At 33.8% G+C, this 72,089-nt stretch overlaps 4 protein-coding genes and 1 non-coding gene across 19 annotated transcripts; 3 read left to right on the top strand and 2 right to left on the bottom strand.

The window, feature by feature from the left end:
* Positions 1-5,515: 5,515 nt before the first annotated feature.
* LOC133036376 (small nucleolar RNA R71) lies at positions 5,516-5,622 on the bottom strand. The gene has a single exon (XR_009687033.1). It is a non-coding gene; the product is annotated as a small nucleolar RNA R71 (small nucleolar RNA).
* A 21,513-nt stretch (positions 5,623-27,135) lies between these two features.
* Positions 27,136-31,822, top strand: LOC115709155 (WRKY transcription factor 72A). The gene is made up of 6 exons (XM_030637192.2): positions 27,136-27,420; positions 28,175-28,261; positions 28,996-29,097; positions 29,563-30,183; positions 30,290-30,403; positions 30,749-31,822. Exons 1-6 carry the CDS (start codon positions 27,310-27,312, stop codon positions 31,820-31,822), a joined length of 2,109 nt encoding a protein of 702 aa, XP_030493052.2. The 5' UTR covers positions 27,136-27,309.
* Positions 31,823-45,006: 13,184 nt separating this feature from the next.
* Positions 45,007-47,156, top strand: LOC133036174 (uncharacterized). Its single transcript, XM_061112678.1, has 4 exons — positions 45,007-45,635; positions 45,794-46,147; positions 46,244-46,334; positions 46,410-47,156. Exons 1-4 carry the CDS (start codon positions 45,007-45,009, stop codon positions 47,154-47,156), a joined length of 1,821 nt encoding a protein of 606 aa, XP_060968661.1.
* Positions 47,157-48,256: 1,100 nt separating this feature from the next.
* Positions 48,257-48,970, top strand: LOC133036173 (uncharacterized). The gene is made up of 2 exons (XM_061112677.1): positions 48,257-48,352; positions 48,431-48,970. Exon 2 carries the CDS (start codon positions 48,533-48,535, stop codon positions 48,968-48,970), a length of 438 nt encoding a protein of 145 aa, XP_060968660.1. The 5' UTR covers positions 48,257-48,352; positions 48,431-48,532.
* Positions 48,971-62,246: 13,276 nt separating this feature from the next.
* Positions 62,247-67,668, bottom strand: LOC115710246 (tRNase Z TRZ1). 15 transcript variants are annotated; one of them, XM_061112137.1, is made up of 11 exons: positions 67,353-67,614; positions 66,887-67,252; positions 66,425-66,501; positions 64,458-64,853; positions 63,666-63,828; positions 63,499-63,572; positions 63,293-63,388; positions 63,045-63,158; positions 62,896-62,964; positions 62,694-62,768; positions 62,247-62,611 (listed from the first exon to the last, which is right to left on the bottom strand). In XM_061112137.1, exons 4-11 carry the CDS (start codon positions 64,701-64,703, stop codon positions 62,537-62,539), a joined length of 912 nt encoding a protein of 303 aa, XP_060968120.1. In that variant the 5' UTR covers positions 64,704-64,853; positions 66,425-66,501; positions 66,887-67,252; positions 67,353-67,614; the 3' UTR covers positions 62,247-62,536. The 15 variants fall into 15 exon arrangements, with proteins under 15 accessions (XP_060968120.1, XP_060968122.1, XP_060968124.1 ...); XM_061112139.1 differs by having other exon boundaries at positions 66,887-66,953; XM_061112141.1 differs by having other exon boundaries at positions 63,499-63,569; positions 67,353-67,611.
* Positions 67,669-72,089: the final 4,421 nt, after the last annotated feature.

Raw genomic sequence — 72,089 nt, 5'->3', positions numbered from 1 at the left:
CATATCTATTAACTATTTCTCCACCCCTATCAGTTCGCAAGATCTTTAACCACTTACCTTAATGGTGTTCCACCATTGCTAGAATTCATAAATTTTTCAAACATTTCAAATTTCTTTGCATAAGGTACAATCTAGAGTGATTGTTTAAGAATACAACGAAGAACTCATATCGACCCCTGAATGTACATCCATCTGCGAATAAGATGAACTTACTTTCAGTGGATATATGCATATTAACTCTTTGCAGAGATTGATCTTGTCAAAACCACTATGAACAAGATACAAATTCCATAGATTAAAAAAGTGTGGTAGTGTCTTTTGATGACTTAGGTTTAGTTACATGAAAGAGTTCTTAGAATAGTGCAAGTGGATCCTGGTCACAGAATATTAAACTCAAATTCCATACAGTTTGAAACCAATGATAGAAGATGGATATTAAACACTTGTGAAAGTGTAATTGTATTGTAAAAAAAATTATTTGGAATCTAAAATTTAAAGTCAAAGACTTAAATTTATACCAAATATAATGAGTAATTCTTTCTTGGACCACCACTACTAATTTAACTCTAAGTCTGATTTGCCCATACAAGTAGGAGATTTCTAAGATTGAGGATTTATATCATTGTGGAATAGAATTTCAGGATTATAATCATATGCGTCATTTAATTTCTTAAGAGAAAATACAATGACATGAAATGATTTATAGACCATTCATCCAATGATATGTTATTGAGCTAATTCGAAATGAATAAGCTAAGAGGAATTAGGATAATTTCGTTGTTTAAATAAGAATCCAACGATGCTTCGAATAGCGAAAGTCAAAGTAATCTTATTTATACAATCTTCTTGTTTCATATCGTAAAAATACTAGTCTAAGGTGTCATCAATTGATGAACAGCTAGATGTTGCATATACAATATTTATCTTTCGAGATCTAACACTATTATGTATGTCTAATGGTGAAAATCCATTAAGGATTTATCTCATTAGATAAACAAACCAAGTTAGAGCAACAATGAAGATTCAAAATTAAACTACAATTTAATAACAGAAAATAACATGGTTCAATATAAATTCATACACAATTCAGAAATTATTAAACATATAGCAAGTACGAATGACAAGTGAAAATACTAAAACATACAATCCTAAATAATTTCCAAGGTCTTCAACAAACTGATACAGTGTCCCGGTAGGCGAGAGTCAAAGTAACATTCATTGAATAGAGTTGTCAGCTCATCTAAAATGCAAACCTTTCTAGCAACCTTTTATTCGATCAAAATAAGAATCCAACGTTGTCTCGGTAGGCGAGAGTCAAGGTTATTCTCATTTTATGAGCTTCCACCATTGTTTCATGTTTTATAAGTTTATCTCTAAGTAGTCACCGTAGGGGAGAGTCTAATAGAGACGAAAACTTACAAAATACTTATTAAATGAGATCTTACGGTGTTAAATGCGTTCAACGAATAACCATACATAAGGGGGACGAAGTCTAGCGTCTCAAGGTTATATTGAAAACATTTAACTATTGTAAAACCAACAATGGAGATCGAATATCCTTATAACTAAAAGCTCATTATTTTAAAGAGAGTTGTATTTTCTTTGATACTTATTTTAATCTATTTATTTTAAATATATATTTATTTAATTAAAATTTTCAATTTAGAATAAAAATTCTAAATATAAATTTTAATTTAATATTTATAAATTTTACTTAGATGGATATGAAAATAACATGAATTATTTCCATCTTAGTAATAATTTCCAATAAATATTTAGAAAAATATTCAATTTAAGTTTTTACAAAATTAATTTAAATTAATTTACAACTCAAATTTAATTTTCTATAAATATATATTGCATTTCGAAAAATTAAAGTATTTAATAATACAATTTTCGAAATTGCTTGTTAAAATAAAAATAAATCCTGGAAAAATTATTCTAATTTAATATTGGCCCAAAATTAATTAATAAAATTAATTTACAAAAAAAAAATACAATTTTCCTATTTAATTAAATATATAAGAAAAATTTCAAATATTTAAGTATGATGATGAAAATCAACTTAAATATTTATTTTCTATTTAATTAAATACACTAGAAAAATACTTCAAGCAAAAACAGATAATATCTATCTAGATTTTTATGGACTAATTAATTCAATTTCTAATAATATACTTTAATTCATTTATTTTAAATTAATCAATAAATGAAAAAAATCATTGATTTAAGTTGTTCCAAGAATTAATTAAAATAAATAATTAATTTACAACTTAATCTATTTTTCAAGATAAATTTAAAAACCTTGCATTATGAAATGCAATTTTGAAAATTGATTAATAAAATAAAGAAAAAATATATTTTGAAAATTATTTAAATTTAGTTGAAAAAATAAATTTCTACTAAAAATAATTTTCTTTTAATTAAGTGTCATGACAAAGAAATATTTAAGTATTATGATAAAAATCAACTTAGATATTTAATTTTCAATTAAATTAAATATATTAAATTCAAGAAATAAATAATTAAGTGCAGAGAAGGCTTAATTATTAATCTCTAGTTTAATACTAGGAAAAAAATATACTTAAAATAAATTGTAGCAATATACTTAAAATATACTTAAAAAAATATACTTAAATAATTAATTTCACAATGTATAATATTTTCCTATTTAATATTAGAAATAATAAGTAGTCTAGAAATAACTATCTAGAAAATATCTTATTTGACTAAGTATCTTTTCCTCAAAATTTGAAAAAATATCTAATTTAAGTTGTATTAGAAAAAATCTAGAACTTAAATATTTTTCAAATTTAAATTTAACTAAATATCAAAAATTAAGTTGTAACCACTTAATTTGAAAATATTCCATTTTAAGTTGATATTTGAAAAAATATCAGCTTAAAAAATATCTAAAGAATCTTAATAACCAATGCCTAAAATTCCTCAACTTAATTTTGAAATTTTAAATCCAAAAGATATTCAGATTTAAGTTGATTAGTTAGAGATAACTAAATATCAACTTAAATAGGAATATTTAATGAAAAATTTAAATTAAGCTTCAGAAAAAATCTAGATGGTTATAATTCTATATTTAATCAAATACAAGAAAATACATATAGTTTAGCTTAGAATAAAATTCTTTAGACTATGATTTTCTTAAATTAATTTCAAAATAAATGAAATTAATTATGTTGCTAATCAATTTTATTAGGTTAAATTAGTTTAATTAACCTAGTACAGTTATTCAAATCAGGCAAATGGGCCTTCACAATTGGGGTGGTTCATGTGAGGGGGTGCTGGGTTCAGTATGTCGTACCCACTTCTATGGCTCCCAACTCTCACACAAGGCCCAAAAGAGAGGAATTTAACCTTAAAATGAACAACTGTTATTAATTGAATAGGCCCAAAACTAAATGGGCCTAAATAAAATCTATCAAAAACTATGATATTTTATTTAGCAACAACAACCTATATGCATCTATAACAAAATTAAACATATAGGCTCACACAGGTGTTAGGCTATTTTTAGCCTATGTTTTAGATCTATTTTATGTGCGTTTTTTGCTGTGTTGGGACGGAATTACGCTTGTTTTCTATGTTTTCAGGTTCTTTGGAATAAAAGAGGTCTCGGATGTAAAAATTCAATAAAAGACGAGCTGAGCCAAGCAAAACACAATTTTTGAAGAATTGTGCATATCTGGCCGCGGCTAGACACAGCTTGGCCGCGGCTAGATCACGAAATTTAATGAGAAATCCTAGAGCTACAGTTGCCGCGACGAGGGATAGTGTCGCCGCGGCCATTTAAGAGATACAGAGAGGTGCTTAATTTGCCATTATCTCGCCGCGGCGAGAAGAAGCTTGGCCGCGGCGAGATCCCGTACAGACCAGGGGCAATTTCGTCCATCGAACCCTAAAAATTAGTTATAAATAGAAAACTGTGATTGAAAGTCAGGGGAAGCGATTTGGAACCCTAAAATACAGCAGAGAGCGGCAGGAAGAGCACAGAGATTCAAGTGAAGATCCAGAATTCATCCACCAACAGTTCTTTCTTTATTCCTCGTTAATTTCTTTATGTTGAATATTGCTATAGGAATGGTTATGGATTTGTTTCTGAACTAAATTTCCCATTTAGGGAGGATGATGATCGTTGTTTAATGTTTGCCTAGTTAATGTTTATTTACCATTTCTTCATTCTTGTTTGTGAAATTATCTTAATTTGCGTTTAATTTCATGTTTAAGATTGATCACCTTGTGCATGCTTTATGATCTCAATTCGAAATCTGAAAAGTGAGAATTGAGAATGCTAAAATTGGGATAATCGATGTTCTATGTGAAACGAGAGTATTTACATGACTTATGTGACGAGTAGATTATTACCTAATGCTGATTTCATGTTAGTTTAATTAAGGAATTAATTAGATAACATGTGATTTAGAATCTAGAAGATCTGAAAAGAGCTAGGTTATTTTATAATCTGTCATTCACTTCAAGAATAGGATAGTAATTAAGCATTAACGATTTGGGTAAACAACAACAGGATTCTCCTCCCTATCATCTCATCTTGCTTAAACTTTAACTGTGTTTTACGTTTTCTGAATTACTTTACTTTTCTTAAATCATAATTGTTTTCGATTTGCCAAATAGAATTATAAGTATAGTTTAGTGGTATTTAATCCAATTCCCTGTGGGATCGACCTCACTTGTGTGAGTTTTACTACTTGATTGCGTATACTTGCGTAGTGTTTATAAATTTTAGCAACAAGTTTTTGGCGCCATTGCCGGGGAATTGTTTAAAGATTAATATTACATAAAATTATACTAACTTCTACTTTGGTGTATTTTCTCTTGCTAAGTTTTTAACCTCTTTCTTGCAATATTTTTGTGATTCATTTCAGGATTCCTAAGTGTATGCGCCGTCAAGGACAAGCAGTCATATTACCAGTTGATCCTGAAATCGAGAAAACTTGCAGGAGGAACCGAAAGAACAAAAGGCAAGAAAGAGTTTCAGCAACTGCTGAAACATCAGAAATCATGGCTGCCAATGTGAACAATAATGCTGGAAACAATGGGGGTAAACAATAATGCTAGAAACAATGGGGGTAATAACGGTAATAATGGTGGCACCGTGGAAGATCAAGCTAATGGCTGTAGCTTGAGAGATTACATTCTCCCTACTCTGACGGGAGTGCAGTCATGTATCAGGCCACCGGCAGTGGATGCGAACAACTTTGAGATTAAACCTGCCATCCTTCAAATGGTGCAGTCTTCAGTTCAGTTTGGTGGCCTCCCTTCCGAAGATCCTAATCTGCATCTCTCTAACTTCATGGAACTTTGTGAAACTTTTAAAGTTAATGGAGTTAGCGATGATGCCATTCGACTGAGACTGTTTCCATTCTCGCTCAGAGAACGAGCCAAGAGTTGGTTAAACTCCTTGCCACCCAATTCTATTGCCACCTGGAATGATCTGGCAACAAAATTCTTGTCAAAGTTTTTTCCTCCAGCCAAGTCTGCAAAGCTGAGAGGAGAAATCAACAACTTTTTCCAACAAGATAATGAATCTCTCCATGAGGCTTAGGAGAGGTTTAAAGATCTGATCAGGAAGTGCCCTCATCACGGTATAGAGAAGTGGATGCTGGTCCACAACTTCTACAACGGGTTGGTTGGTAACACTAGAACTCTAATAGATGCAGCAGCGGGCGGAGCTTTTATGAGAAAGAGTGCTAATGAGGCGTATGATCTATTGGAGGAGATGGCTCTAAACAATCAGCAGTGGCCAACTGAAAGGAGTCAATCTAAGAAGGTAGCTGGTGTGTTAGAAGTTGATGCCATCACAAAGTTAACAGCTCACGTTGAGGCATTGACAAAAATAATTGCAGGGCAAGCTAAACAAGCCCAAATTGTTTGTGAGATATGTGGAGGAAATCATCACTTTTCAGAGTGTCAAGCATATGTGGATGATTTTCCAATGGATGAAGCTAAGGCCATTGGAAATTTTTCACAGAACAACAACAACAATTATGGGTTCAACCAGGGTAATAACCGAAGAAACAATGGGTTCTATCAGCAACGAAATCAGAACCAACAGTTTAATCAGCAACAAGCCTCTGGTGGAAATTCTAGTTTGCAAACAGATTTACTGCTTCAATTTATGACTGAAACTAGATCTTCAATTAAAGACCTGCAGACTCAGATGGGCCAGCTAGCAACTCAGGTAGCAACCGGCCCTCAAGGAAATTTTCCTAGCACAACTGAAGTTAATCCCAAAGAAAACTGCAAAGCAATTACCCTGAGGAGCGGTAAGAAGTATGATGGGCCTGAGTTACCACAACCAGTTGAGGTAGATGAAGAGATAAAAGTTCAACCAGTGCAAACACCAACACCAACAGCAGAGAAGGCTACTAACAGCCCATCACAACCACAACAGTCTCCACCAATTAGCATTGATCACCATGTGAAAATGCCCTATCCTCAGAGGCTTAGAAAGTCAAGCTTAGACAAGCAGTTCACCAAGTTTCTAGAAGTCTTCAAAAGACTTCACATTAACATTCTTTTTGCTGAAGCTTTAGAGCAGATGCCAAGTTATGTGAAGTTTATGAAGGAATTTTTGTCAAAGAAGAGAAAGATGGAGGATTATGAGACAGTGGCTCTAACTGAAGAGTGCAGCGCTATTCTACAGAAGAAACTCCCTCCAAAACTCAGAGATCCAGGGAGCTTCACTATTCCTTGTACTATCGGAAAAATTGAAGGAATAAATGCACTATGTGATTTGGGAGCCAGCATAAACTTAATGCCTTTGTCAGTATTTAAAAGATTGCAGCTGGGTGAAGCAAAGCCAACCACGGTAACTCTCCAATTGGCGGATCGATCACTAGCTCATCCTAGAGGAGTCATTGAGGATGTGTTAGTTAAAGTTGACAAGTTCATCTTTCCAGCTGATTTCATTGTTCTGGATATGAAAGAAGACAACAATGTTCCTATCATCCTGGGGAGACCTTTCTTGGCAACAGGGAAAGCACTAATTGATGTCCAGAAAGGAGAGTTAAAGCTGAGGGTACAAGGAGATGAAGTTGTATTTAATGTACTCAAGGCAATGACTTACCCTACGGCTAGTGACAATTGTTTCGCAAGTGATGTGGTGGACCAGTTGGTGGAGACAAAGACGCACGTTGAAGACCCTCTTAATCTGACTTTGGTACAAGGAGAGGTGGTGGAAAAGGACGGTAAGGAAGCTTATGAGTATGCTATGTGGCTCGACTCTTATGGACCGTTGAATAGAAGATACTATGAAGAGTTAGGAGTCATACCAACAAAGCCTGCCCCATCTACTGAAAAGCCTCCTCAACTAGAGTTAAAGGTCCTACCGGATCATCTCAGGTATGAATATTTGGGAGAAAATAAGACACTTCCTGTCATTGTGGCATCTTCCCTATCTTCTTTAGAGACAGACAAGCTATTACGGGTTCTAAGGAAGCATAAGAAAGCCATTGGATGGACTTTAGCAGACATTAAAGGGATCAACCCCTCAACTGTAATGCATAGAATTTTAATGGAGGAAGGAGTGAAGCCTACCATCGATGCACAACGAAGATTAAATCCACCAATGAAGGAGGTTGTCAGAAAAGAAGTCTTAAAGTGGTTAGATGCTGGGGTAGCGTATCCTATTTCAGACAGTAAATGGGTAAGTCCAGTCCAGGTTGTTCCAAAGAAAGGAGGGATGACGGTGGTGAAGAATGAAAAGAATGAACTCATCCCAACCAGAACTGTCACAGGATGGAGAATTTGCATAGACTACCGGAAACTCAACAAAGCCACGAGAAAAGATCACTTTCCACTCCCATTCATTGACCAGAGTTAGAAAAGTTGGCAGGCCAAGAGTACTACTGTTTCCTTGATGGGTACTCAGGGTATCACCAAATAGCTATAGCACCGGAAGATCAAGAGAAAACGACATTCACATGTCCATATGGTACTTTTGCTTTTCGACGAATGCCATTTGGGCTGTGTAATGCTCCAGCAACATTCCAGAGGTGTATGATGGCCATATTTTCAGATCTTATAGAAAAATGCATCGAGGTGTTTATGGATGATTTTTCAGTATTTGGTTCATCGTTTGACCAATGTCTAAGCAACTTGGAATTGGTATTAACAAGGTGTGAAGATTCTAATTTGGTGTTGAACTGGGAAAAATGCCATTTCATGGTTACGGAAGGAATAGTGTTGGGACATAAGATCTCAAAAGAAGGTATTGAGGTTGACAGAGCCAAAGTATCTAAAATTGAGAACTTGCCTCCTCCAGTTTCAGATAAGGGAGTTCGGAGCTTTTTGGGTCATGCCGGGTTCTACAGAAGATTTATCAAAGACTTCTCCAAAATTGCCAAACCTTTATCTAATCTTCTCGCTAGTGGAGTACCTTTTGAATTTGGGAAAAATTGTCTTGAAGCATTCCAGATTCTCAAGGATAAGTTAATCTCAGCACCGATCGTGACTACACCAAATTGGGAATTACCTTTTGAAATCATGTGTGATGCAAGTGATTATGCGATTGGAGCAGTGTTGGGACAACGGGTTGACAAGGTATTCAGAACTATTTACTATGCAAGCAGGACCTTGAATGATGCTCAACTGAATTACGCTACTACAGAAAAAGAGATGCTGGCTATAGTGTTTGCATGTGACAAATTCCGACCCTACTTGATTGGCAATAAAGTGATAGTGTATACAGATCATTCAGCAATCAAGTACTTGATGACTAAGAAGGATTTCAAACCAAGACTAATTCGATGGGTTCTTCTTTTGCAAGAATTTGATCTAGAAATAAAAGATAAGAAGGGTACTGAGAATCTGGTAGCAGATCACTTGTCAAGACTAGAGCTGGAAGAAAGTCAGAATACGAAAGAGGTACAAATAAATGACCAATTTCCTGATGAACAACTCTTTAGTGTGAGGGAAAGTCTAATGGTACCATGGTATGCTGATTATGTTAACTTCTTGGCTGCTAATATCACTCCTCCTGAGCTCTCTCGACAACAACTAAAGAAATTCTTTTCTGAGGTGAAACATTACTACTGGGAAGAGCCAATCCTCTACAAGCACTGTGCAGATCAGATAATAAGAAGATGTGTGCCTGAAGAGGAGATGTACTCTATTCTCAATCACTGTCATGCTCTACCATGTGGGGGACACTTCAGTGGAACTAGAACAGCTGCCAAGGTGTTGCAAAGCGGATTCTTTTGGCCAACACTTTTCAAAGATGCTAGTATTTTTGTGAAGGCATGTGATCGTTGTCAACGTACAGGAAACATCTCAAGGAGAAACGAAATGCCTTTGACAGGAATCTTGGAAGTAGAATTGTTTGATGTATGGGGGATAGACTTCATGGGTCCTTTTCTTTCATCATTTAGCAATCTATACATTCTATTAGCTGTGGATTATGTATCAAAATGGGTGGAAGCTGCAGCAACACCAGCTAATGATGGAAAAACAGTTCTTCGGTTCCTACAAAAGAATATATTCACGAGGTTTGGTACTCCCCGAGCAATCATAAGCGATGAAGGGAGTCACTTCTGCAACAAACAGTTCGAAGCACTCCTTTCGAGATATGGTGTTCGTCATAGAACTGCTCTACCTTATCATCCGCAAAGTAATGGCCAAGCTGAGAATTCTAACCAGGAAATAAAGATAATTCTGGAGAAAACGGTGCAGAGATCAAGGAAAGATTGGTCAAGAAAGTTGGATGACGCATTGTGGGCCTACAGAACAGCGTTCAAAACGCCAATCGGGATGTCACCATATCGGTTGGTGTTTGGAAAGGCTTGTCATCTACCGGTGGAGTTAGAACACAAAGCGTATTGGGCAATGAAAACTCTGAACATGGATTTAAAGGCTGGTGGACAGAAAAGATTACTACTGTTAAATGAGTTGGAGGAATTTCGGAACGAAGCGTATGAGAACGCTAAGATTTACAAGGAAAGAACTAAAAGGTGGCATGACCGAAACTTAGTCAGGAAGGAGTTTCAACCTGGGCAACAAGTTCTACTTTTCAACTCAAGACTGAAGTTGTTTCCTGGTAAATTGAAGTCAAGGTGGTCGGGGCCATTTACAGTGATCAAGGTGTTTCCTTATGGAGCGGTGGAACTAAAAGGTGAAGGCCCTAATACTTTCAAAGTGAATGGGCAGCGGTTAAAGCTCTACTTGGGAGGTCAATTTGATCAAGCCAAGTCCGCCATGATTCTGGCGCCACTATGAAGAACTCGATCAACGTCTAGCTATGCGACGATAAAGTTAGCGCTAATTGGGAGGCAACCCAAGTGTTCTTTATGATTTAGTTGAACTCTTTTATGTTTTAGTGTTATTTTATTTTTCGGTTTTGTCTAGTTTTGTTTAAAATAAAAAAAAAAAAAGAAAAGAATTTTTTTTTTGGGATTTGCCCAGTGGCCGCGGCCAGATGTAGTGTCGCCACGACCATTTAAGGCTTACAGAAACCCCTTTATTTTCACGAATTCTAGCCGCGGCGAGGGGACATACCGCCGTGGCCATTTAAGGCTTACAGAGAGGTGTTTTTTTTCACAGATTTTGGCCGTGGCGAGGCTATATCTCGCCGCGGCAAAGATGGTCAGACATCTTTAAAAAGAGCAATTTACATATCAATTCAAAAACACTTCTCTTATTTCTTAAACCTAACCTCCACGCCGAACCTCACTCTCCCACACCAATTTTCTTCTTCAAATCCCATTCAAAACCCTTTTTCTTCAAATTTCACCATATATCTTCCTTCCAAATCATCTTAAACCATTATTTCTCTCATCAATCACTCATTCCCACTCAAAATCAACCCCAAATCCCTAAAACCTCACCCAAAAATTTCAAAAACGCTTATTCATCTTCTTCTTTCTCAAGAACTTCAAGCTTTCTACAATGGAGGATGATTAAAGGAGGATTCTCATTGAGGTATTGATTCTAAGACTCCCTATCCAATTTTTATTGAAGAATTTGTGAATTGTTGGATATTTTTGGATAGTTTGTTGAATATTTGGGATTTTTGCTATATACATTGTTCAAAATTGTTTGTGTGAGTAGAATTGGGTTTGATTGTGAGGGAATTAATTCCTGGGAAGTGAATTTTTAAGGGGAAGTGCTGCCGAAATTTTAAAAAAATCTTGAAAGTTAGGAAATTTGGGCGACATGGGTCCAAAAAGGTCAAGAGTGAGTGAAGAAGGGGGAGCTTCATCATCCAACCCACCTAGGGGTCGCTCTAATCTTGATAGAGTGAGGTTTACCAACATGGATGCCCAAGAGCGTTTTTTGAAATTGAAAGATAGGGCATTCATTGAAGATAGAGGGATAGACATTGTTAACCTGAGTCAAACTGCAAATATTCCTCCTGCATTTGTGTCTATTAGAGATCAAATTTTAAATAGGTAGTGGAGTAAGTTCGTGGATGTCACTGAGCGTAGTAACCAAACTCTAGCTTTAGAATTTTTAGCCAACTGGCCTGAAAGAGAGGATGACAAAGTAAGAGTTAGGGGGGTTAGAGTGCCTGCTTCCACAGCTGCCATTCATGCTCTTTACGAGCTACCAACTTTCACTGTAGAGTAGCAACCCTTGAAACAGCAATTTCGGGAAAGGAGTTTGAATTATGTGGATATTGCTGAAACTCTAGGGTATCCTGGCCTGAGGTTCCATGAGCTTGCTAGAGAACCATATCAATTGTACCGGTGTGAACTCAACCCAGTAGCCAAGGCATGGCTTTACTTTGTTAGTGCAAGGTTGCTCCCGAACAAACACTTTTCTGATGCTCATATTGACAGGATTAAATGGGTTTATGGAATTATGAAAGGTTATAATTTGAATGTGAGGGATATTATTCGAGTAACATTTGACATAATGGTTGAGGGGTCTTCTGGTGGAGGACTTGGGCTTGATGGAACTATCACTGACCGTTGTGAAACATGGAGTACCGCAGTACTCATATGATACCAAGGCTCCGCCACAACGCAGTATTAACTTGTCCACTGTTCTTCGCCTCAAACCTCCTCACCCTTATGGTCAACTGCCAGTTCAGAGAGATCCTCCTGCAAGAGAACAAGAGGAACATGAGGACATTGAACCACCACGTCTTGTCGGGCCTCTTGACCCCGCCATGCAGTACACTCACGATCAGCTGAATTATCTGATTCAGCAGAACATGCACATGCAAAATTACATGGCCCAACGGAGTGTTTTTGATGAGCAGCAGGTGGCCCAATTGAACGCACTTGTCACAAGGATAAATGTCGGTGTGGACGATCCTCATTACTTTGCAATGCCACCCCGTTCCAACCCTTATGACCAGCCACCCCCGCCAAACCCCTTCTGAGGGGCTCAAGTAAGTTTCTCTCACCCTGGTTTATTTTCACACATTGGGGACAATGTGCATCTTTAGTTTGGGGGGAGAGACTTAAATTTTTTCAGTTTATTTATTTTCGTTAATTAGTTTTTTAATTTTTTAAGTCATGTGTTGATAGCTAAATTGAAAGATTGATTGAACCACTGTGATTCACTTGTGCAATGGATTAAAACATAACTGTGTGCTTGACTTGCAACTGTTTGAATTAAGGTGGATGTGTGTTAGGAGGTTGTTCATGTAGATATAAAACATTTGTTCTTGACGCATATCACTTCTGTTCTATTTGGTTTTGTGGAATGATTGACTGTAAATGAAATAGAATTTGGTTGACATACTCTCTTGAAGCGAAATCCTTGATAATGTTTGTTTGGAAAGTGATTTAGGCAAGTTTTCTTTGGACCGATTGAGCCTTTCAAGCCTACCTAGAAATTCTACCATAGTATACCCAAAGTTGAGCCTTAACCTATTCTAAAAATTTCTCACCACTTACCTAAGCTAAACTCATTATCCTTAACTCTTTTCACTCTAAACAAACCTTATTATGCCATGAGCCTTTAAGCAAGTTTGGGGGGATAAATTGTTGTAAGTGGGGGAAATAAAGTGTATTAGTGAGTGATTGAAAAAAAAAAAAAGTATTGTGTGTTGTGCCTCTAGAAAAAATAGAAGAAAAAAAAAGAAAAGAAAATATGTGATAATGTCTTCTTGAAAAAAAAACTAAGAAAAATATGAGGTACGCACATAAAGAAAAAATTGCAATCTCTTACTATTGTCTTTGGGATATAGGAAAGAAAAGAAAGAAAATAAATGTGGGTGCTTGCTTGGTTAATAGTGCTTATGGTATAGTGTAGCTTAAATGACTTGTCACCTACCCATGTACCTAAGCCACGTGATGATAACCGAAAAAGACCTATTGATTCCAAAGAGAAATTTGTCAACATTAGTGGAGAGAGGTATGTCATTCAAATTTATTAATCATATGTTAGTGGAATGTCGGGAAGTTTAGAACGGTTGTGATATGGACGGCAATTGCGATGTTTTGTGTTTGTATGAATTGCTTACTTGTAAATTGTACATCCAAATTAGTTCTTAGAGTTGGCAAGTTGAAATTCTGGTTATTGATGGCTTGAAGTTGTGCAGGTGGTGGTAGCAGTTCAATCGTCGAAAAGTTTAGTTATCTTTGTTTGTTTGTTTTTAGTTTGAGTCTTAGTTTACTCGGGGGCGAGTAAAGAATCAGTTTGGGGGAGTTTGTTAGGCTATTTTTAGTCTATGTTTTGGATCTATTTTATGTGCGTTTTTCGCTGTGTTGGGACGGAATTACGCTTGTTTTCTATGTTTTCAGGTTCTTTGGAATAAAAGAGGTCTCAGATGCAAAAATTCAATAAAAGACGAGCTGAGCCAAGGAAAACACAATTTTTGAAGAATTGTGCATATCTGGCCGCGGCTAGACACAGCTTGGCCGCGGCTAGATCACGAAATTTAATGAGAAATCCTGGAGCTACAGTCGCCGCGGGATAGTGTCGCCGCGGCCATTTAAGAGATACAGAGAGGTGTTTAATTTGCCATTATCTCGCAGCGGCGAGAGGAAGCTTGGCCGCGGCGAGATCCCGTACGGACCAGGGGCAATTTCGTCCATCGAACCCTAAAAATTAGTTATAAATAGAAAACTGCGATTGAAAGTCAGGGGAAGCGATTTGGAACCCTAAAATACAGCAGAGAGCGGCAGGAAGAGCACAGAGATTCAAGTGAAGATCCAGAATTCATCCACCAACAGTTCTTTCTTTATTCCTCGTTAATTTCTTTATGTTGAATATTGCTATAGGAATGGTTATGGATTTGTTTCTGAACTAAATTTCCCATTTAGGGAGGATGATGATCGTTGTTTAATGTTTGCCTAGTTAATGTTTAATTACCATTCCTTCATTCTTGTTTGTGAAATTATCTTAATTTGCGTTTAATTTCATGTTTAAGATTGATCACCTTGTGCATGCTTTATGATCTCAATTCGAAATCTGAAAAGTGAGAATTGAGAATGCTAAAAGTGGGATAATCGATGTTCTATGTGAAACGAGAGTATTTACATGACTTATGTGACGAGTAGATTATTACCTAATGCTGATTTCATGTTAGTTTAATTAAGGAATTAATTAGATAACATGTGATTTAGAATCTAGAAGATCTGAAAAGAGCTAGGTTATTTTATAATCTGTCATTCACTTCAAGAATAGGATAGTAATTAAGCGTTAACGATTTGGGTAAACAACAACAGGATTCTCCTCCCTATCATCTCTTCTTGCTTAAACTTTAACTGTGTTTTACGTTTTCTAAATTACTTTACTTTTCTTAAATCATAATTGTTTTCGATTTGCCAAATAGAATTATAAGTATAGTTTAGTGGTATTTAATCCAATTCCCTGTGGGATCGACCTCACCTGTGTGAGTTTTACTACTTGATTGCGTATACTTGCGTAGTGTTTATAAATTTTAGCAACAACAGGCACACAATTTGGATGGATCCTATCATGTTGCTAGGTCATACACAGATGAAAGAAGATTGTGAAAATATACTTGTTACAAATTATTTACTTGACCAAGGGAGCCATGAGTTAAAATCAGATCATTGGATCTGTCAACAAGTTAACCATGGCTATTTGCAATCAAGCAATAATAGGTTTTAAAAACTTACAAACAAGCTAAAACACATACTCCTCCAACAAGGTTAGCTGGATAGTTGGATGTAGGATTTATTTAATTTTAAATAATTAAATTTCGAAAAAATAATTAAATAATAAAAATATTTAATTTTTGAAAAATTTAAAAAAAAATATATATTATTAAAATAACATTTAAAATTAAACCTACAATTTTGAAAAGTTAGGTTTCAACCAACCTAAATATCATTTCAAAATTTGCTAACTACTTTTAAAAATTTAATGTTATTTTATAAATAAAAATTTAATAAAAATTATAAGATAAATAAATATCTTTTTCAGATTTTATAATTTAATTTAAATAAATAAAATAACAAAATTTAAAAGTTAGCAAAATATCTTACATCTATTTAAAATTACATGATTATAGTTATCTTATTTTAAATTTAAATAAGGTCAAATTATTTAAAAAAAATTAATTTAAAAAATTTAATATATGACCTTAAATTTAAAAATAAGATAAGATATAATCAAATTTAAAAATAAGATAGATAATTAAGCAAAAAAGATAGATCTTTACTATTTTCAAATTCAAATTACACTAATATCATGAATTAAATTAAAAAAAATTAAATAATTTAATTATGATAATTAGAATTGAAATAGGAATAGTAAATGTCTAAATACAAAACTACACAAAAAATCGGAAGTTAAATCCATGAAAAAGCATGAAAAATCGAAGAAAACCGAAAAAAAATGTGAGCTATACGTATGGTATGCTGTGCATACACGTCCGCGCGCGCATGATGAGGTGCCTGCCGAGAAAACTCGGCGCAAGGGAGGGTGTGCAAGATTTACGCGCGCGGAGAGGTGTGTTCAGACACCCTGTGCGTGTTGCTCGGACAAGATCCTGTCCGAACGCGCGTATGACCGAGGTGCACTCGGTTCCACGCGCGCGTGGGTGATGCAGCATCCCTATCTTTTTTTCAAATCTTTAAAAAATCATAACTAATTCAAATTAAATCGAAATTGAGTTCTCTAAAAAACTAACTTGCTTAATTTTTTCCATACTATCCAATAAAAATAATTCCAGAAACAAAATTTCAATTATTGTTCACGAAAATTCACAAACATCAATCAATCATCAAACAACACTCAAAACAACATGATACCATCCAAAACATCAAACAAATCATTTTAAGTCCAAATTTCTTGCAAGCAAATCAATTACCATGGCTCTGATACCAGTTTTTGGAAATTATTTTGCCAGGATCTTAGATCTACTCACAAGTATGTTGATTAACACCCTAAATATGAACTTCTAAAACGATTATGAAATAAACACATATAAAGTATAGGAAACCTTACATTGGGTGCAGCGGAATATAATGACTCCTTCCGTTCAGATATCTAGCCCTTGATTCCTTTCTGTAGCAGAGCATTATCAATATCTGAACCTAGATCTCTTTCTCTCCTTCGTTAGTGCTGAAACTCCTTCTTGTTGAATGTCTTTCTTCACGATCTTCCTTACTATGATTGAGGTATCACTTGCTGTGTGTGGGCACTACTCTAATCACTAAGTATTCGAAATCTTAAGGAAGAAGAGAGAGAGAGAGAGTGGGCGGCCAAGGTAGAGAGAGAGGCTCAGTTTTTTTCTGAATGAAAGTGTAATTTTCCTAAAGCCTTCACCATCTATTTATAGCATTCCACTAGGGTTAAGTTTGAATTATTTGGCATTAAAATAATGAAAATATCAGAAGATAAAACCTATAAAAGTGGCCGGCCCTATTCAAAGTGGATTTGGGCCTCACTTTTTGCAATTTTGCAGTTTTATCGTTTCTGCATCTCATTTTCTCAAAAACGCCAATTTTCAAATTCAACCATTTAAATGCCAATTCTAATTATTTAATAACTATAAATAATTATTAAATAATATTATCATTTATCATATTTATTAATTGAACCATACAAAGTATCATAATTAACAAATATGCCCCTAAAACTCTTTCTTTACAATTTCGCCCTTACTTAGTGAAAAATTCACAAATAGACATAGTCTAATTTGCGAATTATAATTGATTAATCAAAACCAATTATATGAGTCTTACAAGCAATATTATCTCAACTAGTGGGGGGACCATGGGTCTATATAACCGAGCTTCCAATAAGCAGATCAAGAATTTATAACCTAAATTCACTGGCTTATTAAATCTTCGTTGAATCCACGCATAGAACTTAGAATTGCACTCTCAGTATATAGAATGCTCTATATGTTCCACCATATAGACACATCATTAGTTATCCATTGTTATAATCCTAATTTGATCAATGATCCTCTATATGAATGATCTACATTGTAAAGGGATTAGATTACCGTTACACCCTACAATGTATTTTATCCTTAAAACACTTAACCCCGTATAAATGATATTTCAGCTTATGTGAAATGAGTACTCCACCATTTATTTTCGTTTGGTCAAGGTCGAAGGAGATCATCCTTTACTTACTATTCGCCAGATAAAAGCTATAGATTCCATGTTTATGTTAGCGCTTTCACTCAATTGCACTACCGTGTTCCCAAAATGTACGTATCACCCTGACCCAAAAGTAGGCTTAACTAACAAATCAAAGAACACGAATAGCCTCTTGAGATTAAGCCTAATCATAACAAGATTAAGATCATTTGATCTAGGATCAACTAGGCGATATTGACTTGAATAGATATTACGGTAAGTTTAATAAATCTAAGTCAAAGTTCAATATCGGTCCCTTCCGATGCATACTCCATGCATCCAACCTGAGCTTTACTTTAACCAATGCTCTGGAAAGAACATAGCATTTCTCCAAATGCAAGTAAACTCTGTTGTAGATTATCATATCAGTAAAACCATGTGTCTGATAAATCTAGGAAACTTTATTCACATAGTCATGTTTACTTTCTAATGTGTTGACAACACAATAAACAGGATCAAGTATGTGAAAAGGGTTTTAGATGAATTCATACATTATGTACATATAATCATGAAATAAATCATGTGAACCATGCAACATTAAATGTTATTTCTGATCTATATTAATAAGTAAATTTGATTATATTGAAATGAGTTTTATTTAGGGCATAAAACCCAACACTCCCATCCACTGGGATGAAATAGGGGAGAAGAAATACTTGGGTCCAGAATCAGTACAACGGACCAATGAGGCAATTGAGAAAATTAAAGCTAGAATGCTTGTTTCTTAGAGTAGGCAAAAGAGTTATGCAGATCCGAAACGCAGAGATGTTGAGTTCCAAGTAGGGGATCACGTGTTTTTACGAGTATTTCCAATGAAGGCGATCAAGCGTTTTGGGAAAAGAGGCAAGTCATGCCCTAGGTTTATAGGACCTTTCGAGATTCTCGAGAAGGTTGGACAAGTGGCATATCGGTTAGCTTTGCCTCCAACTCTTTCAATAGTTCACGCTCCCACTCAATTGGACTACCGTGTTCCCAAAATGTACGTATCACCCTGACCCAAAAGTAGGCTTAACTAACAAATCAAAGAACATGAATAACACTCTTGAGATTGAACCTAATCATATCAAGATTAAGATCATTTGATCTAGAATCAACTAAGTGATATTGAATTGAATAGATATTACGGCAAGTTTAATAAATCTATATTAAAATCAATATCGGTCCATTCCAATGCATACTCCATGCATCCAACCCAAGCTTTACTTTAACCAATGCTCTGGAAAGAACATAGCATTTCTCCAAATGCAAGTAAACTCTGTTGTAGATTGTCATATCAGTAAAACCCTAATGTTTTGATAAATCTAGGAATCTTTAATCACATAGTCATGTTTACTTTCCACTGTGTTGACAACACAATAAACATGATCAAGTATGTGAAAAGGGTTTGAATGAATTTATAAATCAAATAAACAAACAATTGATAAGGTGAACCACAACATACACAAATGAATGAAAAATACTTCTGTTATTTTATTGATATTGAATAATCTGGATTACATTGAAACAGAGTTTTATTTAGGGCATAAAACCCAACAGATAGTTGTAAAGACCGCTTAGCTTAAATTTGGAAATTAGGAGATAATCATGGTTTAATTATGAAAATTATTTATTAATATTAAATTATTAATTTATGGTGATTTATTTAAATTCAGAATGCATTTTATACGTCATATATAGAAATTTCATAATTTTGCATATTCGGTGCCCGGCAATATTGGAACGCGGTGTTTGGCCATTAGAATCACATCTTAGTATTTTAGTGTAGCGGGGCAGTTTATTTGGTCATTGGGATTGGTCGGGATTTTAGAATTTTCCAAAATACCCTTAAATGGCCTTTTATGTTTTATAGTGTTAATTTTGTCTTTTTGTGGGATGTATTAAATCAGATTTTTATAGATTATGTTGGCTGATATCACATTTTTTCACTCTCTCTCTCTCTCTCTCTCTCTCTCTCTCTCTCTCTCTCTCTCTCTCTCTGTCTCTCTCTCTCTCATTTTCGAACTCCATATAAGCAGCTAGGGCTGCTATTTTTCATCATTCTTTCAAGCTTGTTGCAGCATATTTTGAGTGATCTTGAGTCTTAGGTAAGCTCTTGGCAACTCCTCTTAAGTTTCTTGATTTTTAAGAAAGTGAATTTTTGCATGCTTTGTGGTTTTTGGTTGCTGTGGTTGTTGCTGTTGTTTGATGTTGTTTCTGAGGTTTAATTATGGTTAGAGTTGATGATTAGAGCTAGTTTGGAGGTGGTTTTTGAGGTTTGTCAAGGTTTGAGCTTAAGAGCTCAAACTTTTCTCTCACATGGTGGTTTTTGTTTCTGTGCATGTAGTAGTGTTTTATGGCATTGAATATGTTCTCTAGGTTGTATAGAACAGGTCTGGAAAGTTTGATTTGAATTGGTGTTGATTTTGTTGACTTATGTAATTTTCGGTCATTCCTGCACTGAACTGGAATTCCAGTTCAAAGGGGCCTATAGGAACCGAAATTCCGGTTGGTCCCTAGGAAACCCCACAAAACCGGAATTCCAGTTGGGGAACCGGTCTACCGGTTGGGGCAGTTTTGGGAACCCTAGTTTTTCCCATTTTTGAGATATTTAGGGTATTGCCATGTTATTTATCGATAGGGAAACTTTTAGTTTTAAGTTTAAGTTCCCGGAAAGTGATATAGTGTGTCACTTACCAGTGTTGTGATTGATGTGATTTAGGAGCCTGTAATTCGCCGAGCAGTTGTTCCACTCAGGTTGGCCGGCACACCTGAATTCGGAATCAAGGTAAGATTAGTATAATATTTTGCATATGTTTATACATGTTTAGCGTGCATGTTAGTTGCCATCAGTATAGGCAAATCTATAGCCCTCAGATTAGCATATCAGGGCATCAGTGAGGTGTACAAAGAGATGCACCGAGATGCCAACATATATATGCTAGGCTATCAGATAGTATGAATTAATTGCTACCACATCAGTACGATTAGAGTACTAAGTATAGGCTGGATTCGCGGTTAGTCATACTTTGTCAAGATCAATCCTGATTCAGTTAGGGTTATGGTTAGGTGTATGGGCACCTTATTATAACTCAGGATATTAGTATGTTTATTATGTTATGCTTTTCTTACTGAGTCTGTTGACTCACAGTGCTGTTGCTATGTGTAGGTAAGGGCAAAGCTAAAGTTGAGGAGTCGTGAGAGCGAGCAAATGAAGATTGTATGTCGAGGCGGTTAGGCCTGGAGCGTACGATCCTCGGGACATCAGGGCTTTTGTTGTTTTGTCGCTAGGCGACAAGTATTTTGTAAATGTGCAGTAACCTTTTTTAACTGTATTTTGTAAACGGGATCCCGAAAGTTTATAAAAGTTATATGTTATGTTTTAATTAAATAAGCAAAATTTTAATTATTCACGTTTTCCAATAACCTCGTTGATTAGCAACGAGCTGCACAGTACGTTAAAAATTACGCTAACACGCCTATGCTAGTTAGGGTGTTACACTTACTATCTTTCAATCATAATGTCGTCCCCTAACAAAAGCAAATATCATGCCTCTGGACCGAAAGACTCGTGAAAATGCTAAGTTGTTCATCTTTGACAATTCATCTGAAATTAGACAATATTTAGAGTAAGTTTCTTCCTTTATTAATCCATATTTGGTCTTGTTCTAGATAGTCTTATTTAACATGTTCATGTTATATGACTGACAGTGAACACTTAGAAGAGATAAAGCTTAAATACCCAGATGGAGATCATAACGTCTTACACAAAAAAAATTTCCAGCGATGGTTTCATAAGAAGGTGATATGAGAATCTTAAGCTTTCAAAATCATCATGATTACTTCTTAATCAATCTAATATAATTTTTTTCATTTAGATATATGATTTACACAAGCTTGGATCGTTGGAGAATGGTGAAGAGTTGCTAGATTTAGCATATGGGTCAGATCACTTAGTAACATATTACGAAGTTGTTGTAGTGAATGGTGTTCGTTTTATGGTAGTTGAACACGATAAGAAGCGTACCAGTCAAAATAGCCGAGTCTCTGTGGCGGGAACAGAAAGATTTAATTATTATGGAATATTGGAAGATGTAATGATGTTAACTTTTATTGGTGTGTATTTAGTGACATTGTTTCGGTGTAAATGGTTTGATGCCAATCACTACAAAAAAAAAAAAAAAAAAAAACAGGGTCTTTATCTACAAATTATATATGTAGCCAAAAGTTATCTAAATATAGGGAAGCATCTTCAGCTACAAATAAATAAATAATATTTATTTGTAGATAAAAGATTGTGGAGAAAGATCTTTGCCTACAATTATTCATATTTGTAGGTAAAAAGTGCAGTAGATCACCCATCATGAGTTGGCACTAATGAATCAATATTAACTTACTATTAAATATAGTTTCTCTTTGAAAGCATAAAACAGACAGTACTATAAAATGAACACCTAAATAAACAAGATCCATATTTGAGATTTTTCTCAATGTCCAACACCAAGTTCATCAGTGAAATATCGCCTGCAAAAATATTTGATATGAACAAAAAACAATAAGTAACTATAAAAATTTAAGATAAATGAATACAATTAAATCAATTTAGATCTCAAAACATAATATTGCAAATGTATTTATACCCAAGATAACCTAGCGAAGCAATCCAATTACCTTAAAATCTTAAGTCAGTTCAAAAGTTAAAAGCAACCAAGCAATCCAAAACTATGCAAAGCCACCTAACCAATAAATTCAAAAGAGGTATAGATGTTTCACAACACATAAACAAATTATATGTACTAAAACAAGAATTACCAAATAAATTCAACTAATATTGCTTTAACATTTACAGAGAGAAAGAAAAAATAAGATTATACCAAGGGTCAATAGAAGATTCAACTCAAAGAAGGTGCCTAGTCACGAATGGCCGTGACTCATAGAGATGAAAGAGGCATCTGGGCCAATAAAAGCTTGAGAAAAAGGGGCATCTCAGAGAATGATTTATGTTTGAGATGCCCCTTTTTCAAGAGAAGGAAGCGTCTGTCTTCTGGGTTCATATACCTCACCCAAAAGGAGAGGCGGCTGAGCATTTTCAAGAGAAAAGAGTGATTTTGCAAAATTGTTTAGGATTTAATTTTGTTCTCACAGTTATACATTTTAATTAAATAATATTAATACATAATGATAAAAAAATATATAATTAAATTATAATATGATGAAATGGAACGATACTTAGGATAATATAGGAAGTATTAGTGACATGTAAGCATTATTTATTTAAATAAAATGTAAAATATGAAAAATAATTAAAGAGAAAAATGAGCGTTAAAAGTAAAAGTGTTTCCTGCCAATATATATGTACATGTAGGAATTATTATTTTGGAAACTTATAGTATTTAGTAATATTTTCTACAAATAGTACCTACAATTAGAATATTTGTACATAGCAACTTATATTTACAAATAATTATCTATAGGTATAATATTTGTAGCTAAATGTTAAATTTCTTGTAGTGAATCCACGTAGGAAGAAAACAATCACTGAGAATAATGTCACTAGTATCAACGTCAGTGGTGAATGGTACAAAGATGACCCATTTATGCTTACTACCCAAGCTAAGCAAGTATTTTATCTCGATGATCTGCTAAGAGGTAGAAATTGGAAAATAGTGGAGGAAGTAAACCATCGACAAATTTGGGACATTGAGGAGGATGAAGGTGATGAAGATGTTGTACATGATTTAAGCTCGTCAAATTTTTGGTTGACTGTGGATCTAGGAGAGTTAATTTTGCAACCTTCTAAAGTGACAACAATAATTGATACTACATAAAATTTGATTGTTAATCAGATTGATGAAAATGTTGTAGATGATGATGTTGATGATGTAATAGCTGATGAAGGTGGCGAGTTGCTAATTGATTGATGTGAAGACGATTTTATTTCTAAAAATAATGAGTGTGACAGTGACTATTAGTTTACTTATGTGTTAAATATTTTGTAATAATATTATAAATGGTGAATATGATGTTAATTTTAATTCAAACTAATTATATTTTTTGCTAATTTACATTCGTACTAATTACTCATATAATTTTTCATTTAAAGAGTCATAATGTCAACCGATATAGCTTCTTGTCACGGGGGAGACGATGATGGTTTTGATCCACTGGATCCTAATAGGGTACCCTCAACTTGTGAGGCAGCTCCACCGCCCAAAAGAAAAGGTCGTGGTGTTGCTAGTAATATACCATTAGAGGCTCGTAGGCGGGCAAATCAGGGGCCATTGCCGCTTACGCTTGATCCAGCAATGAGAAAAATTGTTGGCTTGGAGAACCAAACTTTTGTCCACCAGCTGGGAGTTGAAGTTAGTACATTACTGCTAGGGAACTACTTAGATTTTGCTGATATACCTCAACATTTTAAGGAACAAGTTGTGCAGAGAATGAAGGTAAACAATTGATAGTCGAACTAATTTTTATTTATAAATAATTAGTCAATTAATCAATTATTTCTTTAAGTGTAGTTATATTATGATATTGATGGTCACCGAGAACATGAAAAGTCATGAGGACGCCATATCATGAGATGGGCAAAATATATTCAGAAAGAAAAAACATTAGGCATACTTACTTTCAAAAATATTACGAAGACAACCATGATAATCTCGAGGTGGCTATCAATGCTAAGCCTGAGTATGTAACAAAAGAGCATTGGAAAGAGATTATTGATCTATTTTTGAACCCTAAATTTATAGAGCGTTCCAATCAAAATAAGAAAAATAGAAAATAAATAAAGTACACCTCAACTCAAGGTACAAAATCAACGACAGCTCAACGTCATGAATTTGTAAGTGAATTATTAATTCATTTAATAAAATTATAATTTTTAAAATATCTAACACTAATATCAATACAGAAGGAGCCAAATAAATATGTCTTCCAAACTTGGAGAGATAGCCATACTAGAAAAAAGGACAAAACCTGGTCAATGACGTTGCTAAAGAAAAATGGGTGAGTTACACCAATATTGTATTTTTTCCTTAAAATTATCACATTGTTGAATTTTACATAATTTTCATCTATGGTTAGGATGAATTGACCCATGAAATGGAGGAAGAGATGGCTAGAAGCAGACTTCAAAGCTAATCTGGCAGTGATTCTGGAACCTTGGAGCTGTCGTCTGACATCCAGTACAAGGTTATGGGCAAAGTATATGGAGAGAGGAGTGACTATATACGAGGAGTTGGTTACACTTTGGGGAAGAAGGGGAAAAACTAACATCTAGCTCTTCAAGTCAAAATCAAACTCAATCTCAAGCAGGGTCTACTTTTTCCCAAGATGTCGGTATTATGGCTAAGATGTTTAAGAGATTGCGTGAACACTTTCCACCAGGACACGACACTTCTGATTTGCATGACTCGCGATTTGAGAGTTTCCTCTAACAATATTTACCAACACAACCTTAAAGTATTGCAACTTGTCCAAGGCCGCAACAACAACCATTTCAGCAGTCTCCTAACATGCAGGGAAGTTCCTCCCAATCTCCTCTTAGTTCGAACATGTTTGGACGCTCCTCCTTATCTCCTTAATTTTACTACTCTGATTTCTTTGGAGGATCACAGTCACAACAGTCGATGTTTGGTCAATTTGGGAGTTCATCTCAGCAGCCGATGATGTTTGGGGGTTTAATGCAGCAATCTTCTCCGGGTCAATTTTTTCAGTACACAAAATCCATATAATTTTCTTAGTCAGTTTCAGCAACAATCACCAAATTTTTTGCAATAGCAACAATCACTAAATTTTTTGCAACAATAATCTCAGAATTTACCACAACAACCACAGACTCGATAATTTATTGAAATTTTATCTTCGCAGCAGCCATATTACCCTTCACCGCCAATATCATAAGCTCAAGACAATGCACAAACAACCCATTTAAACTTGAACACCGGCGGTTCAAAATTTTTAAATAATATGGTTGATGTAGACAATAATAATTAGTTTAAGTTAATTTTAATTATGTGTGGACAATAATTATTAGTTTAATTTTTAATTATGTGTGGATTTATTTAAGTTTTCAATTATGTGTATTATGTGTGGATGATAGTTATTTATTTTGTATGTTAGAATTATGTAATAATTAGTTTATTGTTAATTTATTTGGGATGATAATTAGTTTATGGTTAATTTAATATAAAATTATAACTGTTATTATAAATTAAAATATTTTTATATATATTATAAATATTATAAATTATAAATTAAATATTTATAAACATTATATATTTTTTTTTATTTTTTTTATAAAACAATACCACGCCAACAGGATCCGCTACTATAGGCTTGCCGGTATTAATCTTTAATAGCGGTGGGTGTATCAGTCCGCCGCTATTAATGGTTAATACTGACCAGGAATTATTGGCAGATCAATACTGGCGGGACACTGCCGGTAGTCACCAATACCGGCCAATTTTGATGTTATTACCAGCTGATGCTTCCACCCCTAATTCTGGTGATTGTTGTGGGGGAAATGAAATTTTTAAAATTTAAGATTCAGTAAAATAGAATTTTAGATCTGAAATCCATTAAATTTAAGCAAGGAATTGTCGACGATTTAAAACTGTCAGCAATTCCCCTTCTAAAAAAAAAAAACACGTTTCTCACTTAAAAATTGTCGCCTATATATCCTGATAATTTAAAATCATCGAGAATACCCTAATTTTTTCGATAATTTTAAATAATTGCTTAATTTCTTTGGCGAGGAATTCAAAAAAAAATATTTTTAGGTACGTCGCGAATTCTCTTTTTCTAGCAGTGATAATTTATGTTCTAGAGTTGTACATAAGAGTAATGGTATTTGATTCCCCCGCGTAAGGCGTACCGAAAGAACATGTGGTGCAAATGATTGTTTTTGCGGATTATATTTTGTTTAATGTAATTTCAAACTTATATTTGTTTCCTATACACAATAAATAACAAAGTATATGTATATATGTGGGAAATTATGAAGCAATAATAGTAAGAACGACGTCCTCTACTATATATGGTCTAATGATGAATTCTTTCCTCCAATGTCAAATGATAATAATAATAATATGAATTTTGCATTGGCCATAATTAAAAATGACAATTAGTAGCTAGGGTTATAGACAAGTGCATGAAAAAAAATAATAAATGAAATGGTTAAGGCTTAAACGTAAGGTTGACCTCAATATCTATTTTAGTTCTTGTACTAGGAAAAAGAAAACTACCCTACCATGTCTGACTTTTGCAATATTGTACGAAATTTCAAAGAGGGTAGCAAGAATTCGTGGGTACCGAGTTTTGCGGCTATATCTCATTTCTTTCTTTCTTTCTTTATTATATTTTTTTTTCTCACTTGCGAAATTCATAAAATATCTATTATCTCAAGCGTTGAAGTTGAATTCTTCTTCTTCTTACTTTCATTTTTTAATCCCAGATATAAATATATATAATATTTTGTTTTGTTTTCTTCTTTTTAAGTGCAAGTGGATAATGTTAGACTGTTACATTAATTAATAATATAATATATAGTTTTTTTTTTTTTTTGAGTGGAATATATATAGTTTTAATCTGTATAATAAAGTGGTTGGTTGATTTATTTTTATCCATTATAATTGATTGGGAAGGGTGTGAGTTTTTTCGTTGTTTTGAAATATAATGAGGAAGGGTGATTGGTCAAAGAGTGTATGCTTGTGTCTATATAAGAAGGAATAAAGGAGAGATGTAAACCTCAAAGAAGGAAAAGAGAAAAGGTTTTACAAAAATGGAACCGCTTTCAGCAAAATCAGCTGCTGGAGGAGCTTTTGTCGTCAAACAAGAGATCAATAGAGTTGAATCTCATGGTGATCAAAATCTTCAATATCATGCTTCCAAGGTAAATATACACATCTAGATATAAATTTACACACACACATATATATATATATATATATGTAATATTATCATTCTTGAGACATCCCACTTTTCCTTACTCTTCCCCTTGAAGATTAATTTAATTTAGATCTTCTAGCTAGGAAATCCATAGGCTTATATATAACTAGTACTTATTTATGGATATATATTAGTACATATAGCCTATCTATAGCCTGTTAAAATTTCCTTTTTGATCTTTAATTTTCATTTACGATCAATAAGGAAAAAAATAAATCAATATATACAAGCTAGAAAATGATATCTACATGATTTCATTATTATCACCATCGCATGTATATAATAATTAAATATTAATTAATTAATATGTCTAATGAAAAAGAGACTATATATGTACTTATGTATGTAGTTTATTTGCTCTCTAAGCTATAGGCGATTATATGTTCAAAAAAAAAAAAAAAAGCTATAGGCGATTATACCCAATATATTATATTAATTCTTGGCATATATATATATGGATATATTTTAAACCTGAACAAATTAATTTCATCTTTTTTGCCTTTGATTGATGGTCAACTTGGGATCTTGTGTGTATTACTGATTGTTTCTAACCCTTACTGATATTAATTTATAGAGACATACATATATATATATATATATATATATAATCTTACACAAAAATCTAATTTTTTTTTTATCGCTCTTGAAGAGTATACGTGTGTATATATATACAATTGATTATTCATTTAATGGTGCAGATAGGAAGAAATGAAAGACCATTGGATGAGAATGATGACACACAACGTTCACCTAAACAAGATCTTAGCTCTGAGAAGCAACAAAAGGTAATTAATTAAATTAAATCTCAGTATTCCTAATTAATAAACTCAACTGTAATCTAGAAATTATTATTAGCTTATTAACAAGAAGAAGAAAACAAAACATTTAGATATAATATTCTTAATTTGCTCATTATAATAAATAATATATGTGTAATATATTATGCCGCATGAAAATTAAAGCTAGGTATATATTAGTTATTAAAATTAAACTCGGTAAATATTTGCTAATAACCAAATAATGATATATATGTTAAAATGATTGATAAATAATATTACATAGTACATATATTCATGAACTGGTATCTATACTCATCTACGAAATATCTCGAACATTTAATTAATTACATCAAATATCACAATTACAATGCTTTGAGCTTAATGATATTATATTACATTAATATTATTAGCAGTCAAAATTAGGCGGTACTAAATTAATTATTAGTTATCCTTATATGATCATAGATTCATAATTTGTATATTTATATATAAGGGCCGGGAAGACTTAGTACATATATAAGATAGATCCTAATTAATTTCTTGCACATGGCCGCTATTATAAATATAAACGATATATAGACTACATATAATGATGATAAGATTCTTTTTCTGTTAGATACTTTTTAATATTATTGCTTGACTTTCTTATAATTATTACAAATTAATTAGTTCTTAATTTTTCAATCAAGTATTTATGTACATTGTGTATAACGTATACGTACATATGAATGGTCAAATAGGTACCGCGGACGACGACAGATCACGTAGAAAGGTCCTCTACCTCGATTGAACCCAACTCAATGGCTGCTCCTATTACTTCAATAATACAAAATAAAGAACAGGTTAATTACATTAACATGTTTTCCTTTTTTTCTAGTATATTTTATTGTCGTTGTATAGTTTTTCATTTAAAATGAATGGAATATTATTTGTAAATTTCCAATTCAACCAAATTAATTAAAACAAGCTAGTATAAATATTATAAAAGAAAAATCTTTATGTCTGGTCATTATGGTTATGTTTTTGTAAAAATTACAGTATGCAAAACCATTTTTCTAAAATTCACATATATCATATATAATTCATGTATATATATGTACTATTTACGCAAATTTTTAAATAATTAAAGTTACATAATTTAAAATATTTAAAATGAGAAGGAAAACAGTACAATATCAATATACAACTATATACTGATCACAAAATTCAATATATAAATTTTGTATATAAATATACCTATGTAAAAGTCAAGTATAATGAAATATTTAAATTATTATTCTAATTATTAATATTTTGATTTTTTGTAGGATGATCAGCTTGAATCTAGCAAAGCTGAATTGGGAGAAATTAAAGAAGAAAATCAAAGGTTGAAAATATACTTGAGTCAAATAATGAAGGACTACCAAACTCTTCAAATGCAATTCAACAAGCTTGATCAAGAAGCAGCTAATAAGAAGAAGAAATCTACTGATAATAACAATCATGAGAATAATCTCGAAGCTGAAATTGAAGAAAGTGATCTTATCTCCCTAAGTCTTGGAAGCTTTTCTAATAATAATCCTACCAAAATAAATAATTTTATGGTCAAGGAAGAGAAAAATAAAAATATTTCCAAAGTTATTGCTGGTGATGATGAAGAAGGCCTTTCTCTTGGATTGGAGTACAATAAATATCATCATCATGATCAGCAAGGATCAAAGTCCTCAGCTGGTACAGGAGGAGAACCCGCGGTGTCAAACCCTAGCGCGGCGAGCAGCTTTGACGAGCAATTGATGGTCAACAAGGAAGAAGCCGGCGAAACTTGGCCGCCTAGCAAGGTTTTGAAGACTACAGCCGTGAAGAGAAGTGTTGTAGAAGATGAGGTTTCACAGCAAAACCCTGCTAAGAAAACAAGGGTTTGCGTAAGAGTTCGATGTGATACCCCTACGGTTAGTATATATGTATTCATATTATTCAATCTATGTCAATATACCAGTGCATGTAATTATTAATTAAGTCATGTAATATGCATGTGTGTGTGTTGTAAATGAGCAGATGAACGATGGATGTCAATGGAGGAAGTATGGTCAAAAGATTGCGAAAGGCAACCCTTGCCCTAGAGCATACTATCGTTGCACTGTTGCGCCTTCATGTCCAGTGAGAAAACAGGTGTATATAATAGTTTATTATTTAGTGTATAAACAAGAAAATATAGTTTTACATAAAGTTTTCACATTATAATAGTCAACTACGTACTATTTTCCTAATATTTCTCAAAGTAATTATAAATAATAAAGCTTAATTATATATATTTCCACTCAAATATTCAACTTTTCTCAATCTGAATAATTGACAATAAATATTATTGTCTAATTAACCCCAAGTCAATTCCAATTTGCATTAATTAATTAATGATGTCACATATATTTTAAACTTAAATTATATAATGAATAGTGTCCATATATTTGTATATTTGTATACATACATAACAAATATATTTGCATTAAATTTCAGGTACAAAGATGTGCGGACGACATGTCCATCTTAATCACCACCTACGAGGGAACACACAACCACCCACTTCCTGTCTCGGCCACAGCGATGGCTTCCACCACCTCCGCCGCAGCTTCAATGCTCCTCTCCGGTTCAACAACCTCCTCCAACTCCGGCAACCACCCATCTTCGGCCACCACCTCCGCCACCGCCGAGCTCCACCGCTTTACAACTTTGGACAGCTCAAAATGGAACCTTATTAACAACAAACAAACTACTTTCTACTTACCAAACTCCTCCTCAACAACCTCCTACTCCTCTTACTCATCTTCTCACCCAACTATCACTCTTGACCTCACTTCCTCCAATTCCTCTCCTCTTCTCAATAAATTTTCAACCACAACAACACAATCCCCAAACTACCCTCATCACCACCACACTCTCTATCCTTCTTCAAGTCTAAGCTTTGGTCCCCCTTCTAATAATAATATCAATTCTTCTGATCAATACTCCAATTCCAATTTGTCATGGATTAACAACAACGGCTTCCTTAATTATGGATCTTCTTCTCAAGTACTACCTTACAACACAAGGAACCAATCACTTGGAACCCTAGCTACTCTTTCAAATAAACAAAACCCTAGTAGTACTACTACTAGTTCCACTCATCAGGTTCAAAACTACAAAAACAGTCCCACTGTTGCTCCAACTGATCAAAGCAGCACCACCATTGCTGCAGCAACCAAAGCGATCACCGCGGACCCTGCTTTCCAATCAGCTTTGGCTGCCGCACTTACTTCCATTATCGGCGGTGCCAGGGGAGGAGGAGGAGATAATAATAATAATAACGTTGATTTAGCTCAGAAATTAACGTGGGGTAGTGGTACTTCTTGTACGGATCATTATCCTCGTAACCAACAACAACAACTACAAAGTAGTAGTAGTTTACCGAAAGGAATTAATGGTGGAAACTTGACGTTCTTATCGCCAAATAATTCGATGTCGTTTTCTTCGGCATCTAAGAGTAGTACAACTGCTACTACTGCTTCTGCATCTCCGCATAGCGATCATCACACCACAGACCAGACCAGTTAATATTAGAATATTTCTAATTAAGGAAATAAAATAATATTATTGATTCTGATAAATGAATATTTTATATTCATTGAATCTGGACAGAATCAATTACGTAATATTCTATATATGGTCAGATTTCTATATTCATTACCTGATTTGATTTCCTGAATTAATTGTCAAAATATTCTGACAATTAATGTGGCACAGATACTGATAGACATTTATATATATAAACTGAAATGTATATGTTTAAGTATTAAGTGCGGAATTAATCAAACATATATACACTATGAATAAGGATCGAAATACCTCCAGCCATTGAATCTTGAGCTTCAAACCCACATAAGCTTTGATCTGCAAAGGAAATTGACTACCATGGGTAATCGGGTTCGATCCTTATTCATAGTGTATATATGTTTGATTAATTCCGCACTTAATACTTAAACATATACATTTCAGTTTATATACATAAATGTCTATCAGTTGGTATCAGAGCGGTTTTTATCTCTGCCTTGATTTTAGTTTGAGTTTCATATATATATATATATATACTCGTATATACAGTGTTTATATATATATATATTTAATTCAGTGTTGATATATATATTTATTTTCGTTTGTGTATATATTTATATATTCATATTCATTCAATCCCAATTATATATATACATATATATTTTCATACATATATACTAGTTTATTCATTCAGTTCATATATATATATATTCATATACATATATATATATTTTTTCTTCATTTTATTACGTATATATGTTGTATATATATATATTATTTATATATCTAAATGCTATATACAAATATATACATATATACATTTCATGTTTATATATATACATACAGTATTTTTATTTTTCTGTATATATATGTATATATATTTATATATATATTGTATATGTATTAATACATTCATATATTAATATAGATTGTTCTAAGCATGAAAATTCACTTTGAAAAAACAAAGAAATCTCAAAATTATTTTTCAGAAAATTTTGGTGATTTTTAAAGTCTTTGTTTTATGTATTTTCGATGCATAAAATCTATATGAATGTCTTAATTTTTGCATTTAGATTCATTTGGAATTGATTTCATGATTTTTGGAAGTTTAAGGAAATTTTATCATGTCGTTTATGGCAGTGTATTTTTCAAAAAAAAAAGGGAAAAAATTTCGATTTTTTTTATTTATTTATTTGGAAATATAAATTATTCTCCTATTGTTAATTTAGTCAATAAATTACATTCATTAATTTCCATTTTTAATTTAATACATATATTTAGAATTAATATGTTATTTAGTATAAACTGAAAATGGAAATTTGTTTTAATATGGTAATTAATTACATGATTTATTTAGGCATGTAATAATTGTGCAATTTGTATAATTGTGCATTTAATTATTTATTACCAAATTTATGTAATTTATTGTTTAAATTAATAAAATTTGAAAAATCTGCCATTAAGTATAGTCTTTAATTTTGCATTTAATTCATTCCATATAATTAATTGTACTAATTTGTATAATTACCTTATTTATACAAATTAATTATTAGTATAAATATTTAAGATATTATATGGTCATAAATGCATAATTAATTATATATTATGGAATTAAGCATTTAATTTATTATCATACAATAATTGTATTAATTTGTATTTATTTGGCAAATTTATGTTTAATGCAATTAATTTAGATTTGTATGATTTAAATGCTATACATAAATTCCTTTTATAGTGCTAGATATATTTAGAAATATTCAAACATTAAGATAGGTTGAATATTTTATATAGCACATTAAGTTTCATAAAACTTCATAAAATATTCATAAAACTTCCTAAAATGAATAAAATATGAATAAAATGTAAGTAATTTTGTGGTTTGACATAAGAAAACATGAATTTGGGACAAATGCTCATATCTAGAACGGTTTTTAATGATCTTCGGACGACCACACTAGGAGCATTAATCTCAGTGATTGTCTACTATGTTAATAACGAAATTACTTTTAGGTAGAGCCCAATACCTAATGTCAAAGTGAAAATATAATTTTATATAATTAGGGAGTAGCCACAGCATCCTTATTTGTATAAAATTATATATTAATTAAAATTCACCTTAATGGACATAACTTGTAATTAATTATATAGGTATAATAATTTTACCCCACACGGATTTTATTATATTTGTATAATTAATTAGGATAATATGTTAAATTAAATTCTCTTAATTTACCCCACAGGGAGTTATGGGGATTTAATTTAATAGTGTTATCACAAATTTAATTAAAGATAGATAATAAACCTTCATTTTCCAAAACTAATTGTTTAATTAAATCTATCATAAAGTTCATCTAATTTTATTAAATTTAAAATTTAGCTCACAGGCAATTTTGGATTTAGTAAAATTTTAATCTTCAGTTTATACTTTGGTGTCTAGTGAACCACATAATTTTAAATAATTAGGGAGTAGCCACAGCATCCTTAATTATATAAAATTATATATATTAAGTGGATTAAGATCACATAATGGACATGAATTATGTGAACATAATAATCTTACCCTACGGGGATTTTATTATATTCACATGATTAATATGTTAAATTAAATTCTCTTAATTTATCCCACAGGAAATTATGTAGATTTAATTTAATAATTTTATCATAAAGTATAAAATTTTGAAACATTTATAAATAATTAAGTGTTTCATACCTTTCATTAAGATAGAAATATTAAACTTTAAGTTTTTCATAAATTGTGTAAATCTATCATAATCTACATCTAAATCTAATCTTATTAAATTAAAAATTTAGCCCACAGGCAATTTTTGTTTAATAAGATTTCATATTTAAGCATGTTTATTCATTGGTAAAAACATGATTCATTTAAACCTCAAAACTATATATGTAATTTTATTACATCACTATTCATAAATTTTTTCCATACTAGTAGAAAATTTCTTCCATAACAGTAGAAATTTTCAAAATTTATTCTGATAATTTCATCTAGCATATACAGTTTTTACTGTATAATTAAGAAAAATAAATCACACTTTATTATCACCAATAAATTTTAATTTATTGTGTATGAATTCATTCTAATATAGTTAATGTGATTATTAACACATAGTGGATTATTTTAGATTGTTATTCCACATTCATAATTTCTTGCAAGGTTTACAAATAAACCTAAGAAAGTCAGTAACTGTGAGCAAATCTTATCCACAGACAAGATAACTTCTCACATTTAGAAGTTTAAGGAACAAGCAATATAGTAGTGGCTTTGTTTTAAAATTGGCAAAGATCTTTATGTTCCAAGATTCTATTGAAACTTGATTTAGACACATTTAGAGGTCTTTACTACAAATGATGTCACTCATAAAGATATGCAAGTTCAATCTGACAATAAGAAATGTGTTATTAATAAGAATTCTTCTACATTATAGCACCAAAAATTATGGAACATATCTCCATAAATAGAATAAATGTTAGTAAATGGTGGGATCTTCATTACACTTGATTTTACTAACTTTATTTAGAACTTGTGTGAATTTCATTAAGAATATGTATTCCAACAAGTCAAAATCGGTGCATACTAGAATTCTATCATATTTGAAATCATACAAGTCAATTAATTTTGAAGACATGGACTCAAATTTTGCATCTCTTTTTTAACGATTACTCACATAAATAATTTTTCTACAAAAGTATGAATTTATATGTTTCAAAGACATTTAAATCTTAAGTAGAGAAATGGTGCATTTTGCATATTAAGATAGTGAGATCAAATATAAAATGGAGAATACTACATCAAAATTCGTCAGTATGGATAAACTCCCAGTGTATTTGTAAAGTTTCTTTAAAAGCATGGGTTCATTGCCCGATACATATGCTTGGTACACCCAAATTATAGTGTGTAACAGATTTAAGAAACTAAGCATTTTTTGGACATGGGGTGGAGCCTACATAGCAAACTCCAATCTTTTCTAAATCTTTGTCTATTGATACTCAACAATGGGGTGTACATATCGAATCGTGTTCTAACCAAAGTTGTTTCTCAAACATATTTTGAGTTGTGATAAGGTTGAAAACCGACTTGATGACATGTACACATTTTATAAATACCCATATATAGTTAGAGTACAATTGTCAAAGAAAAGATCTGGGCCCTAAACCATAAATGAGCATATTTCATTTGAAAAGCTATAAGGTTTAAGGGTTACATATTTTATTATCCATCTCACAACACTAGAATTGTGGAATTAAGAATTGACTTGATCAGTGGGAGTGATCAATCTAGGAACCTAGTTTCCGAGAAAGATCATTCATATTTTCTCAAACTTCCACCCTCAAGTGTTAGATTAATTATGATTCACAACATCCCTTAAGATTAATGGTTATTGAGAATTCATAACTAATCATTAATAATATACAAGTCATTGGTAAAATTCTAATAAGTTATGTTATTTAGTAATTGCTTACAATTTCTAAAATAACATGTTATTGAACCATTTGCTCTTTTAAGAGTTTGTTGGTCCATCCTTAAGATGACTTATTAGAACAGTAAGATCAATGTTTTCTAGTGATTACATTTTGTACAATAAGAGTTCAACTACAATATTAATTTGAGACACAAATTAAATTATAGAATGATAAAGAATTGAAGTTGTAGTACAATATGCCATGAATGAAGAAATGAATATCTTAAATAGCAATAAAGTTTATCTTTAGTAAAGTTGTCTAATGGGGTGGAGAACATTAATTAAGCATAGGTTTTTTCACCAATAATATTCATTAGGCAACATTGAGAAACATAAAGATATAAAAGAATATTCATTGCTAAGAAGTTCATTTTGAACTAAGAATCAATAACAAATGAGATTTACATTCTCACTTGTTTTTATAAAAGATTCTATTATAGATCTTGGCATTTGTTGCTTGTTTCAATTCATTAATCAATTCCAAACAGTGAACTAGAGAAGAAGGTATACAGCTGCCATAAAGATTTTTCTCTAATAGTGGTGAACATATGCAAGCTTAAGATGTCTACCTATAGATTAAAACAAACATCTCACAAATTGGTATTATATCATCTTTTCCTTTAGGTTTGAAAAGAGAATTATGGAAATAATTATATACCAGAAGGTTAGTGGGAGTAATATTTGTTTTATACGTAGACAATATGTTACTTGCAAATGATGATAAAAGTTTTCTATATAAGTTGAAATAATTCATATCTCAAATTATTATTTTGAGATAAGGAATATAAATAATATATATTTTTAATTAATTAGAGAGTAGCCACAGCATCTCTGATTAAATAAAATTATGTATTATTCATCTGATATAACTTTTATCTTTAAGTGTGATAAATTCAACTCGAACCAGCATCTGAAAAATGATCTGGAGTGAGAATAAATTAAGAACATTCATTTGCTTCTATTTTAGAAGCCTAATGTATGCCTAAGAGTCCGAATAAGACTTTGCATTACATTTGTTTCAGGATCGTTAAGTAGTATCAGAATAACTAAAGTTAAGACCACTTTATTTTTCATACAAAGTGATGAGGTATCTTTAAGATACTAAAAATTATATTCATACATATTTTAAGATGAATTGACCATCTGGAAATATAGTTAACCAATTAGATTCTAACATACTTCACTGGTTGTATTTATTAACGTAAATCAATATTTTATTACGTCCTTAAGATTACCAGTAAGTTATATTGTAGAGAATCTTGATTGTTATTTCACTATAGAAGTCAGATTCATTTATTGTTTTGAGGATACATCTCGTATGATGTATTATAGAGTTTCATAGTAGGCCTAGAGTTCAGAATTACAGTTTCATTAGGCCATTAAGAAAATTTTGCGATAAATTCAGCTACAATATTTATGGCTAATAACTCTAAGAGTACTGGTCGAAGCTAGCATATCGACATTAAGTATTTAGCCATAAAAAGGCGTGATAAGTGGTCATTAATCACGCAAACTGAATTGGGTGATCGCATAGATCCTTGACTAAAGGCATGCCGCAACACAAATTCAAGGATCATAAAGTAAATATGGGATTCAGTTAACCCATATGCAGTTTTTTTATTTGTACAACCAAAAATTATTTAATGAAACTCTAATTTCGATATATTCTCATATTTATGTGCACCTTAATTTCATCTGAGAAAATTATCGTAAGAGGACCTGAATAAACATAAGGGTTAGGGTTTATTCACTTAAGTACATTGCCACATAAAGTACATTGTTATATAATAAACATATCGTAATACATGGAAGATAATACTCGACTTATAATGAGGACATGTCGCTATGATTCGTATGTTTATTATATAATGAGGAACGTTTGGATTTGAATGTTTTAGTTTAAATGCTGACCAAGTAGGAGAATATTAGAATATTTCTAATTAAGGAAATAAAATAATATTATTGATTCTGATAAATGAATATTTTATATTCATTGAATGCAGATTTAATCAATTACGTAATATTCTATATATGGTCGATTTCTATATTCATTACTCGATTTGATTTCTGAATTAATTGTCAAAATATTCGACAATTAATGTGGCACGAATCGATGGAGTATCTCACCTATAAATATAGGGTCTCGGTCCCCGAGCTCCTCACTCATTCTGTTCATAACAGCAAATTCCATCTAAAGAGAGTTGAGAGAGCGAGGAAGCCCGATTACCCATGGTAGTCAATTTCCTTTGCAGATCAAAGCTTATGTGGGTTTGAAGCTCAAGATTCAATGGCTGGAGGTATTTCGATCCTTATTCATAGTGTATATATGTTTGATTAATTCCGCACTTAATACTTAAACATATACATTTCAGTTTATATATATAAATGTCTATCAGTTAATTCATTCATTACTATAAATTACTTCATTTTTAATTGTCTATTAAACATATTCGGTGAATAGTCTGTTCTTTTTTTTTTTTTTTAATGTTTGGCTTTTTTTTCTTCCATTTTTGTCTTTATATTAAGGAATTAGTTCATTCGACAGCTAGAAAAGAAAAACTAGCTATATAGGAAAAATATTATTAAACTAGTTTACGACTTCCCCATTTTTTTATATGTATAGGTACAATGTACGCATGATGCATGTATTTATATGAATACGTAGTATTATATTCAAGATGCACATGTTTATATATATAATTATTACTTTTTGTTTTCATGAATTGAAAAGAAAATTGTATTGCTCAACTTCAAATCTGTACAACTTTGGCACCATAGGTCAATCCCTTTACATCAATGACAAATTTAATTAATTCTTTACAGACTATCCACCCATTTACTATCTTTCTTTGTAATTTTTTTATTTTTGGCAAAATAAAATTAAGTCTATGCTTTACATCAGACTTAATTCTTTTTTACAATGGACTATATATTGTATAGGTGCTATGATTCCATATGAACTCTGGTTCCTGTTATGCCAAATGTCACGATCCGAGCCCTAGACCGTGGCCAGTGGCGGAACTATGTTATGGTATGGGGTGGCCATGGCCCCCCTAATATTTTGTGGAATTGTTTTTAATATATATAATTTATAAAAATTAAATTTAGTTATTAAAGAAATATAGTTAGTTTAGTTTACCTCAATGTACATAAATAGATGTGTATTATTATATACGAGTGGTATAAGTGTATTCTATTTCTTATATTAATTTAAAGGCTATGTGTAGGATTTGTCCCTCAAATTAATACGATTATCAAATCCTCTTTTGAATTTATTTACTATTCCCTTTGAACTATGTCACAATGCTGAAATATAAGACTTCTAATAAGTTTAATCCAATGTGGCTAATAAAATAGTAATGAGACTTGTGTGTCATTGTCACATAAGTGCCACATGTATAATTTAAATAAAAAATAATTTGAAATTTAAGAAATTTCTTTTCTTATCAATAATTAATAAGAAAATTTAAGATTAATTTCTTTTTATTCATATAATTTAGATACCATTTTGGATCCTGTATTTTCTAAAAGTTACTAAATGGAATCTATGTTTTATTAAATGACAAAATGGACCCTGTATTTTTGAAAAATGTACAAATGGGACCCTGAATTGATTTTTTGTCAAAACAAAACTTAATAATAATTTGATCTAAAGATGTTATAACAAATCTAGTTACATTTTCTGTATCTGTTCGTGTTATAAATTATCTTAAAGTTAGTTATATTAAAAAATAAAATTGTTAAAAATTGAGTTTAAGATCCTATTTTTACCATTTTAGAAAATATAGGGTCTAATTTGTCATTTAACAAAATAGAGGGTCTAATTGATAATTTTTACAAAGTAGAGGGTCTAAAATAGTATTTATCCTATAATTTATAGTTAATAAAAAAATATTTTTTAAAATTTTAAATTAAATATGTGGCGCTGACAATAACACATTAACTACATTGACATATTTTAGCGGAAAAAATTTCAAGGGGTACGATACGATCATTGTAATAGTTCAAGGTTATAAATTTTTTAAATGGCCTAATTTTATTATTATTTTCTAAAAAAAAAGGTAAAAATACAATTGGCTTGACCTTCCTATTTGGCCCCTCCACGAGTCTTTGTCTGGTTCCGCCACTGACCGTGGCAGATATATAATATCTATAACTTGGGTGGTCAAAGGTCACACTTTGACCCTTGTAGAAAGATAAAGCTTATAAATGATCATTTAATTTATATCACAAAATACTAACTTAAAAGTAGTGGCTTAACTCTTATATTAATAAGAAAATATTAGTAACAAAATCAGGACCACTCATTAATACAAAAGAAAAACAATATCCCCACAATTATGTAATCACCAAATGGATAGATTTAATAAGTCAATAAAATACCAAAATAATACCTAGCATCCATCATTTCTCATTTCTAACTAGTACATAGCTAATTTAAGTCATCCTGACCATCCATTTCAGCTTAAATACAAAATCAGTTTCATTAGAAGATTAAAGAGTAGAATAAGGCTAAACTAATAACGACTTCTTTTCCCAACGGTACCATCCTCGTCCACTAGCATCAAACTGAGTTCCTGGAATGGGAAAAAATAGGGGGTGAGCTTATAAAGTCCAGTAGGAAAACAACTAATATCAAAGGACCCGGTTTAATAAAATTCATGCATGGCTAGCTTTGCAAAAATAAAATATCCCATCAACATTATCAATATGTATAAATAAAATAGAGAGACCACAAATAATCACAAATCAAACGTCAAATGCATATCACACCGTCTACTAGACCCCTAGCTCTCAATACCAATCAGAGAAAACGACATCCAAAACACTACAACAATTTATGTTATTAGCGGCGGACTTATTAGCGGCGGGCACTCTCCGCCGCTAATGACAGGGGTATTAGCGGCGGAGAGTGGGGTCCGCCGCTAATAATGGGGGAATTTTTTTTTTTTTTTCTGAAGAGTATTAGCGGCGGGCAGTCCGCGGCAATTGCTCCGCCGCTAATACTAGTAGCGGCGGGCCCGCCGCTATTGGTCCGCTGCTATTAGTATTAGCGACGGAGCCCGCCGCTAATACTCCGCCGCTAATAAATGGGCGGGATAATTCCCGCTCATTCATTTCAAACTATTAGCGGCGGACTATTAGCGGCGGGGGTCCGCCGCTAATAGTATTTTTTTATTTTTTTTTTAATTTTAGACTATTAGCGGCGGACCCCCGCCGCTAATAGTCCGCCGCTACAGGTATTATAAATACCCCCATCAGCCCCACTTCTCCAACTTTTCTTTCCATTTCAAAATTTAAAAACCCCTCAACCCCTCTTCCCCCCCAAAACCGAGCCTTCCCCATCAGCCCCACCCCATCAGCCCCACTCCGATCGGCGCACCACCACCTCGGCGCACCACCATCCCGACGCACTCCGACGCACCAACAGCACCATCCCCACGCACAACCGGCTTTTTAGTAAGTTTTTTCTTTTTAAATTTTACATTTGTATATAGTTTTAAGTTTTAGATTTGTATTTGTATGCATATCTTTGATTTAAAATCTGGGTATATATTTATGTTTAGATCGGATTTTTTTTTGTTTTTGTGATAGATCTGTATATGTATATTGTGTATTTGAGTGTATAATTAATAATATGTGTATATGTATATATCATTTGGGTATTAATTTTTTATTTTTTTGTATATATATATTGTATTATATATTTTATTTCTGTATATATATATATTTCTGTATATATATATTTTTTATGTTTTCTGTGTATATATATTGTATTATATATTAATTGATATATATATATTAATTGATATATATATTTTCTGTGTATTTATATAATTTATTTGGGTATTTATTATTTTATTTATTTATATATTAACTGTATATAAATATTTTTGTCTATATATATATTCACTGTATATATATATTTTTTATGTTTTATATTAGTATATATTTTCACTGTATATATATATTAATGAGATATATTTTTAAAATGTAATGTATTTTTTTTATATATTATATATAATATATATATTTTTTATGTTTATATATATGTAAATTTAATATATATAATTTTAGTGAGTGTATATACTAAATAAATATATTTTGTAAAATTTATATATTTATTTTATTGTTGTAATTTTTTTTACTTTTTTAATTTATTTGTTGGAATTGAAAGTATATATTTTTGTTATTTTTGTTGTTATATTGTAATTTTTATTTGATTTAATTTATTTGGTATAATTTTAGCCTGAAATTTTTAGGATAGTTAAAAAATTATTTGGTATAATTTTAGCCTAAAATTTTTAGGTGTTAAGTTTTGTAACTTATTATTTTTTAAATAAAGAAAAATAAAAATAATGAAAAAAATTAAAAAAAGTATAATATTACATAAAAATTTGAATATTAAAAATTAAAAAGTTAAATAAAAATAATTTTTTTCATTTTAATAATAATTGTAATTAAATTATCAAATTTTTATGTAAGTTTTTAAGAAAAAATATGTTAATGGAATTTTATGTATTTTTAAGGTGGTAAAAATTAATTATTTTATATTTATTTTAATTTAAAAAATAAATTTATTTTTATATAAATGAAAAATAATTCAAAAATTTAAAAATTAAAAATTTAAAATTTAGTAATTTAATGAATTTTTATAGTGTAATATGTAAAATGAATTTTTTTTATAATATAGTTAGTTTAAATTTTGATAATTAATTTTAAGTTTCAAAAAATAATAATTCATTTAAAATTTAATTATTTTATATTTATTTAAATTTAAAAAATAAATTAATTTTTTTATGAATAATAAAAATAACACAAAAATTTAAAATTTAAAATTATAATTATATTTAAAAATATAACATAAAATTTGTATTCATAAAATTTCATAAGACTTTACAAAAATTCAAAAATTAATAATAAAGAACAATAATAATTCATATTTATAATTATATTTAAAAATATATCATAAAATTTGTATTCATAAAATTTCATAAGATTTTACAAAAATTTAAAAATTAATAATAAAGAACAATAATAATTCATATTTATAATTATATTTAAAAAATAAATTAATTTTTTTATGAATAATAAAAATAACACAAAAATTTAAAATTTATAATTATAATTATATTTAAAAATATATCATAAAATTTGTACTCATAAAATTTCATATGACTTTACAAAAATTCAAAAATTAATAATAAAGAACAATAATAATTCATATTTATAATTATATTTAAAAAATATCATAAAATTTGTACTCATAAAATTTCATAAGACTTTACAAAAATTTAAATATTTAATACTTCATTTGTCGTCGAAATTGTAGATGGCGACAATCGATAAGTCTTGGACCAAAATCAGAAATCGTGGTTGCCATGAATTTTGGAATGGTCTACAAGCCTTTTTAGCAATGGCATCAGAACATAAGGATTGTGATGGACGAATACGATGTCCTTGTGTGAGATGTATAAATAGTAGGTTTGAAAAAATAGATAGGGTTAGAGCACACGTATTTGATCGAGGTTTTATGCAAGGATATGATAAGTGGATTTATCACGGGGAGCCTGAGGATGCCGTCGTTGATGTAGCGATTCTTTGTTGAATCAGAGGATGAAATGATTCCTATTTTAGAAGACTTCTTTCCTTCGACAACTGAGGAACCACAAGGAGAAGATGAACAACCAACCACAAACCCACAATTTGATGACTTATTTGAGGAAATTGAAGCTGAATTGTATCCCGGTTGTGATTGGATTTCATCTCTTAAATTTTTAGCAAAGCTATTGCATTTAAAAGTTAGGGGAAAAATTCCTAATAACATCTTTGAAGAATTATTGAAGCTTTTAAAGTTTGCGTTTCCGAAGGAAAATAATATTCCATCAACTTACTACGAGGCAAAAAAGAGATTGAAGAAATTAGGCTTGGGTTATGATAATATCGATGTCTGTTTGTATAATTGCTGCTTATTTTATAAGGAGAATGCATCCAAGGAGGCTTGTCCAGTTTGCGGAACTAGTCGTTGGGTTACTTCCGAAAACGGGAAAAGAAAAAAAGTTCCTTGCAAAGTCATGCGATACTTTCCATTGACACCTCGACTTAAAAGATTATATAGTTCGAGGATTACAGCGAAAAGCATGATATGGCATCATACTGGAAAATCAAAAGATGATGGGGTGTTGCGACACCCGGTCGATGGTTTAGCTTGGAAAGACTTTGATGCAAAACATCCCGAGTTTGCAAGGGACCCAAGAAATGTTCGACTTGGGTTAGCTGCGGATGGATTTAATCCATTTGGCAACATGAGTCTTGCATACAGCATGTGGCCAGTGGTGTTGGCTAACTATAATCTACCACCTTGGTTATGTATGAAAGATAATTATTTTTTGCTCTCTACCCTAATTCCTGGTGCAAAATCTCCAGGTAAAGACATGGATATATTTTTAAGACCTTTGGTGGATGAATTAAAGGAGTTGTGGAATAATGGGGTAGCAACGAGAGATAGTTCGACCAACTCAATGTTCACCATGCGTCTTTGCGCTTTTGTGGACGGTGAATGATTTTCCCGCTCGTAGTAGCTTGTCTGGGTGGAGTGGTCAAGGTTATAAAGCTTGCCCTACTTGTAATGAAGACACGACGTCCATTCGAGTGATCGGGAAGACATCATATGTTGGTCATCGAAGGTTCTTGCCAAGTAACCATGCAATGAGAAGGGATACTCGATTTGATGGTAAAGCTGAAAGAAGACCTTCTCCAAGACGATTTACTTGTGAAGAAATATTATCACAAGTTAATGCTCTCGAACCCCAAATTCCCGGACATCATGAAAATTTTGGGGGCGTGAAACGTAGAAGAGTTGCAGAAAATTGTAATTGGAGGAAAAAAAGTATTTTCTACGAGTTGGAGTATTGGAGCACGAATATTTTAAAACACAACATTGATGTCATGCATGTTGAGAAGAATGTGTGTGATAGTCTCCTAGGAACCATCTTGGATAATGATAAATCAAAGGACACAACCAATGCGCGCCATGATTTAAAGAAGATGGGTATTAGGGAATCGTTGTGGATTTATGAAGATGGGAATGGGAGGCTAATGAAACCGCATGCTCCTTATGTTTTGACTCGTGAGAAAAGACAACTTTTTTGTCAGTTTGTTAAAGGAATAAAGTTTCCCGATGGCTTCTGTTCAAATTTAAAGAGCAAAGTTTCTCCAGATGAGTCTAACATTATTGGGTTAAAATCCCACGATTGTCATGTCATTATGCAGCGAGTACTAGCGGTTGGTGTCCGTAAATTTCTACCTCGTGACACTGCAACAACTATTACTCAGCTGTGTAATTTTTTTCGACAGTTATGCTCTAGAACTCTAAATGTAAAAGATATGGAGGATGCTCAAAATAATTTAATTCTGTTATTGTGCAAGATGGAATTGATTTTTCCTCCAGCTTTTTTTGACATAATGATACACTTGGTATTGCATTTGCCTGAAGAAGCGATATTGGGTGGCCGGTCTTTATGAGATGGATGTATCCTTTTGAAAGGTACATGAAAAAATTGAAGAATTATGTGGGAAATAAGGCACGTCCTGAAGGGTCAATTGCAGAAGGTTATGTTGCTGATGAGGCAGTAACCTTTTGTTCAATGTACTTTAAAGGGTGTGAAACAAGATTTAATCGGCTTGATCGAAATGAAGATGCGCCTTCTGTTTGTCGCTATCTCTCAGTTTTTAATTCTCAATCTCGTCCTTTAACTAGCGGACTTATCAAGCCTCTTGATCATACCAGTCGTGAAAAAGCTGAGTGGTACATTCTTCAAAATTCTCCTGAAATCCAAGCTTACTTAGAGTAAGTTTGTTACATTTTTATAAATTATTTTATTAAATTTTTAGTTTTTATTTTCTATCTCCCTCTATCGTATCTTGACATTATCATACTTCACAGTGAACATTTGGACAAGATCAAGCATGAAAATCCTAATGGTAATCACGATGCCTTGCATAGGCAAACTTTCCGTCCGTGGTTTCACAAGAAGGTATAACGACAAAATTGTTAAGTTTTAATTCAATCATTTATATTCCTCTCATATTAAAACATTTTATGTATTTAGATATATGAGCTGCACAAGCTTGGAACTTTACAAAATGGTGATGAGTTACTCGCTCTCGCTTCCGGGTCTGATTACTTAGCAACATTTTACGAAGGTTGTGTAGTGAATGGTGTTCGGTTTATTGCATCAAAGCGAGACCAAAAGCGGAAGACACAAAATAGTGGTGTTACTGTTGCTGGAACTGAAGGGTTTAATTATTACGGCACACTTGAAGATGTAATCACTATATCTTATACTGGTGCATATACAGTGTCATTGTTTGAATGTAAATGGTATAACACTAATCCATTAAGAAAGAAGACAATCACTGAAAATAATATAACTAGTATAAATACTCGTGGACATTGGTATCAAGATGAACCGTACATCCTTGCCAACCAGGCGAAGCAAGTTTTCTATCTTGAAGATCCACTCAGAGGTCGCGATTGGAAGGTTGTTGAAGATATTAGCCATCGACAAATTTGGGACATTACTGACAACAAAGATGAGACTGATGTAGATATTGTTAGTGATTCTAACTCTGCCAATTTTGTGTTGACGGTTGATCTTGGAGAGTTGATTATGCAATCGAATGAACCTCCAGTAATTGTTGAATCGTCCGATCAGTTAGTGGATTCTGAGATAGAGAATAATGAACTGGATGAGAATTATGTTGCTGAAGAAGTAGATGATTTACTAGTTGAACATGTAGAGGATGAAAATGTAAACTTAGTGAATGATGGAAATGATAGTGATTCTTCAGTGTAACTTTTATTTTGTAAACATTTGTTACTAAAATTTTTTACAATTAAAGGAATATTTAATTTCTTTCGTATTAACATTTTAAATACTTATATTTCAATTATGTGTTTCACATTTGTGAATTCTTACGTTTTTTTCCGTCTTCAAATTAAAGTAAAATGTCAGCTACGTTAGCGTCATACCACGGTGGGGATGGTGATGGCAGGGATCCCCCTGATCCTTCTAGGGTACCGTCGTCTTGCGAAGCAGGTTTTCATATTTTTTCAAATCTACAATTGTTCTGAATATAAATAGTGAATGTATGATTTACTAATAAAATTATTTTTCCCTCGAATATATATAGTTCCACCTCCGGTCAGAAAGGGTCGTGGGGTTGCCGCAAACGCTAATCTCGAAAAAAAAGGAGAGATGCTGGTAAGCCCTTACCGGTGGAGGTAGATCTGGAAACAGGCAAAGTTGTTGGCGCTGAAGCAAGCAATTATGTTCGATTTCTTGGCCAACAAGTAAGCATGTTGTGCCCGGGTGGTCATCTTAATTTTTCTGATGTACCCCAACAATACAAGGATCAAGTGCTCAATCGAATTAGAGTGAGTGATTTTGAATTATTAAAAGTTGTAATAATTTTATGTCCTCATTTATAAATTAACATAACTTTAAATTACTTTTATCACATAGTACTACTTTGATATCGATGGGAATCCCCATCGAGACCTACTTATGGGGACTTTATATTCGGTGATGGCGGAGCGGTATAGTGAGCGAAAGACACTCAGACACAAGCATTTCAAACAACATTACAAAAAACCAGAAGATTGGGACACAGTTCTCAAATTCCCCCCTGACTACTTGAATACCGAGACTTGGAAACCGGTTTGCGAATTGTTCGTTAGCGAGGCATTTTTGAATCGTTCAACTAAAAATAAATCGAATCGGCAACTAATGAAATATCCAACAACGCAAGGCACAAAATCGTTGGCGTCCATTCGCCACGGAATGGTATGTATTAATTCTTTAATTGTTAAATGTTTCATAAAAAAAATTCTTTAATAGTTAATAATATTTTTTTCTTATAATAAACTAATTTAATTGTGTATATTTGTATAGGGGGTCCTCCTGGAGAGCATGTAGTTGAAGCATGGAAGGAGATCCATGTGAAAAAACCGTCTGGAACTTTCGTTAATGAATTAGCTGCAAAAGATTATGTAAGTGATTAAAATGATTTATTATTAAAATTTATATTTTATATTGATTACATATTCTAATAATTTTAATTTAAATAGGAGGAACTGATCAAGGAGCTTGATAGGAAGCGACTGGAACGACAATCCCAGAGCGATACTGGGACTGAATCTGAATCTGATACTGGTTATCAGTTTGACGTTATGGAAACAGTCCTAGGCCAAAGATCTGACTATCAAAGAGGCGTGGGTAAAAGGCTCAAGGGCAAAGGAAAGAAACCAATCCCTCAAACTCAATCAACGGTGCCGCCTCCCCAACCAACTACTGAAATGATGAGCACTGTGGCAGATATATTTTCAGCTATGCGTGCCACTTGGGGGGGTAATTTGACGCCTGAACAACGTGCCCAAATATTTAACCCACGCTTTGACAATTTCATTCAAACGTATAGTCAGTCGCAGTCGCCTGGTGGTTCGTCTTCTCAGAGTCATGCCGCTCCTCCGGAACAGCAACAACAACCTCCTTCGCAACCACAATTTCAGCCTTCCTCGCAACAACAATTCCAGTCACAGCAGCAATTTGAAAATTTTTTGCAGCAGCAACCCCAATCTTTTCCTCAGCAGTTTCCTCAAGAAGAATAACAGTCTGCTCCGCCAATGGGAAATCAGTTCTTATACCGTACACCGTCAGAGTCTCCTCCGCTCGGCTCAAACTTTGCTGATTTTGGATTATTTGGGAGTTCATCGCAGGAGAACCAATTTTTTTCAACTCCCATTTTCAACCAAGCTGAGCTCGGTAATTTAACGCTGGGTTTATCATCAGACCAAGCGTATGTGCCTTCTCCGCCACGGGCTTCGGGGACTCGTACCGAAAATAATCCAGATCAAGACTTCATAATTAGAGACCTGAATGAAGATGTTAATGAATAATTTATTTATGTTTTGTAATAATTTAGTTTAATTTTGAGACAATATTTTATTAGTATTAATATGTTAAAGTTAATTACTTTGGAGACAATTTTAAATTATTAATAAATTTTATTAAATTGTTCTAATTATATTAATTAGATTTATTTATTAAATATTCGTATAAATAATTAATTATTTATTTATATATAACTTTAATATATATTTATTATTTATAAAAATTTTTTATTTTTTTTTTATTTTAATGGGTATTAGCGGCGGAGCAATAGCGGCGGGACCCCGCCGCTATTGCCCTTTGTCAGTCTCGAAACACGAAACTGACAAAGGGCAATAGCGGCGGGTGCTCCGCCGCTATTAATATTATTAGCGGCGAACCATGTTTTTGGCCGCTAATACTAGTAATAGCGGCCAAGCAATAGCGGCGGACCAATAGCGGCCGAGGTCCGCCGCTATTACCCTTTAGCGGCCACAATTGATACTAATAGCGGCGGAGAGGTCCGCCGCTATTAGTGTTAAATGTTGTAGTGAAACCGGGTAGTCGCATCTGATATCCACCATAAATACCGGGGCTCAGATTCAATTCACTCCCTGTACAGATTCTAGGTCTTTCACCTACAGGTGAGTGCACACCTGATCTACCTATGATGACACAGAGACTAGGTCGTAAAACAACAATATGCACTGAACATGACCAACATGGCTCTCATCAGTATAACCAAGGCAGGCAAATAATAAGCATAACAAAGAACATATTCCTTTTTATTTTCTAGAAAATTCGGCAGCATAACAACTGTATTTTGAATAAACTCAAAAATCATAACCTGCATAAATATTTTTACACAAAATATATTTGGCACTCAGTGCCCCAGAACAGTCCAGAAAAATATGCAGATTAAGTTTTCAATTTTTCAAACAATTTGTAAATCATAAAAAATTGGAATATGTCCAATGTTATACAACACATATAAAAATCAAGTCCAATAATCAAGTTGAGTCCCTACCTCTCCCCAGTCGTTAAACTTTTTCCAAAAGACGATCTTAAGCTCTTAAGTCCCGAGCTCTAATTGTTTAGTCCAATCTTACATATTACTCTCACCTATACCACCAAATGGTTAAATAATTATGATTATCGCATTCTACATTCAAAACCGAGTCCAACGACATATAATATGACTATATTTAAAATTTAGGGTTCCGAAACCTCACCTAAGCGGTGCACATTAAAAATCGGTGTACCGGAAACGTCGCCAAAAATAGGGGTAGTGTATATCAAAATGACCACCTCGACGAGTAGATCACACCCATGCCAATCGTTTGTCAAAACGGTACACGATGTCACCGGAAAGTCTCCGGAAAGGGGCGAAGCCACAAAAATGTCACAGGAAAAAGTAGCAAATCGAAAAAAATGGTTTAGTGTATGTTGTTCTCCTCGGCGAGCTGAGTTTAGTGGTGAAGACGATTTGTCAAACGGACGCCGGAGGTGACCGAAAAATCCGTTCAAAGTTTGAACTCCCAAACTATGACTTGCGATTCCAAGCTAACGACGCCGAGAGAAGCGGCGCCGCTTGGGGGGTGAGGTCGCCGGCACTTGGGCTTGCGATTTGTCCGGCGCGTGGGGTCGGGCGACGGCTGGAGGTTGGTCGCCGGAGTGAGGTGGTGATGGAGCTTCGTGGGTTTTCTTTGAAGCTTTGAAGAGAGAGAAAGAGAAAGAGAGATAGGTAGAGAGAGAGGGGGACGAAGGGTCTATTATTGTATATATTAAATCTTTTTATTTACACATATATATATTATTATTTAATTATTATTTTATATATATATATACATTTGACTCGGTCAAAACCGAGTCTTTACATTCTCCCCTCCTTAAAGAAATTTTGTCCCAAAATTTTAAAGTACAACCTCAAGTTGATAATTAAACAAGTGAGGATACTTCATATACATCTCAGACTCTAACTCCCAAGTAGCCTCGTCTTCCGTGTGGTTATTCCATAAGACCTTGACTACTGGAATCTCTTTATTCCTTAACACTTTTAACTCTCTCGCCAAGATTTTAGCAGACTGTTCTTCATAAGTCACATCCTCCTGAAGAGGGATAGCCTCATACTCAATAACATGTGACGGATCTGGAGTATACTTCCTCAACATAGACACATGGAACACATTATGAACATGTCCTAACTGTCCTGGTAAGTTTAATCGGTAAGCGACCTCCCCAATCCTCTCGATAACCTCAAAAGGTCCAATATACCTCGGGGCTAGCTTACCCTTCACTCCAAATCTCATTACACCACGCATTGGAGTAACTTTCAAAAAGACATAATCACCAACATCAAACTCAACTTCCCGTCGATGGAGATCGGCATAGCTTTTCTGACAACTCTGAACAACCTTAAGTCTTTCTTGGATTCCCTTAATCTTTTCAGTGGTACTAGTGATAATCTGGGGTCCAATAGGGACATGCTCATCAGGTTCTGCCCAACACAATGGCAATCTGCATGGTCTCCCATATAAGGCCTCATAAGGAGCCATACCTATACTGGCTTGGTAGCTATTGTTGTATGTGAATTCCACGAGTGACAAGTGTTCTCCCCAACTAACTCCAAAATCCAAAACACAAGAGCGAAGCATGTCTTCCAAAGTCTGTATGGTCCTCTCAGACTGTGCATCTGTTTGTGGATGATGGGCATTACTCAAGTGAAGTTCAGTCCCTAAGGTTTGTTGCAAGGCCTTCCAAAACCTTTATCAGAAACAATGCTTAAAGGCACTCCATGTAGTCGAACTATATTGTCTACGTAAAGTCGAGCTAGCCTGGTAAGCTTGTAATCCTTCCTGATTGGAATAAAATGAGAAGACTTAGTCAAACGATCAACAATCACCCAAACAACGTCATGCTTCAAAGGTGTCAATGGCAACCCAGTAACAAAGTCCATTGTAATCTTGTCCCACTTCCATTCTGGTATAGGCAAAGGTTGAAGTAAACCTGAGGGTCTCTGATGCTCAGCCTTCACTTGTTGACATACTATACACTTAGCTACAAAGCTGGCCACATCTCTTTTCATACATTCCCACCAATATTGTCTCTTTAAATCTTGGTACATCTTCGTACTTCCAGGATGTACAGCAAATTTGGATCTATGGACCTCAATCAAAATGGTCTCCCTAAGATCAGGGATATCTGCAACAACTAGCCTTCCCATATGGTATAGATACCCTTCACCATTAACTGTCCAGCCGTCTAGTTGCTCACCATCCTGGATTCGGTTCCAAATAAGTCTTAGCTTTTCATCTTGCCACTAACGTTGCTTAACTTGTTGAAGTAGCACTGGTGTAGCCACTATGTTAGAGATACAAGCTACTTCGTCCCCTTCATAGTATTGCAAGTCATAATCACCCATTGTGATTGTCCTTTTCCAGTCCTCAAGAGCCAAACATGCCAAAGTACCATGAGGCTTTCTACTTAGTGCATCAGCTACTACATTAGCTTTCCCAGGATGGTACTGCAAAGTAAAATCATAGTCCTCCATATACTCAACCCATCTTCTTTGCCTCAAGTTCAAGTCCCTTTGAGTAAAAAGATACTTCAAGCTCTTATGATCTGAGTATAACTCTAACTTTACGCCATATAAATAACATCTCTAAATTTTCAAGACAAAGATTACCGCAGCAAGTTCTAGGTCATACGTAGGGTAATTCTTCTCAAGTGGTTTCAATTATCGAGAAGCATAGGCAACTACCTTGCCATTTTGCATGAGGACACCTCCTAATCCAGTACCTGAAGCATCAGTGAATACCACATATGGTTCCTCACTATTAGGAACAGTGAGAACAGGCGCCGAAGTTAATCTTTCCTTCAATTCTCTAAAAGCTTCTTCACAACTATCATCCCATATAAACTTTACTTCTTTTCTTGTTAACTTTGTCAAAGGCATAGCAATTCGAGAGAAATTCTCCACAAAGCGACGATAGTAGCCTGCCAACACAAGAAAACTTCGAACTTAGTGACATCCTTTGGTCTTTCCCACTGTAGAATAGAGTCTATCTTTGCAGGATCAACGGTGATACCATCTTGAGAAATTATCACTACTACAAACTTACCTTTTATTGACACACTTTAGTGACACGCACAAATGTGCGGGTCACTAAAGAGTTAAGGGTGAGCTTTAGTGAAACACAAAAAGACTCTAAAATTCAATGTTAGTGTCATACAATTCGTGTCACTAAAAATATGAAGTGTCATTAAAAAGTAATTTCCATAATTTCTATTATTTTTTTAAAAAAAATAATTAACATATAGTGACGCGCCAGGTATGACTAGATAAATGTATCCCAATGTGTTTAGCGCGTCACTATATCATAATTATAAATTTAATTAATTATTTATGGTAATAAATTAAGCACAGTGCTTTAGAAAAATATTTTTTTTGAGACAAAGTTAATGCTGAATTAATAAAAAAAATTAAAAAAAAAAAATGAAAAATGAAAAACAGGTCCCATATGCGTGTATATACACCTTGACTCTCTCTCCTTTTCATTCAAATTGCAACAAAAAAACCGTAATTTTTTTCACAGCTATCTCTCTTTCTCGCCTCTTTCTCTCCCTAAAATAAATTTCTTTCAACCACCAGATTCACCCTTCTCCTTTTCCTGAGCGGCGCGTCAACCTCTGTCCGTTCGCCATAACCGAAGCTCCAACTCCACCCCTCATCGTCGATTGCAGCTCCACCGTCGTTGTCATCGATCCTCCTCGCGTGCCCAACCCCTCCTCAGTCTACAAGCATAGCCAAGCAGTCCACCATTTCTCCAATATTTCTCTCTCCTGATCTCCCTCTCTGTCTCCTGCTCATCTCCCACTCTAACTTTTAGTCTTAGATCTAATGGTTTTTTCTTTCTCAGGTGACTTCAAGATTGGATTGAGAAACTTTCAGGGTTTGAGCGCACGTGAGGAGGATCAAAAACTGATATAGGAAATGGTTTTGAGTTTGTTGTTTTCCCTTGGATTTTGTTTTTTAAATTATTTTTTAAGGTTAGTTTTTTATTTTGTGTTCATATATGTTAATTTTTATGGGATTAGCTAGATCTTTAATTTGTATTGTATTTGTTTATCTCTGAAATTTTATTGAATTTTTTATTTATGATGAATGAAATTGATGCTTATACCTTAAAATAATTAATTTGGAATTTGGAATTTTTATTTGGTTGTTTTGAAATTTTTCCCCAATAACAGAAATAAGCAAAGAAAAAAAAATATTAATATCAGTACAATAAAAATATATAAATAAATAAATATTTTTAAAAATAAAAAAATAAAACCCTATATTAAAAAAATTATTAAAATAAATAAATAAGTATAGTGGCACTTTTTGTGTCACTATATCTCTCAAAATATTAATAAAAAAAAAGGATATAGTGACACTTCATGTGTGTGGCTGTTACTTTTTCAGTCTGACAAAATCTGACTTTATACGCCTATAGTGACGCGCAAAAAATGAATGTAAAAGTGTTCAGTGACACATTTGAAGTGTCACTAAAAACTGTCTTTCCAGTCACCCTCATTAGTGACGCGCGTTGAAGTGTCACTATATAGTTTTAGAGTTACTCAAGGTGTATCACTAAAACCCAATTTTCTAGTAGTGTACATGGCCCAAGAACTTGACTTCAGTCATCCAAAATTCACACTTCTCTTTCTTAGTGTATAATTGATGATCTCTCAATGTATGTAATACTATTGTCAAGTGTTCAGCATGATCCTCACGTGTCTTAGAATATACCAAGATATCATCAATGAATACCACCACAAACTTATCCAAGAAAGGTCTAAAGACTCTATTCATAAGATCCATAAATGCAGCAGGTGCATTCGTTAACCCAAATGGCATTACCAAAAACTCAAATTGTCCATACCGTGTCCTGAAAGCAGTCTTAGGGATATCTTCTTCCCTAATTCTCAATTGATGGTAGCCTGACCTCAAATCAATCTTTGAAAAGAACTTTGAACCACCAAGTTGATCAAATAGTTCATCAATCCTTGGTAGAGGATATTTGTTTTTAATTGTCATCTGATTCAGCTTTCTATAGTCGACACAAAGTCGCAAAGTCCCATCAGCTTTCTTGGCGAATAAGACTGGAGCTCCCCATGGAGAAGTAATATGTTTGATGTAACCCTTATCCATTAACTCCCCTAATTGTTTTTTTAATTCAGCCAACTCTGCAGGTTCCATGTGATAAGGCACAATAGAAACTGGTTGAGCTTTGGGAATCAAATCAATGCAAAACTTGATCTCCCTATCAGGTGGTAACCCTGGTAAATCCTCTGGAAACACATCCGCAAAACCACTAACCACTGATATCCAAGGGAACTGGTCTAAATTCCTAGACTCATCATCGATTGCAAACAGATTCCCATAACACTATAAGTTTCTCTTTCCACCTAAACATGCCTTTAAGATAGGATTTTGTCTCACTGCACTCATGTTGGCTCGATAAACAATGAAATCACCACTAGGGGTTAAAAGAGTCACTCTTTTACGTGAACAATCCACAATAGCTTGGTATTTAGACAACCAATCCATACCGAGAATTACATCAAATTGCCCCATAGGCAACACTAATAGGTTTCCAGACAACTTGTGTCTCTCAAACGCAATACAAACTGGCCTACATAAAGGAATGTGATGCACCAGTATCAAATAACACATGAGCCCAAGAGTGTGAGATAAGAACCATACCATCAACAACTCCCTGGTCAACACCACCCTGTGCATCATCAACCCCAAGAGCGTAGGCTTGAGCAGACGACTTTGCTTTTGCCTTTCCCTTTCCCTGACTAGGATAGCTTGTACTTGCACCAGACCCCCCACCTTAATTGTACCCTCTTTGACTCCCACTAGGAGCAGGAGTTTGGAAACCTTGTGAGTACCCCATGTTGAACCCTGAACCTTGTGGCCTGAACTGATGTAAATATTGAGACTGCTGGCCCGATTGGGGTGTGAAACCATAGGATGAAGACTGGGACTGGTTTGTCCTGGGCTGTCCATGAAAAGGAGTAGACTCTACATAGCTCCCTATGGGTCCTCCATGAGATGTTTGAAATCTTTGTTGTCGTTGTGGGCAATCTTTCTTCTTATGACCTTGTTGACCACAACTGAAACACCCGTATGGTCCACTACGAGTCTTTCCAGATGAACCACTACAAATGCTACCCCCACTAAATTGTTGTCCTTGGGACCACTGTCCTTGATTCTTCTTGGTCATCTTTTAGTCATTTCCTCTTCCTCTGCTTGTGTTCTTCTTCTCATTCCCCTCTACATGAGCCTCAGTTCGCAAGGCTGCTGTCACACACTCAGTCAAGTTGTTAAAGGTCAAAGGGGCTATAGGACCACGTATCGCGGGTCTCAAACGACGCATGAACTGTTCAATCACCAAGGGTTGATCAACAACACCAGGATATGCATAAGAGGATAGCTCTACAAACTTCATGTAAAATTCATTCACAGTCATATCCCCTTGTCTTAGACCATCAAATACTCCAATAAGAGCCCTCCTGTGAGATGGACTAAAATATTGTTCCCTAAAAACTTCCTCAAAATCTCGCCAAGTCATCCCATCAGTTTCCATTGTCCTAGACAAGGTCTCCCACCAATCTGCTGCACCACCCTCTAACTTGGACACAGCAAAAGTAACTTGATATTCATCAGGTGTTCCTATTGCGTTGAAATTTTTCTTTATCTGCCTCAACCACCTTTCAGCTACGATGGGATCTTGTCCACCCTCAAACTCAGGCACCTGGATCCGATGAAATACTTGAAAATGATGACTCTGTTGAGCGGCAGGATCCATCTATTAAGCAGGAACTGCTCTTAAGGCTTCGAGAAGGGCGTTCATAGGGAATTCAGCTTGTGGAGGTTGGACATTAGCTTGAGGGGCATCTTCTCTAACCGTTCTTCTTATCTTCCTTCCTTTCGGAGGCATTTTCTTACGTCTGAGAACCAAAAGCTAATCAGATAGCAAGGATTGGATGCTAATAATATAAATATGTCTTATACATATAAATACTAAGATACTTATTGCTATTATTATTTAAAATAAATCTAAACTATTTGGTGACACACTCCGAGGTAATTAAACCCATTGCTCTGATACCATTTTTCTGTCACGACCCGAGCCCTAGGCCGTGGCAGATATGTAATATCCATAACTTGGGTGGTCAAAGGTCACACTTTGACCCTTGTAGGAAGATAAAGCTTATAAATGATCCTTTAATTTATATCACAAAATACTAACTTAAAAGTAGTGGATTAACTCCTATATTAATAAGAAAATATTAGTAACAAAATCAGGACCACTCATTAATATAAAAGAAAAATAATATCCCCACAGTTATGTAATCACCAAATGGATAGATTTAATAAGTCAATAAAATACCAAAATAATACATAGCATCCATCATTCCTCATTTCTAACTAGTACATAGTTAATTTAAGTCATCCAGACCATCCATTTCAGCTTAAATACAAAATCAGTTTCATTAGAAGATTAAAGAGTAGAATAAGACTAAACTAATAACGACTTCCTTTCCCAACGGTACCATCCTCATCCACTAGCATCAAACTGAGTTCCTTGAATGGGAGAAAATAGGGGGTGAGCTTATAAAGCCCAGTAAGAAAACATGATTATATTCCACTGTGCTGATAACACTATATTCATGAACATATACATATGTTCTGGACCTAATAGAATTTATAATCATGAAATAAATCATGTAAACCATGCAACATAAAATGTAATTTCTGATCTTTATTAATTAGTAAATCTGATTATATTGAAATGAGTTTTATTTAGGGCACTAAACCCAACAGGTACTTGCTCTAAGAGCCTTCAAAGTCTAATACACTGGCACGTAGCATATCTTTTAGTATCTGGATTGTCCTTTCAGACTGTGTATCAATCTGAGGATGGAAAGATGTATTGAACTTCAGTTTGGTACCCATGGCCCGCTGGAGACTCTGCAAAAAATTTTAAGGTGAACTTCAGATCTCTATTCGATATAATGGACTTCGGAGCCCCATGTAATCTTACTATTTCTTTCACGTATAGCTCTGCATACTGGTTCACTGTAAATGTTATTTTCACCGGTAAAAAATGTGTAGATTTTATAAATCGATCTACCACTTCCCAAATAGAATCATACATTCATGTGGTTCTAGGTAACCCAACCACGAAATCCATAGTGACATCCTTTCACTTCCACTCAGGAAGTGTCAGTGGCTGCAACAATCCCAAGGTCTCTAATGTTTAGCCTTAATTTGTTGACAAGTTAAGCACCGTGATACAAATTCTACCACATCTTTCTTTATCCCGCACCACCAGTAGTAGGGTCTTAGATCTTGTTACATCTTGGTAGTGCCAGGATGCAGTGAATATGGAGTGGTATGAGCTTCCTCAAGAATCTCATTCCTAAGTTCCGCACTACCTGGAACACAAACTCCGGTCTTATACAACAGCATCCTAATATCTGACACCTAAAAATCTTTAGCTTGACCAGCTAAAACCTCTTCTTGGATCTTCACCAGTTCTGAATTAGTTATTTGGGCAGCTTTAATCCTGTCTAACAGATCAGATTGCAATGTCAAATTATGAAGTTTTCCTACAACAAACTCAATGCATGATCTGGCCATGTCATCTACTAGCTGAGGTGAAATCTTAATCATACTAGTTACCAACCTGGGACCCTTCCTGCTCAGGGCATCAGCCACCACATTAAGTTTCCCAAGATGGTAAAGGATTTTACAGTCGTAATCCTTAACCAACTCCAACCAACGCCTCTACCTCATACTCAAATCTTTCTAGGTAAAGAAATAATTGAGGCTCTTATGGTCGGTATAAATCTAACACTTTTCTCTGTAGAGGTAATGCTGCCAAATCTTCAAAGCAAAAACTACCGCGACAAGTTCTAAAAAGTTCTAAATCATGTGTTGGGTATCATTGTTTATATTCTTTTAACTGATGGGAGACATAAGCGATGACCCGATCAGCCTGCATCAGTACACACCCCAGACCTTGTCTGGATGCATCGCAGTAAACCACGAAGTTTGTTGGATATATTTTACCAGGATCTAGATTTACTAACAAGTATTTTTTATTAACATCCTAATATGAATTCTAAAACAATGAAATAAACACATATAAAGTTTAGTAAACCTTACATTGGGTGCAGCGGAATATAATGACTCCTTCCATTCATATATCTAGCCCTTTATTCTTTTCTGTAGCAGAGCATTATCAATATCTGAACCTGGATCTATTTCTCTCCTTCCTTTGATGCTGAATCTCCTTCTTGTTGGTTGATTTTCCACAGTCTTACACACTATGATTGAGATACCACTTGATGTGTGTGGGCACTCACTCATTCACTCAAGGATTTCAAAATATAGAGAAGAAAAGAGAAGGGAAGTGGTTCGGCCTATAGAGAAAAGAATAGGAGGCTCAAATTTCATCTGACAAAGTTCACAAAGTTAAGTGTGAATGAGAGCCATCACTATCTATTTATAGGTAACCACCTAAGTTTAAGTTAGAATTATTTGGCATTAAAATAATGAAAAAAAAAATGATAAAACCCTATAAGTGTGGTCGGCCATGGGCCTTGGATAATGGGCCTCACTTATGCAATTTTGCTGTTTTATCATTCCTGCATCTTATTTTCTCAAAAACGCCAATTTTCAAATTCAACCATTTAAATGTCAATTCTAATTATTTAACAACTAAAAATTAATTATTAAATAATATTGTCATTTAATATATTTATTAATTAGACATATAAAGTCTCTTAATTAATAAATAAACCTAGAATCTCTTTTCTTTACAATTTCGCCCTTGCTTAGTGAAAATTCATAAAGTAGACATAGTCTAACTTTAGAATTATAATTGATTAATCAAAATCAATTAACTGAGTCTTACAAGCAGTATGGTCTCAACTAGTATGGGGACCATGGGTCTATATATCCGAGCTTCCAATAAGCAGATCAAGAATTTATATCTTAAATTCACTGACTTATTAATTCTTCGTTGAATCCACGCATAGAACTTAGAATTGCACTCTCAGTGTATAGAACGCTCTATATGTTCCACGATATAGAAACGTCATTAGTTATCCATTGTTATAATCCTAATTTGATCAATGATCCTCTAATAGATGATCTACATTGAATAGGCACTAAGTTACTGTTACACCTTCAATGTATTTTATCCTTAAAACACTTAGCTCCGTATAAATGATATTTCAGCGAAGTGAAATGAGATCTCCACCATTTATCTCTGTTTAGCCAAGCTCAAAGGATATCATCGTTTCACTTCTAAATTCCTATAGAAGTTATAGATTTCATATTTATGTTAGCGCTCCCACTCAATTATACTATCATGTTCCCAAAATGTACGTATCACCCTGACCCAAAAGTAGGCTTAACTAACAAATCAAAGAACATGGATAATACTCTTGAGATCAAACCTAAACATATCAGGATTAAGATCATTTGATTTAGGATCAACAGGTGATATTGAATTGAATAGATATTACGGTAAATTTTAATATATCTAATCAAAGTTCAATATCGGTCCCTTCCGATGATACTCCATACATCCGATGCTGGTAAACTTTGCCAATGTCCTGGAAAGGACATAACACTTATCCAAGGTGTAAGAATACCTATCGCTGATTATCATGTCAGTCTAAATCCAGTGAACTGACAAATCAGGGAATAAACTTTCGAACATATAATTAAGATTATATTCCACTGTGTTGACAACACTATAATCATTAACAAATTGATATGTTCTGGACTTAAATAGAATTCATACATTATGTAAATAATCATGAAATAAATCATGTGAATCATGCAACATTAAATGTTATTTCTGATCTTTATTAATAAGTAAATCTGATTATATTGAAATGAGTTTTATTTAGGGCATAAAACCCAATAAAGTTTTCTTTATCAGATGGTAGGGCTAAAACCGGAGTTGTGATTAATCTCTGTTTCAACTCCTGGAAGCTTGTTTCACACTTGTCTGTCCACAAAAACTATTGATTCTTTTTGGTGAGTTCCGTTTAGGGTGTTGAGATCTTACAAAATCTCTCAACAAACCGACAATAATAACTAGCCAGACCCAGGAAACTTCTAACTTCTGTAATTGTCTTCAATCTCAACCAATCCCTGATGGATTCAATCTTCCCTGGATCCACCTTGATTCCATATTTACTGACAATGTGTCCAAGAAAAGACACATGAGATAGCCAAAACTCGAACTTCTTGAATTTGGCATACAGTTTATGTTCTTGTAGTCACTACAAAACCATCTGAAGATGTTGCTCATGTGAGCGTCATTTAGAGAGATTTTAGACTGTCAATCATGTGAGCGTCTTATTCTTCTCCTTTATGTATATATATATAGATAGATTAGACCAAAACTTTATAACCAAAATACAAGATCTCTATGTATGCTTTACTATGTTGTTATTTTGCTACCTTTCTAAACTTTACGCCTCCTATTATTTCCAATGACCATTTTTCAAATTGTTTTAAACTTTTTCCAGTGACAATTTTTCAAATCGTCTTAATTAGCTCTTTGATGTGACCAATAAACACTTCACATTCACATCGACCTTGTCTTTTGTGTGTTGCAGGTTGCAGCTAGAGCAATTCTGGAACACATTAATCAATTGCTTCATACACCAGTTTTAAAGCTACTCAATGGATCATTCCATTCCCTAAATATATGGCTCTATTAAACCAACAGTTGTCTATGTTCCTATTGAAGAAATTGTGAAGGACAACAATTATGAACAATACCATGGCAACTTATGAACTCTATTGATGGTTTAGGATGCCATCCGTTACAAATAATAGCATGGGGAGAAAAAGAGAAAAAAAAAAAAAGAGAGAGATTAAATAAAAAATAAATTAAAAAAAAAATTATTGCCCTTGTTTGAGGTGATAAAAAAGTGAAAGGAAAAGTGCAATTTTTAACAGATCATGTTTAATTTACAAAATGACCGTTCAACAACTATAACAGACAAAGCTCCAAAACTCGTTATGTTTGGAGTTGGTTGTGTTCGTATAATATGACTATTTTGCTGCAATATCTCCTCCAAACAGACTTCTTAAGGCATTTTCTTTGTGTTTAGCAAGCAGAATAGAAGGCCTCAAACTTCCCACAAAAAAGAAAGACCGAGGGCGGTGCCTCCAGAATGAATATATAAATAACAGAAGGCTCCTCCCATGACAATTGTTAGATGCCTTCCGTAAGTGCAAAAACCCGACCTGCTAAAGGTGCAGGCAATGCAGACACCGCTTGTTCAATTTCCTGAAAAGGCAATGGTTAAAAAACATAAAAATTATGAGAATGCAGAAGATGAGAATTATTATTTTAAAACAACCAATCATACCTTCACCATATAACGAGCTGAAAAGTGTATAAGAAGAATTGCTTTATTCTCAAATTTTTCTGCGTGACTTATTATCTGGGAAATTGGCCATGTATTCAGAGTAGGAAATCATTGAATAAGAAGCCTATACATATATAATCTATGAATCGAGTATCAAATCATGCAAGCAACGTAAAATCATCGAAAGAGTTCTGTAACTGACCTCAGCCAAATGAGTATGTCCATAATCTCTAGCATGTGCTACTGAAACTGAATCATCAATGAAGGTGCTCTGCATAGATGTCAAGGAATCAAGATTAAATGTTACCAGTCATTAATAAAAGCTTTTACGAAAATATTAAAAATATCCACCTCCATGACAAGAATCCTTGCTTTTAAAACATCTACATTGTTGTCGTCAACAATGAAGTCAGATGTGGTGTCTCCTGTAAAAGCAACTAGAGGTTCCCTCACTGTGTTTGTGATCTATAAAATAAGAAAAAACAACCTGGTCAACAAAACAGAGAAAGCAAGAAAATAAAAGAATGAAGGTTATGGAAACGTAAGCAATCCAAAACAAGATATTTAAACAGCATAAGATTGTGACAATCAAGACAGACCTCCACACCTGATGATTTCAAGGTTTTAATTTCATTAGCTGAAAGGCCAACATGCTCCTTTTTAAGTTTCTGCTTCAAAGAGTAAACTATATAACCCTGTCATATGTCAAACACAGTCAGTCAAGCCAAACATACATGAAACTTGAAGTAGATACCAATGGAATATAGCCTTAATAATATCATAGGACTACAACTATTTTTTATACCTGGCTCGGTATCCCATGGTATGTCCTAAAAGCCCTTACTCTAAGATCCCTTCTTACATTTACCTCTTCTCCTGCTAACAAAATTTCATTAGATATGGAACATGCAATTTAATGGTAGCTGGATAAATGCAAACTTCATTAACAGTTCAATTTTAAATAGACATTACCAACATCCAGCCCAATTAGATTATGTTTTAGCTCTGATTGATCCATTTTTCTGTGAATATTGAACAGTTGTTCAACATCTTCTTTTATACATTTTGGTACAAAAATTGTTGGAGGCTTCATACTGTACAATCCACGAGTTGCAACATACATGGGCAATCCTCCCTGCACAATGTCAAATATTTGCAAACTGTGAATAATGAAAAGGACAATATTTGCTAAATTCTGATTTTCATCTTTAGTATTCTCAAGTTGTGAGGGGTTCTAGTTCATATTGGGAAATTTGTGAAATTATGCATCAAGTGACTCCATTATCAAGAATTTTCCAATTACCGTGGGAACAAATTCACGATAACAAATAGATAACATACGACAACAGAAAACTTCCATTTATTAGAATTTCACCCATCCAAATAGAACAAGTTCTCTAATTCTTCTTCAACCATCAATCATATCAAGTGCACGTATATGCTCCCTGATCTCGAAACAAAACTTTTCAGCTACTTTTCAAATATACATTCAATAATTATGGATGCTACTACAACTCTGGACCTAACATTGGAGCATAGTAAAACTTCAAAAACATCATATTTGATACATTAATTTGTCATAAATAACAGGGTGGGAATAATAAATAAATAAAATCCAAACCCCATCAGGAAGGGTCCTAAGCCAGAATATTACTACATATTCAGGAAAAACACTTGTAGCAAAGTAAGAACGAAACCCAACTACAACTTCGAACAAATAAAAAGTGTTAAGAGTTTCTCAAAGAATAAGAAAAAGGGCCTTACAATGTGGTCCATATGAGCATGGGAAATGAAGACGAAGTCCTGAGAGATGGCACGTTGAGGACATCGTCCAATATCGAAGGCCAACTTGAGAGTTGGAAAGATTATGCAAGTTTCATGCCCTCCAATGGACAAACCCTCAACTGGGTACCCTTCGATTATCAATCCCCTGCCCCTTTTTGAAGATGGTTCCATGTCTGATTTAGGTTTCTCTTCCACTGACTCAGAAGTTTTTCTTAACTCAGCCATTATAGACTAGAACAAGTTTGAGGTTCTTCTAAACTAAAGAAAAATATTGACAGAACCACCCCAAAATTTATAACTAGGATCTTTAGGTTGACGATGCCAGTGGTGACAAGACAACACCTTCTACACGCAAAACATCAACCAAGTCGAATCCTAGCAATTAAATGAAGTTATGCCCAATACATAATGAAAAAAAAAAAAACTCGGTCAACAAACAGAAGTAGTAAAAACAACCAATTTTAAGAGTTTAAAATCTTAACAAGATAAATACACAACTTACCACAAATCAGAGTATACAATAGAAACATAATAGGAAATTGGTGGAGCAGAAACTATTCTATGTAAATACAACAAAGGAATATAAAATTTGGGTCAATTACAATATAAAATATTCAATTAAATTCATATGTTTAAAAAAAAAAAAAACTCAGGTGTAGGATGTTTACATTCGAGTTTTTTTTTAGCTTTTTGAACTCAAATAATATACATTAGTATTGAGACTTGTTATTTTGTAGTTGGCGGAAGTATGAGACTCTATTTGATGATAATACATATTTTTTTATGTATACCGTAAACTAATATGTAGTTAAGTAACAATTCTAGTTTTCTCCTTCTCCAACAACAGATGAGATAATTTTCTAGGACATTGAAAATTGAAATCATATCCCAAAGTTAAAGACTCGGTTAAAGTTAAAGAGTTGATCACTAGAGAAGATCCACCAAAACCAGTTGAGCAACCCTTTCCCTGTATAATATTCATAAGATATGGAAGTGGCCAACATTATACTTTGTAAAGCAACTTTTCAATATATTTTTGTTTACAGTCAAAAAGCACAAGCAATCTGTTTTCTTTTTCTTTTTTTTTTAAAGAAACGAACTTATATTAAGCGAAACAAGATTACATCATGAAAATATATCTACAAAAAGAGCAAAATACACCTCTAGAGGGACCCCATCATTCCTTTCCAATACATAGAAGCTCCCTTAAATTAAACATTGAATGCACAAGAGAGATCACCTCTCTACTAGTAAGCATAAAACTAATATGTTCTAAACAAAAATATCAAAATCACAAAAATTAGCAGATATCCATAGTCCAAACCACTCTGTGTATGTGTTTCAAAGTCTACTTTTCTTTTCATTCTTTCTAATCAAAAGTTTCATAGATGCCAAGCTACATCAATTCTTAGACCAAAGACTCGATGAATTTCCAATAGAGGAAGAAGACACAAATTAAACTTTTTAGACTTCATTCCCTCATTTCATTTTAATAGCTCAATCAATGAAAATTACACATTTTCTGTTAACAAGTGCCTTCATGCATGTATCAGAATCAAGAAATTAAGTGCAAGAATTAACTATCAAGCAATTATTCAATATATAAACCAAGTATTCAGAGTCATTTTATCAAACATTGTACATGCAACTACAAGTCTACAACAATATCATATTACTAAAGGTTGAACCTGAAACATACTTCTCATATTAAGAAACATCAAAGGCATATTCAATTCAGAGTTCAAAAATTATCATATATAATTTCAATAGACCAAGCGAACAAAATTCAACAATCCCATAAGTAAACTGTAAATATTACATTCCACTGATTCTACTAATGTCATCTATAAAATTATATAACACCCTCATCAAGAGGAAGAATGAGGGGGGGTTGGGAAAGGGATTGTGAGTGATTACTGATGTGTGAGTATGAGAGAGGTGAGTACCTATAACAATGTGGCTGTGGGTCTAGAGTACCGATTGGAGATGGTAGACTAGCAATGCCGCACAAAGCTTTCTTCGGCTGGGGAGTAGAAAGAGGAGAACATGATAAAGAGGGGGGAAAATATTTTATAACATAATTATTTATGTGTTTTTTATATTAATAATGATTTATTATGTGAAAAATATGGAATTGAACTTTTTGATAATTGGTTTGTGATTCGATAATTGTATTTTTGTAAATTTCTAATTGCACTTTATGAGAGTCATTAGCCTTTTCTCCATTTTGATCTCTGAAGCCTTAACATTGTTCCGAATTTCAAATGGTATTTGAAACCTATAAGACAAACTTCTAACTAGTATAAAATCATCACTAGGATACTCAATTATTATATTTACATCATATAAATAAATAAAATCATTACAATGCTAAGAAGAATTGTTAAATAATGATCAGATGGACAAACCTGATCAGTCAATGGATCATGAGAGTAATAAGTAACATGCTTTGTTGAAAGTGTAATGACTAATGAGCTGGTACAATTTTAATGTAGCAGTAGCAGAGCAAGCAAGCTAATGATTAGTTAAAAATTTTTATAGTCATGAAAGACATAGCAATTGTTTTGCAGAATTTATAGATTTCTATCCAACACCACAGTGTATTATCTTAGGTTAGGGAAGTGTGAGCATATAGAACCCTAAACCTAAATACCAATCTCTTAATTTCACCATCCTCCTTCCGCCTCCCTGTGTATCTTTCCCAAATATCACAAACAAAAAACCATAAACCCATACATAATCATTCTCTTCTCCACCATAAATCCATATTCAACCTATATAATTAAACATGGAAATAAAAAAAGAAAAAAACATTGCAGCTGCTCAATCTTCGTTGGACCGCAAGCCTAAGGTGAAAAAAAAAAAAGTCTGTACCTCGACTTGGCTGAGCGAAAGCTTGTAACCCAGAGCAACCTCGACTCTGTGCTCTATCGATTGATTAAAGATGGTGAGATTTTAATCAGGAGTTCAGCTCTTCTTAAAGTTGTTGCCGTTCCAGCTCATTGTCGAAGAAGGAAGCCGTACGATTTGAGTCGAGGAACTTGATAACTCGGTTACAGATTCTGGATATTAAGTTAAACTATTGGGCCAGTACCTTCCATGGTGTCTCAGGATTTTTGCACTAATTTTTTTTAATAAGAAGCGTATTATCGAAACAGTTAGACCTCCCGATCATTACAAAATAAATTCTCCGGTAAGAAGGAAATCGAAATAGAACCGTTCAAATAGTGAGTAAAAGCCCACGTTGTGGGTAATAAAATTACAGGACCTACTAACATTGATAAAATTACAACTAATGAAAGAGGGAAAAACTTAGAACAAAATGCGACATAGTTCTCAAGAGCCCAATGGGACTCTTTCTCATTGAGCCCATTGATTACTAGTCTCGAGTCACTCTCCACTATACAAATTTAGATCCCATTTCTAACGCCACCGAGACGGCTAAACAACAAGTCGCAGCCTCTCCACAGAGTGCATCCGAAAAGTCCAACTGAGCCAAGTGGATTCGGATCACCTCACCCAGGTGATTCCTTGCGACAACTGCAGTACACATACTCTCCAGGTCCACTCTAACGTCACAATTAAGTTTAATCCAGTCCTGAGGAGGAGGAGCCCAAGACTCCCGCCATATCGGAACATGATCAAGTAAGATAGTAGCATATATATCTGCAAAGGAATAACAAACAGAGTCAATGCATTTCTTCACATCAGGCAGACAGCCAATATGAACCACTTCGTTGCGTGTCCTCCAAATGGTGTCGACTACAATTGAAGCATAAAGAAAGACCTCTTCAGCCCGTATACCCCTGTCCTTGAGGCACCAAATAAACTTAACCCAGTCTCACATGTGAATGCCGTTATCACAAACTGGGTAAATACTCCAAGGCGAAGATCTCCAAACATGAAACGCCAAATCACAAGTAAGAAATAGGTGTTCAATAGATTCCTCCCTTAATCCACACAGCAGGAAGCTCATATCCTCAATCTGAAATTTGCTTCCAATTATAGTTCTAACGGGGAGTGCATTGGAAAGGATGCTCCACCAAAAAATCTTATGTCACTCCAAAATTTTGCTATTCCATAGTTTATTCTAAAGTGATGGAGCCACCTCACAATGAGGCGCTCTTTCCAAAGCTTGAGTTAGATAAGCCGTTTTGCAAGAGAATTGCCCATTGCTCTCTAAGGTCCAAATCCATCTATTCTTTCCTTAACCCAAAGGATTGCCACCTTCAAAAATAGCAAAAATAGTATCATGGTCAAACAGGATTTTTAACTTGGTAACATCCCATTTGCCACAAGCTAACAAGAGATCGACCACATAGATGTGACTCCGAGTACCATTACCAGTCGATTTCAGAGTGAAACCTTTTAAATGAGGAATCCAGGGATCCCTCCAAATGCTAGTATCCCTACCATTGGCAACCAACTTACAAGCCCCTTTCCTTAAGATTGCATTGGCTTTCACAACGTTCTTCCAAAACCAGGAATCAGAGTCCTTATAATTGTAGCTGAGAAAATCCTTTCCTTTAAGATACTTGGCTTCCAAAATCTGACAGCAAAGAGATTGACAGCCATTTAAAAGCTTCCACCCCCATTTTGCCAGGAAAGCCTGATTCATTTCTCTAGATTTCTGAAACCCCAAGCCACCCCGAGATTTAGGAAGGCATAATTTGTCCCACGCTCTGAGATGAAGACCATGATTACCTTTCTCAAAACCCCACCAAAAATCCCTCACTAAACCATCTATTCTATTGACAAGTCGATTAGAGAGTTTAGTAGTTTCCATGGTATAGGTAGGCAAAGACAAACCCACAGATTTAATGAGTGTAGTAGGACCCGCCTTGGATAACGTCTTTGCCTTCCAACCCTACAGTTTAGAGGTGAGGTTGTCCATGATAAAGTTGAAGTCAGCATCCTTCTGTCTTGATTTGAAAAGAGGTAGGCCCATATATTTGATGACACCCTCTGGAGACTCAATCCCAGAGTCTCCTTGATACATCTTCTTACACCATTGGAAGTATTTTTGTTGAAAAAGATTGACGTTTTGAGCTTATTAACTTGTTGTCCGGACCAAGAGCATAACTTTTCTAGACAATCCCAATAACCTTTTGCCTCATTCAGAGTGGCCCTACCCACCAAGATAAGGTCATCTGCAAAGAAAATATGGGATAAAACCGGACGACCTCTACTCAATCTAATACCCTTTATAGTGCCCAATCCAAGAGCCTCTTCCAAAAGCCTAGATTAAACTTTAGCAGCACAGATAAATAGGTAGGGTGATAGCGGGTCCCCCTACCGCAGACCGCAGGAAGGAATAATCTTGCCAACTTGACCCCATTAAGGCATATATTGAGAGTAGTGGTAGTTATACACTGAGACACCCAATTGCAAAATTTCTGAGGAAAACCATAATTCGTGAGAACATGATCAATAAATCTCCAGCTTAACCTATCATAGGCTTTAACAAGATTAATTTTTATTGCAAAAAACCCCTCTTTGCCTCGTTTCCTGTTAAACGAGTGGATTATTTCTTGTGCAATGACATTGTTATCGTGAATATTCCTACCCGGGACAAAAGTAGCTTGATTAGGGAAAATGAGGCTGGGTAATATGGGTTTAATCCTATTGGCCACAATTTTGGATATAACCTTATACAACATGTTACAAATGGATATAGGCCTAAAGTGATTCGGTCTCTTCGGGTTCTGGATTTTTGGAATGAGAAAAATATTTGTAGCGTTTATGCCCTTATGCATATAGCCATCACAAAAGAAATCAGAAACTGCTTCACAAAAATCATCACCAACAGACTCCCAATAATGCTTGAAGAAAAGCATTGACATCCCGTCCAGCCCCGGCGCCTTATGATTGCTCATATCAAATAGGGTTTTCCTAATTTCATCATGCGAGGGAGTCTGGATAAGCTCGTCCTGGTCCGCTTGAGAGCTCCTCTCTTGAAACAACTGACTACAATTAATCTCCGGTCCATCATCAAACCTCATAAAGATCCTTGAGAAGAATTTTATGAATTCACGACCAATTAACTCACGACTAGAAATCTAGACATTGTTCTGATCCAAAGTACTCTCAATGGCATTTCTTCTTCCTTTAATAACAGCCGAGAGGAAAAAGAATTTAGAACACTTGTCACCTTCCTTGAGCTAAGAAATTCTAGCCCGTTGCTTCCAATAAATTGCTTTCCTGGCCAAAGTCTCATTCAGGGAGCACCGAATATCACGTTCCATGTTCCAATCCTTGACTCCCGCCGGTAACCTCTACAACGAATCAAGTTGTTGTTCCAGATCCTTTATGATCGAGTCAATTTTACCATATTGCAATCGATTCCAATTAAGAAGAGCAACACGAGTCGCTCCAGTTTTCTTGTAGACTCGCGTTGGGGCCCAAGGGTGAATGACCGAAACCCACGCATTGGCGACCACCAGTTTGCTCCTTTCATCTCTCATCCATCCTTATTCAAATCTGAAGCTTCTTTTAATTTTAGGCTCCAAACCACTCGAGAGAAGGCAAAGAGGTCTATGGTCAGAAGTCTGGGAAGAGCAAAGGATAGCTTTAGGAAACAAATTCAACCAAGCTCCATTAATCAATCCTTTATCGAGAGCCGATTTCACATGGCACCTACGAGAACGATGATTATCCCAAGTCATCTTATCACCTTGAATGGGCATATTAATAAGGCCTCGAGAATCCACAAGTAGAAATAAAGGGGATAAAGGGGTCCCTACCGGAAGACCCTTCTCGTTCCGAGTCACTTAAAACAAAATTAGTATCACCCAATATCAACCAGGGCCCGCCAAACCTATCCCCAATGTCCATCAACTCAGTCCAAAACTTCTTCTTAGCATTTTGGTAAGAAGGGCCATACACACACGAGAGGAACCAAGGGTGTGACGGATGATCCGAATAAACAAAACCAGTGATATGGTTATGAGAACAAGAGATACACTCAAAATCAAAACCAAAACTTCCACGCCAAGATAATTCCCCCAGCTATACCAATAGGCGGCACATTAATATTAAAATAAAAGTGGAGGGATTTTAGCATACGTACCAGAGGTGTAGCATCCACTTTAAGCTCGGTTAGGAAGACAAAATCAGGAGAGCGAGCTCTAATCAGGGACTTCAATTCTTGAACTGTAGAGGTCTGCCCTAACCCTCTACAATTCCAGGCGATGCCTCTCATGGCTCCTGTGGAGGAGATTTGACATTCTCCTCCACAGGCGATGCCTCTCATGGCTCCTGCGGAGGAGATTTGCACTAATTGGCTCTTATGCATATTTACTTATAATTAGTATTTTCAGGTTGTGCAATTACTCAATCATCCAAGCTCAACTCTAACATATTATATTTTGGTAATTCAATGGCACGAAGAAAAATACCAAGTATTATAGATCCAAAACAACCAATCCAACGACAGTTGATTTTGAACGAACCAACTCCTCCCGCATGCCCAACAACAACTCAATTAAATGATGAGGTAAATGTTGGGTTTTATGCCCTAAATAAAACTCTTTACAATCTGATTAGTTATCAATATAAGAAATTTGAAGTGATTGATGTTTGCATGAATTTTACATGCTAATGGTTTAATAT

Source organism: Cannabis sativa, chromosome 3 (assembly GCF_029168945.1).
Source record: "Cannabis sativa cultivar Pink pepper isolate KNU-18-1 chromosome 3, ASM2916894v1, whole genome shotgun sequence".
Taxonomy (NCBI): Eukaryota; Viridiplantae; Streptophyta; class Magnoliopsida; order Rosales; family Cannabaceae; genus Cannabis; species Cannabis sativa.
This window is presented reverse-complemented; position numbering and strand designations above follow the sequence as displayed.

Bases quoted from the DNA above. Each gene is read 5' to 3' on its own strand.
- LOC115709155 (XM_030637192.2), top strand. From the start codon at position 27,310: ATGGAACCGCTTTCAGCAAAATCAGCTGCTGGAGGAGCTTTTGTCGTC. The intron at 27,421-28,174 runs GTAAATATACAC...TTAATGGTGCAG, and splicing joins TTCAATATCATGCTTCCAAG to ATAGGAAGAAATGAAAGACC. The intron at 30,404-30,748 runs GTGTATATAATA...ATTAAATTTCAG, and splicing joins CATGTCCAGTGAGAAAACAG to GTACAAAGATGTGCGGACGA.
- LOC133036174 (XM_061112678.1), top strand. From the start codon at position 45,007: ATGAGAAGGGATACTCGATTTGATGGTAAAGCTGAAAGAAGACCTTCT. The intron at 46,148-46,243 runs GTAAGTTTGTTA...CATACTTCACAG, and splicing joins GAAATCCAAGCTTACTTAGA to TGAACATTTGGACAAGATCA. The intron at 46,335-46,409 runs GTATAACGACAA...TTATGTATTTAG, and splicing joins GTCCGTGGTTTCACAAGAAG to ATATATGAGCTGCACAAGCT.
- LOC133036173 (XM_061112677.1), top strand. From the start codon at position 48,533: ATGGAAACAGTCCTAGGCCAAAGATCTGACTATCAAAGAGGCGTGGGT.
- LOC115710246 (XM_030638594.2), bottom strand. From the start codon at position 64,703: ATGGCTGAGTTAAGAAAAACTTCTGAGTCAGTGGAAGAGAAACCTAAA. The intron at 63,573-63,665 runs GTAATGTCTATT...AAATTTTGTTAG, and splicing joins TCTAATTGGGCTGGATGTTG to CAGGAGAAGAGGTAAATGTA. The intron at 63,389-63,498 runs GTATAAAAAATA...GACATATGACAG, and splicing joins ACCATGGGATACCGAGCCAG to GGTTATATAGTTTACTCTTT.